We start from the raw sequence: 72,089 nt of genomic DNA on the forward strand, positions 1-72,089 counted from the left end.
GTTCTCCAGCTTAACTAATACTTTCCCATATGGCTTTATACCAAATGCTTTACTGAACTTTATAACACAAAAAGTTTGAAGAGTCAGTGCTACTATTATTAAGCTAATTCAGGACAAAGAAAAGACTGACATATGCATGAAGTCTTAGAGGCTCCAGTTTTAAATTAAATTCAACTCATATACTAATACATGGATTTATTTGTAAATTATCTGTAAATTCCTTTTATACATAAAGAATAAGTGCTATAAATTTGGAGAGTTTATTCTGTATTATTCATAGAAACAAAGTGGTTGAATAAATGCTTAAGTAAAAAATGGAGCTCAGCATAAACTATGGAGTCATGACTGATGCCTCCATAATAGCCTTCAACAGGGTGACAGGCATGAGTCAGTGGTCACCAACATGAATAATCTGCCCCCATATATTTGTGTGTGTATGTGTATTCAGTTGGTGGCAAGCAGAAAATATTAATTTCCTCTGTTTTAATTTGGTAATTAAAAAAAAAATGTTACGGACTTTATGTGAAAAAACAGCCAAGGCCTGTAACTTCCCTTTTCTACCTATTTGTCTCTCTCCACACTTGGTCTGCCTTCCCTTGTTGGGTTGCCCTCAAAGTTATATAAGTATGATAGAATTATAATTATGTAGTAGTAGAAATAAAGATAGACAAAAGAGTATATATGTATTGTAAAAAAGTATGAACATCAGTTCCATGCTGTTGAATTTCACTCTGTAACAAATGCAAGGCCAAAGTGCTAATTATTTCAGGCTGGTACAGGACAAAGAGTCTGTGCTGGAAAGTGATAAGAACTTTGAGGAAACAATGTTGTTCTTTAAAACAACACTCTGATGCTCTTCCCCCGCGGGGGCCCCTTGTCATGCCTAGGTAAATCTTGGTATCCAAAGAGGGAAAAACAGATAGTGGGATAAAACTTGTTAAATGAATCAAGAGTCATAGATTGTGTTGTTAAGTAAAAGAATGGATGATGAGTCCATGGAATTGAGAGCCTGAAGCAGGGAAATAATTGGTTAGTAAATGGTGCCAGCCTAATCCTAAGAATTTCAACTTTGGTATCGATGGGCCGAAGAATATGCAAAGTGGAGATAACCGGATGACCCCCGGAGGGCGAACCGGAATCCACCCAAAACGCATCAAGGAAGAACAAGAAGATAACACCTAGCCATCATGGAGCCATCATGGATGTACCACTTGCTGATTGAGCTGATTGATGGTCATTGTTAGGGGGCTTATTCCTTCACCCACTTACTTCCCTGGTCCTTCTCGCATGAACAGAGAGCAACAATACCCGAAGTCCAAAGGTACAAACAATTCTATGTTTATTGCGGTGAACTTCCAGCAAGCATGATTCCAGTTTCCTTCCTTAGTATCCTCCTTCCCAGCTCTGACACCACAGAGCCTTACACCTGTGTCCCTGTTCCCATTCCTGCCCTTAGTCAAACATGATTCCAATTTCCTTACTCCCATTCCCTGTTCCCATTTCCCCCTTTAGCAAAACATGATTCCAATTTCCTTACCCCCATTCCCTGTTCCCATTTCCCCCTTTAGCAAAACATGATTCCAATTTCCTTACCCCCATTCCCTGTTCCCATCTCCCCCCAACACACACCCACCCCCACACCCACCCCCTCACTTCCTGATTGACTGCAGACTATATAGTAAAACTTGAGTTCGGCTTAGCTATACCTTAACCAATCATTTTCCTGAAATTTAACTAACCAATCCTAACATATTGTAACATGATTATGTAACCAATTATATCCCACCACCTTAATTAGTTTACACCCAGCAAAATTAATTATACAGCAGACAGAAACAATCACAGAACCAGACAGAGATTATACAGACAAACAAGAGCAAAGTGGGAACTATAATGACAAAACAATACAGAAGTGAGGATTTCACATCCCAGCTATTGATAAGTGAGTTCTTGCCAGACAGGATGCTATCAAACTAAGTTTCCTTTTACATCGTCTAGGCACTTCCCTTTCTCTGGAGGTGATAGGCACTATCAGGACAGGATTGTATTCCTAACAGCCCAATAGCACCTTATTTCAATGTGACTAGTTTGGAATGTGAGGATGTGACCGGTCGCTTCCCAGTTTATGGCTGCCTCTGCTGCTTAGCCAAAGGCCTTAATCTAAGAACAGGACTTCAGACTGTCACAGTAAGAGAAGGACCTTACACTGGCAGACAGTGATTTTGATTCTTTCTTTTATACCTCTAACTAGCCAAGTGATAAGAATACACCTAAATTCTTTGAGTACAGGCCTTTACCGACAGGCCTGAATATCTATATCCTAACAGTCATCTCAATTGTAAATTCTGCATGATGAAGCAACTTCCATAGACTTGTATTGAACCAGAGACCTATAAAAATTGGGTCCAGGGACTGTGTTCTTTAAGTCTGGTTCTATGACCACCCTCCAGGAGCATCAGATATGCATCTGACAACGACTCGGCTCCACTCTCGTGTCCAGGCCACCTGGCCAGTGACTTGGCATGAGCAATGTCTAGGCTGGTAACTATAACAACCTTTTTGTAGAACCTGTGTGTGAATGTCTGTGTGTGTGAATGGATCTATATAGAAATTGCATATAGGAATATTTTGTTGTATTTACAATAAACGTGGCAATTTGCCTTGTCCCTCTTACAAGATCCTGTTGGTATCATTTTTATTAGTGTAACTCCCTTGCCCAGATGTCTCTTTCCCCGCACTCTCTCTTTCACCATATCCACATACAAGTAGGTTTGGGGAAAGAGATGTCTGGGGAGGCTAAGCAGAGACGGCGGGAGAGGAGAGAAAAGAAGATGGCAATATACAACTGTCTCTTCCCTCCACTCTCTTCTGTAATCCCAGATGGCATCTCAGCAGTAGTTTATGGCCCTCTCATTATTTAAATTCACTTTCTACTGTAAAAACTTCACTGAGAGTGCTTTAATATCTCCCATTTAGTTTTTTACGGGACAAAGTGCCAGATTAAAGGTACCATTAGACAATGAACTGCTACTGAGAAGGGCACAGGAAGCATGAGAGGCTGGGTGCAAGGATAAGAGATTCAGCAATTCCATGCAATTGGTATGGGGTGAGAAAAAGTTCAGAAAGGAAGTAATTTAACAATAACTATAGGCAAAATAGTAGAGAGCAATGCTTATTCCCCCATATTCTTCTACTAGGAACTATTTTTTTATGAAGTAATGGTACATAGCATGAACCCCACAAACACATCTTGAAATGTTGGATTTAAAGGTAACTTATGGAAATATGCTCTAGAATCATAGTAGTGGTAGTAATAATGACAAAAACAACAACAGCAATACACCAAGGGTGTGCATTAGTAGGCTATAACTGGGTAGTTGAAGGCATACAACCCTGCACCTGAACGGTGTGACAACAGCTTCACAATGCACACCCCAGTGTGACTTATTACGATGTCTGGAAACTTAGAAGAGAAAAGACTAACTTGGAACAATAGTTCAAGTCAATACTGAGGTCCTGAATGAAGTGGGAGAAGTGGCATTTACAGCCACTGTACAGCAGTCAATACCAAACATCACACTTAAACTGTCACTATTTGACCTGACAATCATTCTTCAGAAAGACCTGAAGTAGAGCTAGCCAAGTTACCTTGCATTTTTAAAGAAGGTTATGTGCAGGTCACTGGCAGATGGGAGTATATATTAAAAAATGCCTAGTATGAGTATAAACATGAACATTTCTAACCTGCTTAAACATAATATCCAGGTGCAAATTAAAAAATGGTGCTGATCAGTTCAAACAGGAACTCACTGAAAAAAATCTGTATGAGGAACAAAAGAGAGAGGTTTGTTTTGTTTTTGTGAGAAAATACAACACGGGAAAAAACTGAGACTTATACAGTCAGCAATATATGTTCTAAAAATGCAATTTCCGGATTAATAACAAAGACACTGTTCTAGTTCACTAGTTCCTTTAGGACGTGTGCTTTTGACCCATGCAACATATTGTGCCCCATGGCTCTTAGCTGAACTGCGACTTAGCTGTGCCAATTTTTTTTAAATGTGTGATGTCTATTAAAACTAGCTGATGCTTGTACCAGGCCCCCAGTGGAAATGAAATAGGTGTCTCAGTGGACTGTCCATTGGTTAAATATTAAAGGATCAAACTTTAATATTTAAGTGTGCATGCAGTGAATTACAAAAAAAATCCTATCTGAATATTCTAAATTTGTTCTTTACTCTCAGGAAAGCAATCAATTTTCCCCTTATCGCTAATTAACTCGATAAAATAGTATTTCAGGAATATACCTGATATGAAAGATTCAGGTTTTTTTAGTGATTATATATCTTTTCTCCAAGGCACTTATTAATTTGCTTAAAAATCCATGCATCATTTCACAGATTGTTTTAGCACATCATCTTATCTATCCATGTCTGAATAAAGTCTGCTGGAAAAAATGAGTGAAAGGTTAAGTATTCCAGCTTGCTCTACGTTACACATATGACTGTTTTCATTTTATAAATGAGTAACCATAAAAATTATATAACAGAGTAGAGTGAGGGTGATGGAAGACAGGAAAAGACAGTAGACCTGAGAGAAGCCCCTGGGGGGTCAGGTGCAGTAAACTGGTAGACAGAGCACGCAGCCTTTCCCCTTCACACCGTGAGTTTTCCACTACCGTTTTCTGTTTTGCAAGACACGGGAGTGTGAGAGTAGTCACAAGGAAAAATAACAGTCATGCTGTCTTAAAACTCTTTCCCAGGTCCTATAATCAACTGGAAAAAGAAAACTTGACAGACCAACAGTGACAGCAACACCAAAGTGCCTGATTCTGCACCATCAGATGCATAGACTCATAGATTTTAAGACCAGAAGGGACCATCATGATCAGCTAGTTTGACCTCCTGCATATCTCAGGACACAGAACCTCACCCACCCACTCCTGCAATAGACCCATAACCTCTGGTTGAGTTACTGAAGTCCTCAAATCTTGATTTAAAAACTTCAAGTTACAGAGAACCTATCATTTACTCTAGTTCAAACTAGCAAGTGACCCATGCCTCATGCTGCAGAGGAAGGTGACAAACCTCCAGGGTCTTTGTCAAGCTGACCTGGGGTAAAATTCTTTCCCGATCCCATATCTGGCAATCAGCATGCGGGCAAGACTCAGCAGCCAAACACCGGGTAAAATTCTCTGTAGTGACCCAGAGCTCCCCCCATCTAGTGTCCTATCTCTGGCCATTGGAGATATTTGCTAATAGCAGGCATGGATGGAACATATGCCATTGTAGACAGTCTCATCATACCATCTCCTTCATAAACTTATCAAGCTCAGTCTTAAAGAAAGTTAGGATTTCTGCCCATACTACTCCCCTTGGAGGGCTGTCCCAGAACTTCACTCTTTTGATGGTCAGAAGCTTTTGTCTAATTTCAATCCTAATCTTATTGATTCCCAATTTTTATCATTTGTTCTTGTGCCAACACTGGCCCTTAATTTATCTAACTCCTCTCCCTCCCTGGTGTCTGTTTATAATGAGCAGTCATATCTCCTCTCTGCCTTCATTTGATTAGGCTAAACAAGTCAAGCTCCTTAAGTCTCCTCTCATAAGGTAGCTTCTCCATTACTCTGATCATCCTAGTATTCCTTCTCTGCACCTGCTCCAGTTTGATTTAATCTTTCTTAACATGGGAGACCAGAGTTGCACATAGTATTCTAGATGAGGTCTCATCAGTGCCTCGTATAGTGGTAATAATACTTCCTTATTTCTACTGGAAATACCTCAACTGATGAGTCTCAGGATTGCATTAGCTTTTTACATGGACACATCACTTTGGCTGCTCATAGTCATCCTGTGATCGACCAATACACCTATGTCTTTCTCCTCCTCTGTCACTTCCAATTGATAGCAAAAAATCTTGTTGTTATTCCTTACATGCATGACCTGGCACTTAGCACTGTTAAATTTCATTCCCTTTCTATTATTCCAGTTTTAAAGGTCCTCCACAGATATTCTTGTATGATATTCCAGACCTCCTCTACTGGAAATACCTCCCAACTTTGTGTCATATGCAAATTTTTTTAGCGCACTTCCACTTTTTGTGCCAAGGTCATTAAAGAAAATGTTAGATTGGTCCCAAGACTAATCCTTGAGGAACTCCACTAGTAACCTCCCTCCAGCCTGACAGTTCACATTTCAATATGACCCATTGTAGTCTCCCCTTTAACCTTTTCGAACCCACCTTTCAGTTCTCATTTTAATCCCCGTCTTCTCCAATTTAACTAATAATTTCCTATGTGGAACTGTATCAAATGATTTACTTAAATCCAGGTAGTTTAGATCTACTGCATTTCCTTTTTCTAGGAAATTGGTTATCTTCTCAAAGAAAGAGATCGAGTTGGTCTGGCATGATCTACCTTTTGTAAAACCACATTGTGTTTTATCCCAGTTACCATTTATCTCTATGTCCTTAAACTACTCTCTTTTTCAAACTCTGTTCTAAGACTTTGCATAAAATTAAGGTCAAACTAATGAGCCCCCAGTCTCAATGGGAGTATCACCAAGCCCCTAGACTATTACTAAGTAAGAATGGTAAATTCAAGAATTCTAATTGGAAATGTTCTTTTGTAATTTCTTATTTATAGTGTGCATTGATAAAGGACCTTGAAGTAGGAACTCTATTCTGATACTCCTGCTGTAAAACTAGAGTTGGAAGTGGGCTGGTTTGGGTCTGTGCAATGTTCTGATATTTTTCTCTACTTTATCAGCTGCTCAGCCATATGGGCAAACTGAGCAATAAAGTAAAATAATAAGAAGCTACATAAATATCTTGCTAATTTCACTTTGCTGTTCAGCTTACTAATAGACCGAAGCAGTTAGGCATTGAGAACCTGCCAGTCTGAGAAAAGAGAGGGGGAAGAGAATTGAGTTCTGTATGTGGAGATAGAGGGGGCAAACTGGACAAAAGGAAGGAAAAGAGGAGGCCAAAAGTGACCTAGGAAGAAGAACATGTTAGTAAATATTAACTTTTTATGATTTCTGTATATTAAACTCTCATAAATGGTTTATATGTTAACCAACATTATTTTTATAGTGTGTATCTATAAATTTAGTCTCCTGTTCCTATGAAGCTGAAAAGTTCTATCCTTAAACTGAACTGAAGGTGTGAGAATGCTCAGGAATGTATATAATTAAGTATTGGGCTGTACCTAATTATCCCCTGTGCCTCTAAGGCATCCAGAGAAGGGACCCCTCAAAACTAATGAAGAGACCCTACAAAAGCATGTTATAATAAACTTTTGCTATTGCAAAAGTTTTCTGTGATTTGTGAAATAATGACCCATTGAAAGATGTTTTTAGCTCATTAGGAAGTGCTTATTACAATAGAGGTTCTTAATATTAATGGAATTACAAATGTATTTAATCAATCACATAAACCAAGATATCATACAAGAAATTCCATAAGTAATGAAGTAAATTGAGATATCAAAAATAGTACTCATTCTGGGAAAGTAATTTTTCCTTCCAAAAAGGAATTTCTTTGTCTCAAACCCTATAAAATTAAAGAGGTTTTGGGAATTAAATTGGGAATGAACACTGTCAGCATATTTCCTGTTAGAGAGGAATGTAAAAGTGTGCATCCTTTCACCATTCACAGAAGGTGGCAAAGCATGTTTTCTGTCTGCATGCTATATTAATCTTTTATTAATAATTGTTGATTAAATAATTCCATTTAAGCCTATTAATTTGACATCTCACAATGTTATTAAATCCAAACACAACAAGGAGAAGGAGAAAATAATGTAACAGGATGTTTGGTTTAGCAATGGGGAAAGACAGTGTTCTAAGGAGGTCAGCTGTATCTCCGTCAGTTTCTCTTTATACAGTGCTGTGTTTTTTCTAAGTTAAATAAAAATATCTGCATATTATCTAATATGATGCCAGTACTTAGAAATAATGCACAAAACTTAGGTATTCTATCTCATCCAGTGTCCTTTTTCTGGAAATTGCAAGTACCAGATGCTTCAGAAGATGGGGCAAGAAACTTTGTAATAGGTAATTATGAAATGTGCTGCTGGTGAAGTTTCATCCTAATCAGACAATAGTGGGATGAAGCTTCAGGTTTTATGTCCTATTTTTAAAAAAATCTGTCTAAAACAATTGGATGTTTCCACTATCCATATAAATGTCTAGTATAAATATATAGTACTTTTTTAAATCAAACTAAGCTGCTGGCCTCAATGCCAGCTTATTGCAATGAGTTTAACAGGCTATGGAGGTTTTGTGTAAAAAAGTATTTCATTTTATTTGTTTTAAAATTGTTTCCCTTCAGTTTCATTGAACATCCCATTGTTCCTGTATCACAAGAAACAGTAGTTTTTCAAACTCAAATATAGGCACATTTTACTAGTTCATGAGAATCAGGAATGGAAACTGAACAAAAACTGTAGTGAAACTCATTATTTAGTTGCCTAAATTTAGTGAAATAAGAATGTAAACAAACTTTAGTGGTGAAAAGAAAATTTAGATATTTAAATTTGTATCCCTTTTAATAATCTGGAGTATTATTAGTAACATATGTAAAGAATTTTCTTTAAGTATATGTTTTTGTTTTGATAATGTCATTTTGAAGATCAAGTGAAGCACTTGTAGAAATAGTAACAAAGAGAAACAAATCTGCAGATTAGCTACTACAATTGTAGTTGAAGTTGCATCATTTGTAGTGTCATGTCAGATCTGGAATCCACAGAATATATCCCAGATCCAGTCATATGTAAAATTCAGTTGCTGAGTATGCCACATGACAGTTGCATGAATGTATACATTGACATTCCAGGAACAGGGCCTCTTGTTCTAAAGCTACTCCTCGTCTCCAACAGCAGCACCTGAAGGATTTGCCCCAAGATCTCTCCATGGGCTAGGGACAACAGAGCCTCAGAAATCTGGAGCAGCTAGTTTTTTTGAAAACCACCCCAGTAACAACCTTAGTAGAATCATAGAATCATAGAATATCAGGGTTGGAAGGGACCTCAGGAGGTCATCTAGTCCAACCCCCTGCTCAAAGCAGGACCAATCCCCAATCAAATCATCCCAGCCAAGGCTTTGTCAAGCCTGACCTTAAAAACTTCCAAGGAAGGAGATTCTACCACCTCCCTAGGTAACGCATTCCAGTGTTTCACCACCCTCCTAGTGAAAAAGTTTTTCCTAATATCCAACCTAAACCTCCCCCACTGCAACTTGAGACCATTACTCCTTGTCCTGTCCTCTTCTACCACTGAGAATAGTCTAGAACCATCCTCTCTGGAACCACCTCTCAGGTAGTTGAAAGCAGCTATCAAATCCCCCCTCATTCTTCTCTTCTGCAGACTAAACAATCCCAGTTCCCTCAGCCTACACTGGATGAGTAGTATTGCTCTTCTCCCCAGCACCCTCCACACTAGCCAGGGGCAATAGGCTAAGGTTCATAAAAGGGCAACAACAATTATTAGGGGTATGGAACAGCTTCCATATAGGAGAGATTAAAAAGACTTGGACTTTTCAATTTGGAAAAGATACAACTAAAGCCATGTCTACACTTCCACTCATGTCGGCAAAATTTATGTTAACATAACACAAGAACGGCCATATTGGGTCAGACCAAAGGTCCATCTAGCCCAGTAACCTGTCTTCCAACAATGGCCAATGCCAGGTGCCCCAAAGGAAATGAACAGAACAGGTAATCATCAAGTGATCCATCCCGTCGTCGCCCATTCCCTGGTTCTGGCAAAGGGAGGCTAGGGACACCATCCCTGCCCATCCTGGCTAATAGCCATTGATGGACATATCCTCCATGAACTTATCTATTTTTTTTAACCCTGTTATAGTCTTGACCTTCACAGCATCCTCTGGCAAAGAGTTCCACAGGTTGACTGTGCATTGTGTGAAAAGACACTTCCTTTTGTTTGTTTTAAACCCGCTGACTATTAATTTTGTTTGGTGACCCCTACTTCTTGTGTTATGAGAAGGAATAAATAACACTCCTCCACACCAGTCATGATTTTATAGACCTCAATCATATCCCCCCTCAGTCATCTCTTTTCCAAGCTGAAAAGTCCCAGTCTTATTAATCTCTCCTCACATGGAACCTGTTCGATACCCCTAATAATTTTGTTGCCCTTTTCTGAACCTTTTCCAATTCCAATATATCTTTTCTGAGATGGGACGACCACATCTTCATGCAGTATTCAAGATGTGGGCATACCATGGATTTATATGGAGGCAATATGATATTTTCTGTCTTATTATCTATCCCTTTCCTAATGATTCCCAATATTCTGTTGTCTTTTTTGACTGCCACTGCACATTGAATGGATGTTTTCATAGAAATATCCACAATGACTCCAAGATCTCTTTCTTGAGTGGTAACAGTTAATTTAGACCCCATCATTTTATATGTATAGTTGGGATTATGTTTTCCAATGTGCATTACTTTGCATTTATCAACACTGAATTTCATCTCTCATTTTGCAAAAAGAAAAGGAGTACTTGCGGCATCCGATGAAGTGAGCTGTGGCTCACGAAAGCTTATGCTCAAATAAATTGGTTAGTCTCTAAGGTGCCACAAGTACTCCTTTTCTTTTTGCGAACACAGACTAACACGGCTGCTACTCTGAAATCTCTCATTTTGTTGCCCAGTCACCCAGTTTTGTGAGATCCTTTTGTAGCTCTTTGCAGTCTTCCTGGGACTTAACTATCTTCAGTTTATGTTGCTCAGGGATATGAAAAAACATAAATTTTGCTGGCATAAGCACTCATGTGCACAGCGCTATGTTAGTGGGACAGCATCTCCAGCCATCATAGCTAGCGCTCATTTATGTGGTTTTATTATGTTGACGGTACGGCTGTGCCGCTATAAGCTTGCTAGAGTAGACATGGCTTAAGTGAGGATATGACAGAGGTCTATAAAATCTTGACTGGTGTGGAGAAAGTGAATAAGGAAGTGTTATTTATTACTTCTCATAACACAAGAGCTAGGGGACACGCAATGAAATTAATAGGCAGCAGGTTTAAAATAAACAAAAGGAAGTGCTTCATACAATACACAGTCAACTTGTGGAACTCTTTGCCAGTGGATGTTGTGAAGGTCAAGTCTAAAATTGTGTTCAAAGAAGAACTAGATAACTTTCTGGAGGACAGGTCCATTGTTGGCTATTAGCCAGGATGGCCAGGGATGCAACACCATGCTCTGAGTTTCCCTTGCCTCTGTTTGCCAGAAGCTGGAAGTGGACAACAGGGCATGGCTCACTCGATGATTTCCTGTTCTGTTCATTCCCTCTGAAGCAACTGGCATTGGCCAGTGTCAGAAGACAGGATACTAGGCTAGATAGACCATTGGTCTGACCCAGTATGGCCATTCTTATGTTCTTATATTTATAATGAAAACTTGGTTCATCCTTAAACACGGTCTGAAAGGCAACATCCCTTAATTAATAATAAATAATAAGAAAATGTTCAACTTTAATTTCATTTGCTTAGACTTGAAAATATATGAAGAATTTGCTCTTTTGATGAATTTTCCTGAGCCTTTACAGCATTGGTAAAAATAACACAAGCGGATTAACAGTGGAATGCAGAGTAAAAGAGGAACAAGTATATTGAGTTCCCCATTTCCATCTATAATTTGGATGTGGATCTTTTCTAATCTTTGGCAGTTTAAAACTATTGTACAGCCAATAGCTATAATCAGTAAGACCCTCTGAAGAAATTCCAAACTGTGTGATACACATAATGAGCTTAAACAGATTTAGCTTAGAATAAATTGTTAATTGACAGCATATGACTGGCTGAAATCACACAGATGTTTTACAAACCATTCAGACAAGTGCTTCTAAATTAATACACATCTAATTAATTATTTATGTAACAAATTATCTTCTTTTGCAGTTAACAACAAGAAGAACCCCTTCCAAATGGGTCATCATTGTACTTAACCATATACTGGGGTGGAGGTGTCATTGGAGGGAGGGGGCAACTGCTCAGAGATTTGAGCTGGCCCCTGAAATTTGAGCTGGCCCCTGTCTCATATGCAGGAGGGAAGGAGAAAAAAATAAATCACTAGTTCCCCAACTGTTTAGCTATTTTTATTTTCTGCTGCCTCCATGCCCACAGCAACAGTAATGTCCCCAGAGCTCCTGAGCTTGTTTATTTCCCACCCGCTACTTGTCCAATTGAAGCAGCACTAATTATCCCAGAAGGTTTTGCTTCTGTCAGTTACAGCAGAAAAAAACACTCAAATTCTTGTTGGGATGCATCACAGTTACTGCAGGCAACAGGTTGGAGAACTCCAGGGATACAAATATAAAACTTGGACTCCCACGGGTGCAGACATGGGAGGGAATACCTAGGTGGAAGAGCAGGAACAATATTAAACAGGGAAGTGTAAGTGGTAGCATTTGGGAGACTCATTATTCCAGACTCACTCTTTTGACCTAGTTATCTCCTACGTTGATTCTCATGCATTTAGTTGCGTTTCTGAAGGAGGCTCCTGGTGTTATTGGAAGGAGGTGCTCATCCTCAGAAGCTGTATCCATCCCCCAGTATTGCTCTCCTGAGACCCACTTCCCATCTTTAGAGTTTACTTCCAAAATGCATAATTTTTCAACTTATTTTTTCAAGAGAAATTCTCCTTGTTTTGTGGTTTGGAGGCTTATACTACACACCAACTGGAACAGTTCAGAAACACATATAATTGCATAGTATATAGGTCGTGGCATCTGAATAATAAGTTTGAGATAATACATGCCACTGGACTTGTTAACTTTAAATGAGTTACCATAAAGGAATATAAAAAAACTTCCTTTCTGTAGTGGGGGGCCCAAAACTGGATGCAATAATGTGGCCTCACCAGTGCCGAATAAAGGGAAATAATCACTTCCCTCAATCTGCTGGCAATGCTCCTACTAATGCAGTCCAATATGCCATTAACCTTCTTGGCAACAAGGGCACACTGCTGACTCATATCCTAGCTTCTCATCCACTGTAATACCCAGGTCCTTTTCTGCAGAACTGTTGCTTAGCCAGTTGGACCCCAGCCTGTAGCAGTGCATGAGATTCTACCATCCTAAGTGCAGAACTCTGCACTTGTCCTTGTTGAATTTCATCAGATTTCTTTTGGCCCAATCCTCTCATTTGTCTAGGTCACTCTGGACCCTATCCCTACCCTTCAGCATATCTATCTCTCCCACCAGCTTAGCGACACCTGCGAACTTGCTGAGGGTGCAATTCATCCCATCACACAGATCATTAATAAAGATGTTGAACAAAACTGGCCCCAGGACTGACCCCTGGGGCAGTCCGCTTGATACCAGCTGCGAACTAGACATGGAGCATTGATCACTACCCGTTCAACCTGACAATCTAGCCAGCTTTCTGGCTTATAGTCCATTCATCAAATCCATACTTTTTTAACTTGCTGGCAAGAATACTGTGGGAGACTGTATCAAAAGTTTTGCTAAAGTCAAGATATATCACAGCCACACTTTCCCCGTATCCACAGCCAGTTATCTCATCATAGAAGGCAATCAGGTTGGTCAGGGATGACTTGCCCTTGGTGAATCCATGTTGACTGTTCCTCATCACTTTCCTCTCCTCCAAGTGCTTCAAAATGGTTTCCTTCAGGACCTGCTCCATGATTTTTCCAGGGAGTGAGGTGAGGTTGACAGGTCTGTAGTTCCCCAGGTTCTCCTTCTTCCACTTTTTAAAGATGGGAACTATATTTGCCTCTTTCCAATCATCTGGGACCTCCCGCCAATCACCACAAGTTTTCAAAGATAATGGCCAATGGCTCTGCAATCACATCAGCCAATTCCGTCAGGATCCTCTGATGCATTAGATCTGGCCCCATGGACTTGTGCATGTCCAGCTTTTCTAAATAGTCCTTAACCTGTTCTTTAACCATGGAGGGCTGCTCACCTCCTCTCCCTACTGTGTTGCCCAATCCAGCAGTGTGGGAGCTGTGAAGAACAAGGCAAAAAAAAGCATTGAGTACTTCAGCTTTTTCTACATCATCTGTCACTATGTTGCCTCACCCATTCAGTGAGGGTCCCACCATTTTCCTGACATTCTTCTTGTTGCTAACATACCTGTAGTAATCCTTCTTGTTACCATTCACATCGCTTGCTAGCTGCAACTCCAATTGTGCCTTGGCCTTCCTGATCACACCCCTGCATGCTCATATCTTTATACTCTTCTCTAGTCATCTGTCCAAATTTCCACTTCTTGTAAGCTTCCTTTTTGAGTTTAAGCTCACTGAAGATTTCACTGTTAAGCCAAGATGGTCATATTTGCTATTCTTTCTGCACATCGGGATGGTTTGTTCCTGCACCCTCAATAAAGCTTCTTTAAAATACAGCCAACTCTCCTGGACTCCTTGCCCCCTCATATTATCCTCCCAGGGGATCCTGCCCATTAGTTCCCTAAGGGAGTCAAAGTCTGCTTTTCTGAAGTTCAAGGTCCATATTCTGCTGCTCTCCTTTCTTCCGTTTGTCAGGATCCTGAACTCAACCATCTCATGGTCACTGCTGCCCAGAATGCCACCCACTTCTACTTCCCCTACCAATTCTTCCCTGTTTGTAAGCAGCAGGTCAAGAGGAGCATGCCCCCTAGTCAATTCCTCAAGCACTTGTTCCAGGAAGCTGTTCCCAACACTCTCCAAAAACTTTCTGGATTGTCTGTGCATTGCTGCATTGCTCTCCCAGCAAATGTCAGGGTGATTGAAGTCCCCCACGAGAACCAGACCCTGTGATCTGGAAACTTCTGTTAGTAGTCTGAAGAATGCCTCATCTACCTCATCCGTCTGATCCGGTGGTCTATAGCACACACCCACCACAACATCACCCTTGTTGGTCTCGCCTCTAAACTTAACCCAAAGACTCTCAGCAGGCTTTTCTCCAGTTTCAAACTGGAGCTCTGAGCAATCATGCTGCTCTCTTACATACAGTACAACTGCTCCACCTTTCCTCCCCTGCCTGTCCTTCCTGAACAGTTCATACCCATCCATGACAGTGCTCCAGTCATGTGAACTGCCCCACCAAGTTTCTGTTATTCCAATCACATCATAGTTCCTTGACTGTGCCAGGACTTCCAATTCTTCCTGCTTGTTTCCCAGGCTTCTTGCGTTCATGTACATGCACCTAAGATAACTAGCCAATTGCCCTACTTTCTCAGTATGAATCAGGAGGCTTCCCATCTTGTACCCTCCTTCTTGTGTTTCTTACCCCACTTACCTCTGGGCTTAGGTCACCATCCCCTGGTGAACCTAGTTTAAAGCCCTCCTCACTAGGTTAGCAAGCCTACCTGTGAAGATGCTCTTTCCTCTCTTCATTAGGTGGATCCCATCTCTTCCTAGCAATCTTTCTTCCTGGAACAGCATCCCACAGTCGAAGAATCCAAAGCCCTCTCTCCAACACCACCTGCGTTCACCTCCACAATTTGACTATCCCTACCTGGGCCTTTTTCTGCAACAGGGAGGATGGACAAGAACTCCTTTAGCCTTATTCCCAGAGCTACATAGTCTGTAGTGATCCGCTCAAGGTCATTCTTGGTAAGTATCATTGTTGCCCACGTGGAGAAGTAGGAAGGGGTAGTTGTCCGAGGTCTTGATTATTCTCAGCAAACACTGTGTCACATCCTGGATTCTAGCTCCAGGCAAGCAGCACACTTCTCAAGTCTCCTGGTCTGGTCGGCAGATGGGTGACTCCGTCCCCCTTACGATCTAGTCCCCGACCACCCCCATCCCTAGGATAATATATCCCATGTCTTCTGGCCGATGGGGTCTCCTTCTGATCCTTTCCCGCAGAGGGCTCTTCCAAATCCTTCTCCACAGTAGTGTCTGTGCAGAGAGCCTGAAAATGGTTTTAGGTGCCTATCTAACAGGCCCGAGGGATTCCCAGCTGTGAACTCTTTCCTGGAGTTAGGTGTCTAAGCCAGGTCAGTCCTTTTCTGTGAAAAAACAGAAAAAGACTGTGATAGCCAATAGCCCCATAGTTAGGGAACTCACTTGGGACTTGGGGAAGGCAGACTCAGATTGTTGCCCTTCCTGATTTGAAACAGGAACTTGACCCTGGGACTCTTATATTCTAAGGGAAATAGCCTGACCACCTGGCTATAGGGTATTCTAAGACAGGCTATTCTCAGAGAGCATTGAAGTTGTTCCACTTTCTTTAACTAATTAAATATTCACTGGGCCAGCACAAACAAGTAAGAAAGATATTGTCTGTACAGTCCAGTGGCTAGGGTACTCACCTGAGATGGGGGAAAGCCAGATTCCAGTCCCTGTTCCAAAAAAGTTAATTGGCTGTACAAAGCAGGAGAGATTGAGAGAAACCCACCCTAAGCTACCCAAGAGCCTGAGATGTGGGAGACCTGTATTCAAGTCTATGCTGTACCTCAGGAAGAATGAGGATACAAACATCCCAGACACCCCCCAAATCCCTGCTGAGTGCCCTAACCATGCGGCTATTGAATTATGCACACACCCTTCTGTATGAGACGTGAGGCTATAGGCATGCTCTGAGCATTGAGGAGATAAAGGAAGAAGGAGACACTCCTCAGAGCCCTAATTCAGCCCTGGGTGTTTGCTACTTTCCACCACCCAACATAAATGTAATGAGGTTGAGGAGTGCCCATATAAGACAAACAAGAACTACTAGTTATTCCTCAAAAAAGGTTTTTAATGATTTTTGACTATAAAGACAACACAGACAAAATAAGAAAAGAAAGAGCAAAGACCAGCATTGAATAAGAATTAGTATAAATGGTAGGTTATATTGAGGACAAGCACAAGTACAAGTAACGTTACCGTGCATTTAGGAGTTAATGAACTGCAACCCTACATACACTGGTCCTGGTAGGTTATATTGAAAGCACTGAAGACAAGCATATGTAAAGCTATCATTTACCAGTTACCTACCACTGGTTTTACACTATAATATTGATACTACTAAGATCAATTCAGCTTGAGCAACCAGACTTCTTTACTCCATGATCTTACCCTGCATTTGTCCGAAAATACGTTACCCTTCAGTCAGCCGTTTTCCGCACTGGCCAGGTACAGACAGTCGAGAAGTGCACGTCCCTTCGGTTTAGGGGGTGTGGGTCAGGTTTTCCTTGTGACCGAAACACACTCACTGGTTCTGGGCCTTCGTAATGTTTATCTGGTCTGTCGGCCGTGTTTTAAAACAGACCAACCAATCAGAGTGGACCACATTGTTAATGTGGTTAGTGTGGTTGCCTTAATCGTATAATTGATGCATACTTATCTCCTTGTAGCTAATTGTCAGTTTGTCGTATAATTTAGGCCTATTTATCTCTGTAGCCAATTGGGTCCTAAATGTGGGTAATGTGGGTTTGATAGGTAAATAGGAGTCAGAACAAAAAGTTATCTGGTTGCAGCGCATCCTGACCACAAGTTTAAGCTTAATTTTGCAAGGTTTGCTTTTTGAAGCATCCAGAAGTTTGAGGCCTAACATTGCTAATTTGTTCATTGCAAGCTTGACAATATTTTTGTGCAATTTAATCACAAGGATGTCTACAGAATCGGGCCCACTGGTCAAATGGGCAGGGGAACACCTATCTTGCAAATCCCATACCGGGGCTTTGACTTGCACTCAGGCTCTGAGCAGCTCATTAGCTGAGGGTGACATCAGGATTTAGGCAGTGTTGCACATGCCCACCAACAGAAATATAGGTTCCTACGGAGATAGGCTTTTGACAATGTCAATTGTCATTGTTCTGACAATGGCAGTAGCACCTAAATGGTGGACACTGGTGCTTAAAGAGGCAGTCACTTAACTACCTTTGTGAATCTAGCTTTTTGTGCCTCCATTCCTCATCTCTACAATGGGATTATAATGCCCTCTCACCTCACAAGAACTATAATGATGAGCACCTTACAAAAACCTATGAGGAAATTAATAATTCTTTCTTCCGAGCAGAGTTGGAATTGTGTGCTGTAAATAAGGCGCAGGGTCACACTTCAAACAATGTGGATAAAACAAAATATTACTCATTAAATGGGCAACATCCATCCTGTGCAGTGAATAAGGCAGGGGTCCTTTTAAAAAAAAACCAGTATATAATCATGTAATTAAAGACTGTAGCATAATGCATGAACAGAAGTGGTTGGGGACATGAATTAGGGTTGTCCAGGTAATGTTAATGCTGGCATTTCCTTACTTTGGAGTACTTGACTTTGCATCCTTAATAATGTTCTTTTATTGTAGGCTTGCGTGTGTGTGTATAATTATACAGATGAGAACACAGATTTTTTTGTTCCAAAATTGAGCTTTTCTTCCTAGATGGTGAAAGTACATAAAAAAATATCTTTGTAAGATCAGGATTAAAAACAGAAATTATTGTCTCTTTGATATCTGATGGTTATTAGTTACTGATTTTGAGAGCAGAAATGGATAACTAATGATGAATGATTGATATCCACATTAGCACTATCAATTTAATGGTCAGCTGTGAGAATAATAGTTTTCTAATTTAACAAGGCTGTGGGTATTACACGTTATGGGGAAATAAAGGCTGACCATTTAAATTATTTCCTACAGTAAAAAAATAAAACAATCTTGCTTCCTCAAGTCAGCCTTACACTGCAGTGAAATCAAACATACCATTAGTCTCTCTGGAAAACAGTCCAAATTGGCTTGAGACCTTTCATACCTATTTCCCCTTTGTTGGCCACAAGTATACAAGTCAGATGTTTCACAAGATACCATCACAGTTGGCACTGATTGACAGCTTCAACAGAGATGGCAAAGACTAGATGGGCAAGGAAAGGGACCTAATTTATTACCTCTTAGGTGGGCCTTCCAGGTCAAGGCTTACAGAGTTTGGCAGAGCATCATGGCAAAGCTTGGATTTCTATATCTACTTATCTACTGCCAATATTCTACCTATGCACTGAATGAAAAGAAGACTTTACTCTATGGTTATCAATCTAGCACCTATCCCCAAATAAAATAAAAAGTTAGCTAGCGAGTATCATGCCACCTAAGTGAGAAACAAAGAACTGAATATGAAGTAGACTGTGAGTCAAGTTTACAGTCTCTTAAATAACATCATGAGTTGCAGTCTGAGAGCGCTCCAGAATAGGAACAAGACTTTCTCATCAGCCCCTGATTGCTTATTGAAAGCATAACATTTGAACTAGTGGTTTTATGGGTCAGAAAAGAAGCTTTTCTAGCTGCACAGATTTCAATGCTTTGTGCACAGTTTATTGAGTTAGAAAAGTGGCAACAGATTTTTGTGACAGTACCAATTAGCTCTTCTGTCCAGTGGTTCTTTCTGAGAAAGTCCTTATCCAACAAGAACTGTACATTCAGGTTGCAGTGCAATACACATGTAGGGACAATTGCCCTTAGAGACCATTTTGTGAATATTAACCATTTTCTTTTACCAGCTCTTTAGTTTCAGGTTATTTGCTGAACTCATCCTTTAATATTGCTAAGCTGTGTGTATATTTGTACTGTATTTTCTCTTGAAGACAGTGACAGTAAAATGTTACTTGTGTATCTCAGGCTACAGCAGGCACTGGAAAAAAATCAGATTTTATTCTCTGCTGAACACTTTTCCCATACTTGGGGTTTGCTATCTTTTCTGAAAATTTTTTTTCCATTGGAATTTTAAAATATCACTTACTGAACTTTGAGTGAATCCAGCCAAGCCTGGCCCAATTGACCCAAATCTCTTCTCTTCCTTTTTCCTCTTCTGTCAGCTTCCAGAGGCATCTAATTTTAACCATCAGAGGAATGGTTAAAATACTGTCTAATTTCAAGCCTAAACTTGATGATGGCCAATTTATATTAATTTGTTCTTGTGCCAACACTGGTGCTTAATTTAAAGAATTCCTCTCCCTCCCTCCTGGTATTTATTCCTCTGAGGTATTTATAGTGAGCAATCATTCTCCCTTTAGCGGCAGGTTTTCTGTTCCTTTGATCACCCTAGTATCTCTTCTCTGCACCTGTTTCAGTTTGAATTTATCTCTCTTAAACATGGGAGACCAGAGTTGCACACAGTATTCCACATGATGTCTCACCAGTGTCTCACATAATGGTAATAACACTTCCCTATCTCTACTGGAAATACCTCACCTGATGAATCTTAGGGATTGCACTAGCCTTGTTCATGGCCCTCATCACACTGGTGGCTTATAGTCATCCTATGATCAACCAATACACCCAGGTCTTTCTGGTCCCATTAAGCTGTTTGAGTTTGACTTCCTCCTCAGATGTGGTAATTTCTAATTCCCTATTCTCATTTCTATTAACCACCCTGCTATAGACTCCTAAACTCCTCATTACCCTTATTAAAAACTGAGGCGAAGTATTTTTTTACATGTTGGGCCATGGCTAGCTTATCTTTAATCTCCACCCCATCCTCAGTGCTTAGTGGTCTGACTACTTCTTCCCTTGTTTTATTTCATTTATATTCACAAAGAACCTTTTACTATTTTTTTAAATTTCTTTTTCAAGGTCCAACTCTTCTTGGCTTTGGGCAATTCTCACTTTTTCACTATACTTTGACCTTCACAGTGGATCAGCAAGAAAGTTACATCCTTTCTTCCATCCCTTGTAGCCTTCATGCTTTCTCTTCCCTGTTTGAGATGCTTGTTCATCCAGTTTGGCCTGCAACACTTTCCTACATTTTTTTTCCTCTTGCTTGGGATGCAGGGTTCAGATGGTTTCTGCAACTTTGACTTAAAGTTAATTCCAAACCTCCACCACATTCAGATCCTTGAGTTTTTTAGTCCAGTCCACTTCCCTAACTACTTCCCTTTGTTTTTTTAAGTTTGCCATTTTGAACTCAAGGACCCTAGTTGCAGACCTACTTTTTTTATCCTTCCATTCAGTTTAGCTGAATTAGCTCATGATTATTTGAACCGAGGTTGTTCTCTACAATCAGTTCTTCTATTAGGTCCTGTAATGTTACAACGGCTGTGAAGGTGGACGAAGGCTGCAGGAAATAGAGGATCTCCAATCGTCATGGTGCCCATGCCATTGGTTTCAAGTCCTCTATCTGTCAAGGATAGTGTGGTGACTGTTGTGCACCAGTCTCCCCACTTTAAAAGAAGTCCCGCACAGGCATCTTCCAGTTTTTGGGAAAAACAACATTGCACAAGTCAAAAGTCTGGTGGCAATCAGCAAGTGGCTATGGGAACAGGACAGTGAAATCCGGAAGTTCCTAGTTACAGACTGACACACAGGCGGTGGGTGTGTGATATAGTCGTCTTGCTCAAGGATTGAGGGGGGTCGAGCATCTCGGCAGCTGCACCCATGACTGAGCAGTCCTTTTTTGGATCCATTCTGCTCACCCCACATGGGGAGGGGGTTAGAAAAGGTACCCTAAAATAGTCTTGCCTCTGTTTTTCCTGCCTGGATAGCTGCATGCAGCAGGATCACCATCTCAGCAGTCAGAAATGTAAGAAACTCTTCAACTTTGGAACTTGGAACGTACATACCCTGATGGATAACTCAAACAGCGACTGACCAGAGCAACATACAGCCATTATTGCTCGTGAACTGAATCGGTTTAACATCAATATTGCTGCTTTGTCTGAAACTAGAAAAGCTGATGAAGGACAGGTGAGGGAAGAGAAAGGAGGATACACCTACTTCTGGAAGGGAAAATCTATAGATGAACCCCAATTGCATTGAGTGGGCTTTGCTGTAAAGAACAAGCTCATAAGGTGCCTCTCTGAGATACCAGTTGGTATCAATGAGCGGTTTATGACACTCCGATTGAGGATCACCAAAAATCAACAGACAACTATTGTGAGCACCTAGGCACCAACACTGGATGCCGATGGGAATATAAAGGAAGTTTTTTATTCTCAGTTGGAAACCATTTTATTAAAGATCCCTATAGAAAACAAGATCATCCTTCTGGGGGATTTCAATGAACTTGTGGGACGAGACTCAGACCTGTGGAAAGGAACAATTGGGAAATAAGGAGTTGGCAAAAGCAATTCAAATGGAATTCTGCTCCTGACCAAGTGTGCTGAACATGAATTTATTATTACGAATGTACGCTTCCGACAAAAGGAAAGGTTCAAAACATCTTGGAGTCACCCACATCAAAGCACTGGCATCTCCTCAACTATGTTATAGTTTGTGCCCAAGATCTTAGTGACATACTTCTCACAAGAGCACTGACAAATGCTGATGACTGTTGGACTGATCATCACCTTATTCGATCCACAATGAAAATTAAGATCGCTCCCAAATGGAGGCTGCAAAAGAAGCAGGTCAGGTGCAAATTGAAGATTCAAGATTTGAAGGACCCTATTAAGTGTGACCACTTCCAAGCAGTCTTAGAAAAAAAGCTCCCATCAGAGTTTCCGGAAGAAATTAAGGAACACTGGAGCCAGTTGAAAGCAGTAATCATCAATGCCTGTGAGGAAACCATAGGCTACCAAACCAGAAAACATCAGGACTGGTTTGATGAGAATGATGCTGAAATTGAGCAACTCATTAATGAAAAGAGAATGGCATTTTGTGCTTGACAGAATGACATAAATTGTAATATAAAGAGAGAAGCCCATGACAAGGTGAAGGCGGAACTCCAACGTAAAACCAGAAAACTCAAAAACAAATGGTGGACTGAGAAAGCGCAAGAACTCCAACATCTCGCAGACATCCACAATACATGTGGCAGTGCCACCAAGGATGTTTATGGGCCAATTTGCCATGGTATGAATCCTCTTCACTCTAAGGATGGAACCACACTTCTGAAGGATGACAAAGTCATCAATTATTACTGGAAAGAACATTTTGAGGATCTCCTTAACCATAATTCTACGGTTGCAGATGAAGTCCTTGAGCAAATCCCTCAACGACCATTTAAGGATGAGCTCGGAGACCCTCCTAATTTGTATGAGGTACGCAATGCCACTGAGTAGATGAAGAACAACAAGGCAGCAGGTCTAGATGGGATCCCCACTGAAATCTTTAAAGACGGTGGACCAAAGCTAATTCGGCAGCTTTACCTGCTTATCCTTAAAATCTGGATAAAGGAGAAGATACCTGGTGAAATGGGGGATGCCCTGATTGTCACCCTCTTCAAGAAAGGGGATAAAGTGGATTGTGGAAATTATCATGGTATCTCCCTCCTACCCATTGCAGGCAAAGTTCTGGCGCAGATCTTTGCAACTCGCCTTCTGCCCCTGTCAGAAGAAATTTTACCGGCATCACAGAGTGGTTTCTGACCATGTCGTGGAACTGTGGATATGATCTTCACAGCACGGCAGCTGCAAGAAAAGTGTTGGGAGCAAAACCAACCACTGTACATGGCTTTTATTGATTTAACTAAAGCCTTTGATTCAGTGAATCGACATGCCCTCTGGACTGTATTCTGTAAGATTGGATGTCCTGATAAATACATCAATGTCCTAAAATTTCTTCATGATAACATGAAAGCGACTGTCCTGAGCAGCACTGGCTCTCAGAGCAAACCTTTCAAAGTGCAAACAGGAGTAAAACAGGGCTGTATCATCTCTCCAACCATGTTTGTGGTTTTTATCGCCGTCATTCTTTACCTAATTGCTGGGAAGTTTACAGCTGGCTTTGAAATCATTTACAGAATGGATGGAAAGCTGTTCAGGCTCAGCAGGCTGAAAGCCAAGAGCAAGATCTCCACAACATCTATTGTGGAACTTCAGTATGCTGATGACAATGCAATTTTTGCCCACTCTGAGAAAGATCTTCAAACTATCTTGAATGTGTTTGCCTATGCTTACACATGTCTTGGGCTCGCTCTTAATATCAAGAAGACTAAAGTGCACTATCAGCCCTCTCCAAATGAGGTATTACATGCCCCATCTATCAAAATCAATGGAGTGGCACTGGAGAACGTCGAACATTTCCTCTACCTTGGAAGTCATCTTTCATCCAAGGCAGATATTGATGCAGAAAGTCAACATCACCTGAGCTGTGCCAGTGTAGCTTTTTCTCATTTATGGCACAGGGTTTTTGAAAGATCACTGCATTCGAACAGACACCAAGCTTCTTGTTTATCAAGCCGTTATTCTCCAAACACTATTGTATGGGTCCAAAACTTGGACAACCTATAGACACCACTTGAAAGTCCTTCAGAGGCATCATCAATGCTGTCTTCGTAAGATTCTGAAGATCAAATGGGAAGACAGATGCACCAATATTAGTGTCCTGGAAGAGGCAAAGACCACCAGTATCGAGGCAATGATCATCCATCAGCAATTCCGCTGGACTGGTCACACTGTCCAGATGCCAGACCATTGCCTCCCAAAATAGGTCCTCTTCTCTCAGCTGAAAGAAGGGTACTGTAACATGGGTAGACAATGGAAATGTTATAAGGACTTACTGAAGGACAACCTAAAAAAGTGTAATATTGACATTGATACTTGGGAGACACTTGCCCAGATCGCTTAAAATGGAGTGAAGTCCTAACATGATGGTCCCCTGCATTTTGAACTTGCTTGCCGACAAGTTGAAGAGGACAAGAGGCACAGAAGGAAGGAGAGACTAGCTTCCAGTCATCGTCAACAGCCTCCTGCTGAGCCTGAAAACATCTGCACTCATTGCAATAGAACCTGTGGTTCAAGGATTGGCCTTATTAGCCACCTGAGGACCCATAACTCCCATGGAAGATGATCATACTTGGTAACGAGCGATCGTCCATCAATAAGGGAAGCCCCACTCCCAAATCTGGGCTTCACTGTAGTCAAAAGCTCTGCTTCTCTCATAGCACACTGCTCCCTACCAGCCTCTGCAAACTGAAAACAAACAGAAAACAAACCAGCAAGCAAGCTGTCAGGGTTCCTTCCCCACTCTGAACTCTAGGGTACAGATGTGGGGACCCACATGAAAGACCCCTTAAGCTTATTTTTACCAGATTAGGTTAAAACTTCTGCAAGGCACAAAGTCTTTGTCGTTGGATTAGGTAAAATGCTGCCACCACCAAGTGCTTTAACAAAGAACCAGGGAAAAGGACCACTTGGAGTTCCTATTTCCCTAAAATATCCCCCTTAGCCCTTACACCCCCTTTCCTGGGGAAGGCTTGATAATAATATCCTCACCAATTGGTACAGGTGAACACAGACCCAAAGCCTTGGATCTTAAGAACAATGAAAAATCAATCAGGTTCTTAAAAGAAGAATTTTATTTAAAGAAATGGTAAAAGAATCACCCCTGTAAATTCAGGATGGTAAATACTTTACAGGGTAATCAGATTCAAAACACAGAGAATCCCTCTAGGCAAAACCTTAAGTTACAAAGAGACACAAAAACAGGAATATACATTCCCTTCAGCACAGTGAATTTCACGAGCCAAAAAAAACAAAAGAAAATCTAATGCATTTTCCAGCTAGATTACTTAATAACTTTACAGGAGTTGGAGAGCTTGCATCCTTGATCTGTTCCTGGCAAAGGTATCACACAGACAGAAAAAACATTTTCCCCACTCCAGATTTGAAAGTATCTTGTTCCCTCATTGGGTCATTTTGGGTCAGGTGCCAGCAAGGTTACCTTAGCTTCTTAACACTTTACAGGTGAAAGGATTTTGCCTCTGGCCAGGAGGGATTTTATAGCACTATATACAGAAAGGTGGTTACCCTTCCCTTTATATTTATGACACAAGCAAACTCTCAAGAACTCATTCACTGCCCATAAGGAACAGGGCCCTCCCTTCTCCTCATCTGGGCATATCTCACCCAATCAATTCCCTGGAGCCTTGGGTATTGGTGACACCTTGTTCTCTCAGTGTGGCATAGTTTAGACTCCTGAGGACTGAAATGCTTTAGTCTAACTAAAATCCTTGGCCTTAATATAAGGGTATCTGAATGAAATTTAATGACCTGTGATTTACAGGTTAGACTATATGACCTTTTGGTCTTAAACTTTATGAAATTTACTACATATCAATAATTAAAAATACTCTTACAACTACTAACAAAAATGAAATAATTCTTAGTTACTCTATGTAATCACTGGTAAAAATTGATTAAATTAAATACTTTTTTCCATGCAATTAGTTTGTGCAGCTCATTGCCATAAGATATCATGGAGACCAAAATGTTCACTGGATTGAAAATGTATTAGACATTTACATGGGTAATAAAAATATCCAGCAAATAATTAAAAAATGAACAAGATTTTTGGAAGAGATGTACAGACCAGTTGCTAAGTCTCCCAAATTGGATGGGAGACTTATGGTTATGGGTAAACCCTGCCTGACTGCTTGAACAGCTGCTTCATTTTCCTAATTAAGAGAACTTCAGAGTTGTGGTGGTAACACTTCATCTATAACTACAGCACTCCATCTATAACTACAACTATAATCTCCTCCAGGCAGGGGCTAGATTCACAACCCCCGCCACCTCCCAGTCAGCTGCTGCTTAAACTCACTCGGCATCTAAATTTTGAAGCAAAATCTCCTTAGCCACCCATGTTTCTACCTCACTCTAGGCATCGAGACACCTAAGCCCCACTGCAATCCATGAACAAGAAGATAGGCATTCTTCCTTCTATCTTGGCTGCAGGACCAGATTCTGTATGCGTGCACAGAGGCAGCTTACCTCCACACAAAACAGCTGAGAGAGGGAAAGGGGTACTTCATTCAACTCAAAAATCAGTAGATGATCGAGGTGCTAAACGAGCAACCAAGGAAGACAAGGCCATTGCAGAGAAACTAAATGAATTCTTTGCATCCGTCTTTATGGCTGAGGATGTGAGAGACATTCTCAAACTTCATCCATTCTTTTTAGGTGACAGCTCTGAAGAACTGTCCCACATTGAGGTGTCAAGAGAGGAGGTTTTAGAAAGATAAATTAAACAATAAGAAGTCACCAGGACCAGATGGTATTTATCCAAGAGTTCCTTTAGAACTCAAACATGAAATTGCAGAACTAACTCTGGTATGTAACTGAATGCTAAAATAAGCCTCTGTACCAGATGTCTGGAGGAAAGTTAATGTGATGCCAATTTTTAAAAAAGGCTCCAGAGGCAATCCTGGGAATTACAGGCCAGTAAACCTAACTTCAGTACCAAGCAAACTGGTTGAAACGATGTTGAGGAACAGAATTATCAGACACCTAGATGAACACGATTTGTTGGGGAAGAGTCAACACAGCTTTTGTAAAGGGAAATCATGCCTCACTGATCATTTAGAATTCTTTGAGGGGGTCAGTAAACATCTTGACATGGGTGATCAGTGGATACAATGTACTTGGATTTTCAGAAAGCCTTTGATAAGGTCCCTCACCAAAGGCTCTTAAGCAAAGTAAGTAGTCATGGAACAAGAGGGAAAGTCCTCTCTTGGATCAGTAACTGGGTAAAAGGCAAAAAACAAAGGGTAGGAATAAATGGTCAGTTTTCAGAATGGAGAGAGGTAAATAAGTGGTGTCCCCCAAAAGTCTGTACTGGGACCAGTCCTATTCAAAATATTCATAAATGATCTGGAAAAAAGGGGTAAAAACTGAGGTGGCAAAATTTGCAGATGATACAAAACTCCTCAAGATAGTTAAGTCCCAAGCAGACTGCGAAGAGCTATAAAAGGATCTCACAAAATTGGGTGATTGGGCAACAAAACAGCAGATGAAATTCAATGTTGATAAATACAAAATAATACAGTTGGAAAATGTAATCTCAGTTCTACATATAAAAGGAAGGGGTCTAAATTAGCTGTTACCACTCAAGAAAGAGATCTTGGAATTATTGTGGGTAGTTCTCTGAAAACATCCACTCAATGTGCAGTGGCAGTCAAAAAAGTGAACAGAATGTTGGGAATCATTAAGAAAGGGATTAGACAGAAAATATCATATTGCCTCTATCTAAATCCATGGTATGCCCACATCTTGACTGCATGCAGATGTGATTGCCCCATCTCAAAAAAGATATATTGGAATTGGAAAAGGTTCAGAAAAGAGCAACAAAAGTGATTAGGGGTATGAAGTAGGAGGAGAGATTAAAGAGACTAGGACTTTTCAGCTTGGAAAAGTGACGACTAAGGGGGGAATATGATAGAGGTCTATAAAATCATGACTGGTGTGGAGAAAGTAAAAAAGGAAGTGTTATTTACTCCTTCTCATAACACAAAAACTAGGGGTCACCAAATGAAATTAATAGGCAGCAGGTTTAAATCAAACAAAAGGAAGTATTTTTTCACATGACGCACAATCAACCTGTAGAACTCTTTGCCAGATGATGTTGTGAAGGCCAAGACCGTAACAGGGTTAAAAACAAAAATAGATAAGTTCATGGAGGATAGGTCCATCGATGGCTATTAGCCAGGATGGGCAAGGATAGTGTCCCTAGCTTCTGTTTTTCAGAAGCTGGGAATGGGCCACAGGGGATGGATCACTTGATGATTACCTGTTCTGTTCATTCCCTCTGGGGCACCTGGCATTGGCCACTGTTGGAAGACAGGATATTGGGCTAGATGGACCTTTGATCTGATCCAATTTGGCCGTTCTTATGTACTTATATGGGGAGAGTGGTTTGTGAATCAGTGAGGTTACGATAGTGGAAGTTATGGGTTGGGAGTTATGAAGTTCTGATACTGTTGTTTGAGTTTGGAGGAAGAATTAGAATTAGACAGCACAATTACATCGCGGTGACAGATTCATAGAGCGGGTTGGTTGGGAATGAGTCATGGAAGAGAGTTAGAATTTGGGGATGTGGATTATTGGGAGTCTAGGAGGTTTGTATCTTTAAGATCACTCTTATTACCTGCCCTGGATATCCATATTGAAGGAGAAGATGCTGCCCTGGGCCCTTCAGTTAATACCTGATGGGATTTGATAGGGTTCAGCAATGCTGCCATTGCTTAGAGATATTGATGTCTGTGGTGATTTGTTGTGGGGGCGTGGATCCTTTGATTCCTGTTATGGTTAGGAAAAACTAGTTATCACGTCTAATCTAGGTTCACAGTATTTAATAAAAACACCACTCTTCTTATTCGGAGATTTTGTTTCATTTTCAGGACTTTAGGGGTTGGATAGATTGGGTCCCTATTCCTCTATTATTGCTACTTAATGCAAAGTCAGTGGCCGGTAAACTTAACTCCATGCATGACTAATTCATAGATGATTTACATGTTATCATGGTTACCAGGCAAGATGTATTTTGTTCATCTTGAAATATCTTGCAAAAGCATCAGGTACTGTGATATAATTTTGTCAGACATGTAAAGCAAATTTGGTGTAAATGTTCATTCTTCCATCTAATTAGCGCTCAACTAACTTAAATCCCTATAAAAATATTTGAAACCTATTTAGAAAGCGCCCTGGGTTTTATGCTTTCCACACCTTACACCAATGGTTTTCAAACTGCGACTACTGGGTCGCGGAATGTAAGGCACTGGGTCGCGGTGGCTCTGGTCAGCACCGCCGACCAGGCCATTAAAAGTCCCGTTGGCGGTGCTGCCCGGTTAAGGCAGGCTAGTCCCTACCTGTTCTGACACCGCGCTGAGCCCTCGAAGCAGCCAGCAGCAGATCCAGCTCCTAGGTGGGAAGGCCAAGGGGCTCCACACGCTGACCCCACCCCGAGCTGGCGGGGGCAGTGCCTGCAGTGAGAGCCACACGGAGCTGCTTGCACGCCTGCTCCTAGGAGTTGGACCTGCTGCTGGCTACTTCCTGGGCACAGAGTGGTCCGCAGTTCCAGGACAGGCAGAAAGCCTGCCTTAGCACCTGCACTGCGCCGCTGACCAGGATCCGCCCGAGGTAACCCCGTGCCCCAAACCCATGCCCCAATCCCCTGCCCCAGCTGTGAGACCCCCCCTCAAACCCAGAGCCCCTTCCTGTACCTCAAACCCTTCATCCCTGGCCCCAGCCCAGAGCCCTGACCCCCTCCCACACCCTGAATCCCTCATACCTGGCCCCACCCCACAGCCCTCACCCACGCACTCCAACCCTCTGCCCCAGCTCTGAGCCCTTCCCACACCCCAAACCCGTCATCCCCAGCTCCGTTTAGTTGTGGGCAACAACAATTTTCTTTATCTGGGTCGCCAGAAAAAAAAGTTTGAAAACCACTGCCTTAAACTCTTTACCCGGAGGCTCTTCTAAACTCATTTCATGCACAGAAGAAATTGGCCCAAGAAAAGAAACATTCCAAGCTAATGGGAAGCAACATGTGTATTTTCCTAACAACAAAAGATTCTTCTGAACATCTTCCAAAAAAATCTAAGTATATGCACAAACTATTCCAGCTAAGGAAAGTGCTAATACTTGCTGTCTTCTGAAGTATCGCTTGCCTTTTTAATTTATGTATGTAACTTCTGCTCTCAGAGTGTTCAGTTGTGCAAGCACTGAAGTTGTGCATGGCCCTTACATCAGCCACAGAAAGGTGGTGGGGTGAAGGCTACCTTTCCTCTTTCTTCCCACCTCACTGCACTGTCACATAAGGGCCCAGCAGAATCTCAACCACAAAGTGGGAGAATCAGATGAATAACAGAGAAAATGGCTCTGGTGATCAGAACTAATTCAGAGTAAAAATATGTGGCTTCAATTATCCAAATATTAACTGATCAAACGTTATATAGGGAAAGAGTTTAGAGAAGCAATTTCATTATGTCATATGTGATCACTTCTTAAAATAATCAGTTCCAGAGCTCACAAGACAAGGAGCTACTTAGTCCTAAATAACACACAGGAGTTGAGACCAGAAGTAAATGCAGCAGATCTACAAAGCAATACTCATGGAGCAGGTCCTCAAGGAATCAATTCTGAAGCACTTAGAGGAGAGGAAAGTGATCAGGAACAGTCATCATGGATTCACCAAGGGCAAGTCATGCCTGACTAATCTAATTGCCTTCTATGACAAGATAACTGGCTCTGTGGATGAGGGGAAAGCGGTGGACGTGTTATTCCTTGACTTTAGCAAAGCTTTTGATACACTCTCCCACAGTATTCTTGCCAGCAAGTTAAAGAAGTATGGGCTGGATGAATGGACTATAAGATGGATAGAAAGCTGGCCAGATTGTCAGGTTCAACGGGTAGTGATCAATGGCTCCATGTCTAGTTGGCAGCAGGTATCAAGCAGAGTTCCCCAAGGATCAGTCCTGGGGCCAGTTTTGTTTTTATATCTTCATTAATGATCTGGAGGATGGCGTGGATCAAGTTTGCAGGAGACACTAAGCTGGGGGGAGTGGTAGATATGCTGGAGGGTAGGTATAGGATGCAGAGGGCTCTAGACAAATGAGAGGATTGGGGCAAAAGAAATCTAATGAAGTTCAACAAGGACAAGTGCAGAGTTCTGCACTTAGGATGGAAGAATCCCATGCACCACTACAGACTAGGGACCGAATGGCTAGGCAGCAGTCCTGCAGAAAAGGACCTAGGGGTTACAGTTGACGAGAAGCTGGATATGAGTCAACAGTGTGCCCTTGTTGCCAAGAAAACTAATAGCATTTTGGGCTGTATAAGTAGAGGCATTGCCAGCACATTGCGGGACATGATCATTCCCCTCTATTCAACATTGGTGAGGCCTCATCTGGAGTACTGCGTCCAGTTTTGGGCCTCACACTACAAGAAGGATGTAGAAAAATTGGAAAGAGTCCAGTGGAGGGCAACAAAAATGATTAGGGGGCTCGAGCACATGAGTTATGAGGAGAGGCTGAGGGAACTGGGATTGTTTAATCTGCAGAAGAGAAGAATGAGGGGGGATTTGATAGCTGCTTTCAACTACCTGAAAGGGGGTTCCAAAGAGGATGGATCTAGACTCTTCTCAGTGGTAGCAGATGACAGAACAAGGAGTAATGGTCTCAAGTTGCAGTGGGGGAGGTTTAGGTTGGATATTAGGAAAACCTTTTTCAGTAGGAGGGTGGTGAAGCACTGGAATGGGTTACCTAGGGAGGGGATGGAATCTCCTTCCTTTGAGGTTTTTAAGGTCAGGCTTGACAAATCCCTGTCTGGGATGATTTAGTTGGGGATTGGTCCTGCTTGGAGGAGGGGGTTGGACTAGATGACCTCCTGAGATCCCTTCCAACCCTGATATTCTATGATTCTATGAAGGATAAAATTGTGGTACCACTGCTCACATTGACTAGTTCCTTCTCACATAACTGAATTCAATATCCTTGAGGAAGGTGTCTATAAAAAATAATACTGTGACAGTGGCACTAAACTTTCGGAAAGATATTTAAAAATAATAAATAGGAAGCTAGTTAGAAAGACCCTAAAGCAAAAGTTATAGAATTAAAAATCTTAGAAATAACAGAAGGCTTGTCAACCCTGACACAAAAAAGGAAGCCAAAAATTAGGACAAAAAACCGCAATGGCTAGGCTAAACATGTATTCAAGTTCTAGAGATAAATCTTCAGAAAGAGGAAACCCAATCTAAGTGATGTTCAGAGAAAGGAACATCAATTATATCACATTAGGAGAACAGGCAGTGTCTGAGTTAACCAAGGCACAACCCAAGTTACTATTTTGTATTTCTTTTTCATTATGAAGTAATGGAATTATTTTAATTTACTTTACTGGGTCGAACTAAGACCTGGTGTAAGCAAGTAAAGGTCAGTTGAGTTGTGTCTGATTACAATAGGTCTGAATTTGACCTACTGTATGCAAAACATACCATCTGTGTAGATATCACCTCGATGTAGATATCTCTTCTGGGGATGGCTGGTCTATTAAAAGGCTATAGTTTTTCTAACCCATATGGCCAGATAAGGTACAATTATTTCCTAGGGTTCCTCTCAGATGAAATAAAAAATTCTGTAACCAAGGTCAGCATGTGAACTCACCAATAGGTGGTAACACTGGAACTGAAACATAAAAAATTTTGGAGATAATGAAATGCTAGGAGTTACTTTGTACAAACTTGTAGACTATCTAAAAATTTAATAATTATTTAATGTTATCATAGTTAAAAGTTTAATAGTTGGAATGCTAGAAGGTTTTGCACCAGTTTATCTAAAAGAACTGAAAATAGATTCGCCAGTATAGTTGCAATGGGAGCAGCAGTTTAAGAGAGAACTGAGCTAGAGATAATCTAGTTAAACTGAATTTAATAGTGTTTATGTAATTGAGATTGATATAAAGTGTATATAAGATTAGAATAATAGAATAATAGGAGGTCATCTAGACCAACCCCAGCTAAATCATTCCAGCCAGGGCTTTATCAAGCTGGGCCTTTAAAACCTCTAAGGATGGAGATTCCACCACCTCCCTGGGTAATGCATCCCAGTGCTTCACCAGCCTCCTAGTGAAATAGTTTTTCCTAATATCCAACCTAGACTGCCCCCACTGCAACTTGAGACCATTGCTCCTTGTTCTGTCATATGCCACCTGATGACTAAAACTTATGTTTTAGTTGGTTTGAATGGTTAACACTTTTATTGTTCTGCCAGTGGATCTAATGAAGGATATAGGGTTAATTGGGCCGCGTGATGGGGCGCCTGACCCACACTGGGCTCTAAGGGGTTAATAGAGCCCTCAGGAGACTACGCAGCCAATCAGAGAAGGATCGAAAGGAGCAGCCAACGGGGCCAAGCAGGCCCATATAAAAAGGGATCTGTAGAGCAGAGGAAGGCAGTTCTCTGCTGGGAGCCCAAGGAGGAAGAACTGTGTCTCTGGAGGGCTGAGAGAACTGCCAGCACCCTGAACAGAGCATTGCTGCTAGAAGGGACTGGGGTAGCGAAAGACAGCTCCTGGCTGGCTGCTGGAGTTTTCAGGCTGAGACCCTGAGTCAAGGGCAAAGAGGATACTGGGGCCATGAGGAAGTGGCCAGACAATTTGCTGCAGTAGCCACTAGGGGAAGTGGCTGAACAGTGGACTGCAGGTCCCCCAGAAGGGGGGAGCAAAGTGTGTGGCACAGTCCGAGGGCTGTGTCACTGAAGAGGATGCCACGGTCCTTGGAGAGACATGGGTCCTAGAGCAGGAGTGACAGCGGTGAGGCACTACCTGAAGAGGGTGTACTAACATGCAAAGCTAATTCCCAAGCTAGCCAGCAAGAGGCACCAGGAGTGGTGAGTGAACCCCATTACATGCATTTACTGTTGCAGGAATTAATTTGGGTCAGAGACCAATACCCTTACTCACAAGTGAGTAGTAATATTTTCCTCATGTAGCCCTACTGAAATCAGTAAGACTTATCAAGAAACAAGATATTTACTCAGTATGAGTAAGTGCATCAGTATCTGACCCTAAGAAATTTCTGTTTTTAAAAAATCATTTGCAGTAATTTTTACTGTTATATTTTATTGAAGAGTAAATAATGCTAGTCCTACAGCACCACAGGGATTCCCAGACTGGAGAAGACTCACACAATGGTTAGGATGAGTTCCTTCAGTTGTAGTGCAAGAAAACCCCTACCCTTCAATAATTAGAGGATTGGCTTATGTGCAGCAGAATGACAGTTTATAACCATACCTGCTGAGGAAGTATGTTTGAAATGCTGAGGATTTATGCTAATCACGTTTTCCTAATTTGCATAACAATGGATATGGATTGTCTCATTTATATAAACAGACCTGTTGTCAAACCCTTCAGTTACTCATTCCCTTTCCCTGTCAAACCCAGCATCTCACGCCTCACATTTCCCCTCCATTCCCCTCTTTAATACATTCCAAGGCCAGAAGAGAAAATTATGATAATCTAATCTGGCCTCCTATAGGACACAGGCCATAGAACTTCCCTAAAACAATTCTTAGAGCATGACTTTTAGAAAAACATCAAATATTGATTTAAAAATTGTCAGTGATAGAGAATCCACCATGCCCCTTGGTAAATTGTTCCAATGGTTAATGACTCTTGTAGTAGGAAGAGAGCCTGAGATATAAGCCCCTGTAGCAGAGGCCTCGTATAAGGCAGAACCTGCTTACAAAATCTGGCAAGAACAGGGCTAAGAAGTGCTAAGCACAATGTACTCACGCAAACACATCCCGATATCAAGTGGTATCAAAACATCCTGGTATCAAAGATGTTACAGAAACATTCCCCAAGGATAACAGGAACACACTGACCCCCCTCCTAAAAGATATGGTCAGGATAACAGTGTAATACATAAAAATGTTTTGATCGAACCAACATATACAAGGTGATGGGTGATAACTAGCCACATCAGGGGGCAGTAACTAACTATGTCAGAGGCAGTACATAACTTGTTTGTATCAGGGTATAAAGATGTATTTCAGAGGAAGTATCTTTGGCCAGCCAAAGAGGGAATGAAAAGTCCAGCCATTCACTGAGCTGCATCCATTTGTCATGGACATACATGTCTTAATATCCTCATAGAGTCTGCCAGGTGTTATTACCGTGCTTTGTCAACAATAAACCTGGCTGGGTGCCTTCGCACCTTAACGGATCTTGTGGTCATTGGGTGGTTCACTTGAGGTCTGCTGTGCCAGCTGTCTGTGAAGACCTGGGACAGAACACAGGAAAAACATATACACGCAGCCAAACATCTCATCACAACTCTTACCATTAAAAATGTATGCCTTATTTCCAATCTGAATTTGTCTAGCTTCAACTTCCAGTCATTGGATTGTGTTGTACCTATTGCTACTAGATGAGAAGAGCCCATTATTAAATATTTGTTCCCCATGTAGGTATTTATAGACTGTAATCAAGTCACCCCTTAACTGTTTCTTGGTAAAGCTAAATAGACTGAGCCCCTTAAGTCTATCTGTATATGGCATGATTTCTAATCATTAAACATTATAATGGCTCTTCTCTCTGCCTTCTCCAAATTATCAACATCCTTCTTGAATTGTGGGCACTGGAACTGGACACAGTATTTCAGAAGCGATCACACCAGTGCCAAATACAGAGGTAAAATAACTTCTCTACTCCTACCAGGTTGGATATTAGGAAAAACTTTCTCACTAGGAGGGTGGTGAAACACTGGAATGCATTACCTAGGGAGGTGGTGGAATCTCCTTCCTTAGAAGTTTTTAAGGTCAGGCTTGACAAAGCCCTGGCTGGGATGTTTTAATTGGGGATCAGTCCTTCTTTGAACAGGGGGTTGGACTAGATGACCTCCTGAGGTCCCTTCCAACCCTGATATTCTATGATTCTATGTTTATGCATCCCAGGATCACATTAGTTCTTTTGGCCACAGTGTCAGACTGGGAGCTCCTGTTTAGCTGATTATTGAGCATAACCCCCAATTCTTTTTCAGAGTCACAGGTTCCTAGGGTAGAGTTCCCCATTCAGTAAGTATGGCCTATATTCTTTGTTCCTAGATGTACATTTATATTTAGCTATATTAAAACACATACTGTTTGCTTGCGTCCAGCTGAGCAAGTGATCCAGCTCGCTCTGAATCAGTGACCTGTCCTTTTCATTATTTACAGCTCCCTCCATTTTTGTGTCATCTGCAAATTTTATCAGCAATGATTTTATATTTTCTTCCAGATCATCAATGACCTACACCATGTCTGTTCAGCTGAAAGTTTGCTACAGAAACTCCAGCAGAGGACAGGGCCCACCCCTTCACATAGCACTCATTTCCGGTGTGCTCACAGCCAATGTCAAGTGGAAGGAGGGGGTTTAGCTACATCAATTACAGTAGGGATTAAGCAAAGAAGTAAAGGATGAGTTAGCTTGCATTGACAGCCCCTCCAGCTTCGATGCCTTTATTAATCTGTCCCTTTGCATTGACATTTGGGTGCGAGAGAGGAAGAAAGTGGAGGTGGGGTGGGGGGAAGATGCCACCCATTCATTCTTAAGCTGAGCCAAAGCCTCTCATACCAAGCCTGGAGCCAATGCAGATCAAGCTGAGTTGCAGTGACTTAACCCTGGAGGAGAAGGAACACCATCACCATCATAGTCTATGATTTTATTATGGGTGCCCAGACACGCCCACCTCTTGCCCATCCAGACGAGAACTGGGAAATGCACAAGCCCATGCCTGGTAGGGGGAGATGTGCTGGACACCATCAAGGCTCCCTGCTCCACAGTCATCTCCTCCCGTAAATGATCGGAACCCAGTGTGGAACCCAACTGGGTCCAATGGATTCACCACATCCAGAAGGAACTCAGGGGCCACTTAGAGGATGCAGAAAAGACCTATAAGCAGTACATGGACCAGAGACACTGGGAATGCCCAGCTTTTTCAGTAGGCCAAAAGTTCTAGCTTGCTGTGAGACACTTCCATACGAATAGACCTTTCTGCAAGTTGGTCCACCAGTTTCTCAGTATCGATTAGCAGATGAGCCCCACTGCCTTCAAACTGTATCTCCCCTGATCCCTCCAAGTACACCCCCTGTTTCATGTATCACTTTTGAAGCCTTATATGGAGGATCCGTTCCCCAACAGCTGCTGCCACCAGTCAATTTGGGTGCAATATTCAAGATGTAGGTATACCATGGATTTATATAGTGGCATTATGATATTTACTGTCTTATTATCTATTCCTTTCCTAATGGTTCCTAATCTTCAGTTAGGTTTTTTGACAGCTGCTGCACAATTAGCAGTGAGAACTACCCACAAGGACTCCAAAATCTGTTTCTCAGTGGTAACAGCTAACATAGACCCTGTCATTTTGTATGTATAGTTGGAATTATGTTTTCCAGTGTGCATTACTTTGCATTTTCAACACTGAATTTCATCTGCCATTTTGTTGCCCAGTCACCCAGTATTGTGAGATCCCTTTGTAACTCTTCAGTCTGCTTTGGATGTAACTATCTTGAGTAATTTTATATCATCTGCAAACTTTGCCACCTCACTGTTTACCCCTTTTTCCAGATCTTTGGGGGACCACACTATTTCCTATCTTTTAACCTGTTACTAATCCATGAGAAGACCTTCCCATTTTATTCCTTGACATCTTACTTTGCTTAAGAGCCTTTGGTGAGGACCTTTTCAAAGGCTTTCTGAAAATCTAAGTACACTATATCCACTGGATCCCCCTTGTCCACATGCTTGTTGACCCTCTCCAAGAATTCTAGTAGATTGGTGAGGCATGATTTCCCTTTACAAAAACGATATTGACTTTCCCCCAACAAATTATGTTAATCTTTGTGTCTGACAAATCTGTTTTTTACTATAGTTTCAACCAGTTTGCCTGGTACAGAAGTCAGGCTTACCTGCCTGTAATTGCCAGGGTCACCTCTGGAGCCCTTTTAAAAAAATTGGCATCACATTAGCTATCCTCCAGTCATTTGGTACAGAAGCTGATTTAAATGATAGTTTTCAACTACAGTTAGTAGTTCTGCAATTTCACATTTGAGTTCCTTCAGAACTCTTGGGTGAACACCATCTGGTCCTGGGGACTTATTACTGTTTAGTTTATCAATTTGCTCCAAAACCTCCTCTAATGACATCTAAATCTGGGACAGTTCCTCAGATTTCTCACCTAAAAAGAATGGCTCAGGTTTGGGAATCTCCCTCACATTTTCAGTCGTGATGACTAATGCAAATAATTAATTTAGTTTCTCCGCAATGGCCTTATCGTCCTTGAGTGCTCCTTTAATATCTTGATCGTCCAGTGGCCCCACTGGTTGTTTAGCAGGTTTCCTGCTTCTGATGTACTTAAACATTTTTTGCTGTTACTTTTTGAGTCTTTGGCTAGTTGTTCTTCCAATTCTTTTTTGACTTTCCTAATTATATTTTTACACTTCATTTGCCAGAGCTTATGCTCCTTTCCATTTTCCTCACTAGGATTTAACTTCCACTTTTTAAAGGATGACTTTTTGTCTCTTACTGCATCTTTTACTTTGTTGTTTAGCCATGGTGGCACTTTTTTGGTTCTCTATGTTTTTTAATTTGGGGTATGCATTTAAGTTGAGCCTCTATTATGGTGTCTTTAAAAAGTATCCATACAGACTGCAGGGATTTCACTTTTGGCACTGTACCTTTTAATTTCTGTTTAACTAATTTCCTCATTTTTGTGTAGTCCCCCTTTCTGAAATTAAATGCTATAGTGTTGGGATGCTGTGGTGTTTTCCCCACCACAGGGATGTTAAATTTAATTATATTATGGTCACTATTCACAAGTGGTCCAGCTTTGACCAGATCCTTGGACTTCTTGGACCAGATCCTGTGCTCCACTTAGGACTAAATCAAGAACTGCCTCTCCTCTTGTGGGTTCCAGGACTCCAATAAGCAGTCATTTAAAGTGTCAAAAAACTTCATCTCTGCATCCCATCCTGAGGTGACATGTATACATATAACTTTATCTCTGCATCCTGTCCTGAGGTAACTTAAGATCAAAACCACCTCCTAACAAAACTGACTCCTTCCCATCCTGAAAACAAGAGGTTCCTTTCATCACCTCAGTAGACTCGTAAAGGCCTGTCTCAAATACACAACCACCCTATGTCAACATAAGTCTACAAAGTGGTGAAAATTCTACTTCCTCTTCAAATCAGAATTGTCACGTTCAGACTGGTGCTGACTCCTGGGATCATTTAAAGGATTCATCCACCCCACTGATGGGGCTGGAAGTAGGGGCTGATGCAGCAAATGGAATGGTTACTTTCCACCTCAAAAGTGTCTTAGACTGAAGCTGAGTGTGTGTGTCTATGTGTTTAAAGGTCCTCTTCTCACCAACTACTGCTGGTAATCTTCCTTCTGGATACTGAAGCTTTGGCTTCATTGGAGCTGTGCCTCCCCAGCCTGAATGAGTATGGGATATATTATGTTCCTGATTTCTTTTAAAGATATATTTGAGTTCACCTTCTTTTCTTTTGTGACAGACAGAAACTGGGCAGAGAGTGTGTTTGTCATCTGAGAGGAAAATCTCAGGCTTTTGAATTGTGTATCACAGACAGAGAAGCCAGTGAAATATGTAAATGCAAACATGATGATATCTAGCTTTCTTCAGGAGAGGTGTGTGCGCTACCAGAATGATATTTTTGACTTATACTCAGATTCCTTTAGAACTTGAATGCCGAGTTCTATATCTAAATTACTGGTTTTGGACCAACATCTCATTTGTTCCCCACTTCCATACCCCAAAGAAATAAAATTCCCACAGAAATATGAGAGAGAGAGAGAGAGAGTGAGAGAGAGAGAAAGAGAAGATATTAAAGGAGAACATGTAGAAAATTTTTTTTCTTATAAGTGTACTTTTTCTCTTCCAATACATTCTACAGTCTACAAATAGCACTAGCAGGTCAGGCATACTATAGTGGATTAAAATGATAGAAAGACAGCTGTTCATATCTGTCATAAATTTGTTGGAATTCATACAGCAAACAGTGGTAATTTGTGAGTTTGAGAAAGAGTTTTATTGAATAATATAGTTTTTTTACATGAGAATAGTTGGTGAATGAGTTGGGTTTGTTAGTCGACCAATTAGATTTGACTAGATTTGATTTAGTTGGCGTTGGTCTTGCTTTGAGCAGGGGATTGGACTAGATGACCTCCTGAGGTCTCTTCCAACCCTAATATTCTATGAATCTAGAGATGGCCAGTCAGTAGCCATTTTTAATGGATCAGGTATATTTTCTTTATAGAAAGAACTAGACTAGTTCACAAAAAGAAAAGGAGTACATGTGGCACCTTAGAGACTAACAAATTTATTTGAGCATAAGCTTTCGTGAGCTACCGCTCACTTCATCGGATGCATTCAGTGGAAAATACAGTGGGGAGATTTATATACATAGAGAACATGAAACAATGGGTGTTACCATACACACTGCAAGGAGAGTGATCACTTAAGGTGAGCTATTACCAGCAGGAGAGCGGGGGCGGGGCGGGGGAGAAAACCTTTTGTAGTGATAATCAAGGTGGGCCATTTCCAGCAGTTGACAAGAACATCTGAGGAACAGTGGGGGGCAGGGGGAATAAACATGGGGAAATAGTTTTACTTTGTGTAATGACACATCCACTCCCAGTCTCTATTCAAGCCTAAGTTAATTGTATCCAGTTTGCAAATTAATTCCAATTCAGCAGTCTCTCATTGGAGTCTGTTTTTGAAGTCTTTTTGTTGTAATATTGTGACTTTTAGGTCTGCAATCGAGTGACCAGAGAGATTGACGTTTTCTCCGACTGGTTTATGAATGTTATAATTCTTGACATCTGATTTGTGTCCATTTATTCTTTTACGCAGAGACTGTCCAGTTTGACCAATGTACATGGCAGAGGGGCATTGCTGGCACATGATGGCATATATCACATTGGTAGATGTGCAGGTGAACGAGCCTCTGATAGTGTGGCTGAGGTGATTAGGCCCTATGATGGTGTCCCCTGAATAGATATGTGGACACAGTTGGCAATGGGCTTTGTTGCAAGGATAGGTTCCTGGATTATTACTATGTCACCTTTCTTGACTCATGTTCAACCCAGTGGCAGATTAGCCACTGGGCCAACAGGGCCCGTGCGTAGGCCCCCCGGAAAAATGTGTGCCCCCATGCCCTAAACCCTCTCTCTGGCAGGAGTGCCAGATGAAGTGGGGCGGGGGAAGCCCCTGCACCCCAGTCCCACTCCCTGGCAGGCGGGGAGGGATGGGGCGGCAAGTCCCCGTGCCCCGACCCCTCTCCCCGGCAGGAACCCCGGGCGGAGTGGGGCAGAACAAGCCCCCTGTGACCCGACTCCACTCCCCAGCACTCCAATAAGACTCAAAGGTAAGAGATTATGGGAAACATTCTTTAGACAGCAATATATTTCCCTTATTACACTTCCCAAAGCATCGAGAAACCAATTAACCTAGAGCTAAACTCCTTAAACTGGAAAATAAATAAAACACATATCTCCAAAAGAAGTGAATACTTGAGTTTCAGAGGGAAAAAAACCCCTGCAAGCTTGTACAAAATCCCTAAAACCAGAATATAAAACAAACATGTTGTTCTTCCTCCTCTTAAAATTAATGATAAAATCTAGACCCTTTCCCACCAAAAACAAAACAAAACAACTTTGTTTTGTGTCAAAATACTGATACTGCACTCGGGTGAAGTACTAAGACAAATACATTCATTGGCTATTTAAAATCACTAAATCCTACATTGTAAAGGCAGCAGAAGAGCAATATGTATGTTTGAGGCTTGTATGTTACTTGAGGAACTTGCAACCATTTTGGTTTTTTTTGAGTTCAATGGAGCCAGGATTTCACCCCTATCCTTTAATGGTGTCTGAAGCTGAGGGCTGTGATCCACCTCTCTTTCTTTTGGCCTGTGCTGGTGGGGGCTGGAGGACGGTGCTTGAACATTTTTCTGTTGTAACATGGACTCACAGTAGGGAAGAGGCTGAGAACCACTGCTTTAATTCATAGGCATCAGCTCTCATTTTGGATAGGAGCTGAGGGTTGCTTAATGTATTGTTTACTTCTCTGGCCTTGTGGGTGGGGGGTAGGCAGAATGGGCCAGGACTGTAGGCAAAATGGGGGCAGGGCTGTGAGGGAAAGGGTGGAATGGGGTGGGGCAGTGGGCGGGGCCACAGGGAGAAGGAGCGAAATGGGGTTGGGACTGCAGGTGGAAGGGGTGGGGATGAGCCCCCTACTTTCTCTGGCCCAGGGCCCCAGGATATCTTAACCCACCGCTGGTTCAATCCCATTCTCTGAGGTGTAAAGAACAGGGGTTAACACGTAATCTGGGGTGATTCATCTTCAACTATATGAGGTACTCAACACTGGCTTCAGGAATTTCCTCCAGTAATAATATACGTTTATGGACTTGATCCTTCAAGGTACCTAGCACCACCCCAACATCAACAGGTGAGTACTCGGAAGCTTGCATTAGTGTATAGCACTTTTCAATAGCATGTCTTATACCTTCAGTAATGACTGAGATCAGGAATTATAACATTCAAAAAACAGTAGTAGAACACTTCAGTCTCCCTGGACACTCAATAACAGACTTAAAAGTGGCAATTCTTCAACAAAAAAACTTTAAAAACAGACTCCAAAGAGAAACTGCAGAACTTGAATTAATTTGCAAACTGGACACCATCAAATTAGGCCTGGATAAAGACTGGGAGTGGATGAGTCACTAAAAAAACTAATTTAACCCTGCTGATACTCACACCTTCTTGTCAACTGTTTGAAATGGGCCACCTTGTTTACACTGGCGTCATTAGCACTACAAAAGTGATTTCCACCCCTTCTTGGCAACTGTTGAGAATAGACCACTTCCACCTTAATTGAATTGGCTCGTTAGCACTGACCCCCCCACTTGGTAAGGCAACTCCCATCTTTTCATATGTTATGTATTTATACGTCTCTACTGTATGTTCCACTCCATGCATCTGATGAAGTGGGTTTTATCCCATGAAATCTTATGCCCAAATAAATTTGTTAGTCTCTAAGGTGCCACAAGGCCTCCTTGTTGTTTTTGCTGATACAGACTAACACGGCTACCACTCTGAAACTTGAAATAATGCTTTCTGAAAAATTAACAGGATGGCTACAGAGCAGCAGGAATGGAAAATAAATGATGACTGGGTACTTAGGAACAAAAGGTTGGTTCTAGAAAGCGTAAGTGATCAATTTTCTCCAGGTTATACTACAGTTCACCCTGCAGAGCAATCTTGATTCCTTAGACAGTGTTGTGGGTGCAATAATGGTCTTCATTACTGGCCAAGTTAGGCACCAAACTTGTTAAATTAAACTAAATAATAATGTTATATACGACAGAATAACTTGGTAGAGGTACATCTTCTGTGGCCCTGAATATTTCCATAGTTTACATTAATAATCCTGTAAAGTAACACTATCATTCCAAGATCAGTCATTAAGAAAGTTTGAGAAAGTGTGCTTGTTTAACAAAGTGGTAGCCAAGCTAATACAGCTTGGAATAATTAACTTCTGATACACTGATTCATGTAAATGTACGGCCTCTTTCTGGGTGCCTCCTTGTGGTCTCTGAGAAGCCTTACAGGTGGCCTTTTGACTCAGTTTCCTCTTGGGTCTGCAGTAACTCCCTGCAAACTTGTCCACTAACATCAACACAGTATATAAACAAAACATAGTGCAAATAGTCCAAAACAAAAGTCCCAAAACATAGTCCCATAGCTCCAGTGTCTTCTGTCACATCTAGGCTCCTTATCCATTCTCTTCAATCCCTCTGCCAGGAGAGCTACCCCAGTTTTCCTTCTGTGGTGCAACTCTGCTCTTCACAGCAGGAACCCCACAGCCTCTATGCCAGAAGTATCCTTGCCAGCAGAGCACCCCTCACTCCCCCAGATCCTTTCATTGTTCCTTGTGGCCCAGCTCTCCAGCAAAGAGATGTCAGTGCGTAAGCCCCTCTGCTGCTCCCCATTCCTTAAGCCTCTTGGGCCAATGGCTCTGGCTCTTCATCTTAGAACCAGAAGGCATCTCCCTATGAGGCGCCTTCAGCCCTCTCCAGCCCTAGTTCTCTGGCTTAAGAACACCAACCAGCAATACCTTCTTTCTGGTCTCCTGCCTTTCAACCTTCTCGCAAGAGCCACCTTCTATCTGTGACAGCTCTCCTCTCTTGCCCTTCTGATCGACCTTTTATAGCCCCGAGGGGTTGCCCCACCCTCTTAATTGGCCCAACGGGGTTTAATTGGACTGGAACAGGAGAGCTGACCTCCTGTATAACACAGGCCATAGAACTTCCCCAAAATAATTCCTAGAGCACAGCTGTTAGAAAAACATCTAAACTTGATTTAAAAATGGTCAGGTGATGGAGAATCCACCAGGACCATTTGTAAATTGTTCCAATGGTTAATGTCTCTTACTCTTAAAAATGAACACCTTATTTCCAGTCTGAATTTGTCTAGGTTCAGCTTCCAGCCACTGAATCATATTATACATTTCTCTGCTAAAAAAGAAATTTTCAGTGTAAGAACAATGAGACTGGGTCTTCTTTCATTTTCACCAATGTAAATCAAGAATAACTTTATTAAAGTAAGTGCAGTTACAGTTTCACTATCTGTAATATGGGGATAATGATACTCCCTTTATAAAGTGGTTTGAGATCTACTGGTAGGTATTATTATTATTATTATTTATTTTATTACAGCTGGTAAGAACATGGGAAGTGCCTTCGACAACAACAACAACAAAATGAAAGCTTTTTTTGTTGTTGTTCAAAATCTTTTGTGGAATCTTCCTTTCTTGATTAAACATAGAACTGTTTTGGGTCTTGGTAAAATAAAAACTTTAAAAAATAATTTGGTTTCTAGAAACATAAAAAGTTTACCTTTTTTTTTTTCAATTTTCCATTTTTGTAAATAAACAGGAAAATTTCAAACTAAATGAAAAATTTCTGCCAAATTAGGAGGGAAAAGGTTGCGGGGGGTGGGGTGGGGGAGGGAAAGGCCATTTATAATTTAAAAAAGATTTGTCAGAAAAAAGTTAACCAATTCCACTGTACACTGGTATAAACTCATGTGTGGAGATTAACACGCAATGTTTTAACTTGATCCAAGGTATTCTGATATGCTGGGCTCCCAACATTTTACAATTTCTAATGGAAGGATTATCTGTGACTAATTGGGGGGGAGGGATAGCTCAGTGGTTTGAGCATTGGCCTGCTAAACCCAGGGTTGTGAGTTCAATCCTTGAAGGGGCCATTTAGGGATATGGGGCAAAAATTGGGGATTGGTCCTGCTTTGAGCAGGGGGTTGGACTAGATGACCTCCTGAGGTCCCTTCCAACCCTGATATTCTATGATTCTATGAATAGCAACTCTATATGTGCTGGCTGTGAAATAAGAGAACAATAATAGTCACGAATTTCCTATGTATTGAATCATGATGGAGGAATTAGTCTAATGTGTAAGGGCATTAGAACAGGTCACTTGTGATCTTAGTGTTCAATTGGCCTTACTAATTCAGCCCTCATTCTGATTTAAGTAAAATGGAAGACTTTAAAGAGAAACATTTCTGTAGGAAGAAGAAAAGGAGTACTTGTGGCACCTTAGAGACTAACCCATTTATTTGAGCATAAGCTGTAGCTCACGAAAGCTTATGCTCAAATAAATTGGTTAGTCTCTAAGGTGCCACAAGTACTCCTTTTCTTTTTGCGAATACAGACTAACACGGCTGTTACTCTGATTTCTGTAGGAGTCCATACTCTTGTTAAAATATATGCTCAACAGCTTCAATGGTGGTTTAACAACCTGTTAGACATCACAAAGAGGTGTTAGCTATCTTGTTGAACCCTTGTCTAAAATCTTCAGTTTTAACCAAAGACACACTAAGCAATTTTAAGACTTGCTGTTTGTGGAGGTCAGTAGGAGGGAGAAACAACATTTCTATAACTCACCTTCAGTCAATTAAACTGCGAGACAAACTCAGGGTGATGAGAGCTGTGCCAGCTGTGTATATGTGCTGACATGTTGCAGAATGTGTTTCATGATTCATCAGGCATACCGTGATTGATTGGCCCAGCATACTGGCAGATTCCAGAAATTTTTTACTTGTCTCTGAATAAGTTTTGTGATTCTTTAGGCAATCTCTGATTGATTGGCATGCTGGCAGAGTCTACATTTTTTTTCATGCCCGAGAATATTTGTTTGATGATTCACCATGCATAGTCTATTGACTGGCACATTGGCAGAGTTTTTACATTAGAGAATATGCTTTAAGATTTGTTAAATTGACTGTTTCCTGCTGACATCTGTGGCCAAATTCTGCTTTCTAACGTGTTTGTGCCTCTAAGAGAGAATTTGGCCCTTGGTTTGGGCTGGTTAGGGCAGACCTGGATCATGGGATCATACAGTTTGACTGAGAATGTGAGGCCTTTCAATTCCAAGGCATTGCTTATCATTGCACAGATTCATAGAGTTGAAGAAAAGCTTCTCTTGAGAAGGTTATGTAAGAAAACACATGGTAAAGAAGATTATCTTTACAAATTACTCTTTTTTAGTATTAGGCTGGCAACTCCACTGAATAGGAATATCCAAACACAGATAGGATCTGTTCTGTCTTTTATCCAAGTCTGTAAGAGGTGGATTCTCAGTGACAATTACTTAAAGCTATGCCACTTGCCTTGAGTTACAAAATTATGCTGTTATACTGCTATTGGCCTTTAATTACACATATCACTTGAAAGTAAAAATGGGGAGCCAGGAAAAGACTGTTGAGAACATTACAATGATTCACTGAGACTCCAAATTGGGACATGATTACTAAGAACTATTTACAAGACCAGTTTCGCTTTTAAACACTTTTAACAGAAGAAATATTCTTAGGTTTACACTCTCTCACTCTTGAATCTTATCCAGGAAGATGGGCAAAATGCTCAGAATGTGTAAGAAAAACTGTCACATTACTTGAATATTTTACCTCACAGCTTGAAAAAATGGCACTACATATAAAATTTGAATATGATTAAAGTTTCCTGGAGAATGGATCCTTTGTTTTGTTCAATAAGATGAATGTTCTTTAGGAAGTGAAGTCTTGCCCCACATACACTGGGCTGTTGAGGTTACTAAGCGACCATGCATAAAAGTTGTTTAGTTCATAACTGTACCCAACCCACACTCAAATTCTCTGTTCACATTGCTCCTAATTCCTCACCTATCCTAACATTACCTACATTACTTTATTGCTATGTATGAAGACTATATTTGATGTCCTGGCCATTTGGAGTCCCTGTACAGAGTGCCTTTCAAGAAGACACTGGAATGAGAAATGAAAAGAAATTATTACTGTTGTAATATTCTTTGGTGTTCCAAGTGATAGATGTGCCTTTTTGATGGTTTTGATCCTATAATTTATTATAACTAATTCAGGGACTCTGTATAATGTATGAATTCTGATTGATATTGTGAAATTAATATTGTGAATTATGAACAACTGCTATCCTATGAGTGCCTATATGTATGTGGATCCACCATTACTGACAGACTGCGTAGCAAATACACACCAGACAATGAGAAATACTTATGGCTAATGACAGTACTGAGACCTCACAAAGGTTAGATAAAAAAGCAGCTGAATCCTTAGAAAAACCAGGTTAACTGATTCCTCAGAAGGGCGGGAAGAACACAAAAGCAGTAGAAACTCATAAGGAGTAGAACAAAAGAGGCCAGGTGACCAAGACGGCTTTAAAATAAAGAAACAACACAGGAATAGGGAACCGCACAGGAAGAGAACGCATGGGGCAGGAAAAAGTGAGGTCACAGAAGCTGGGTGAGGGGCTCTAGGAGGGAAACGTCACCCAGGAGGTGGCAACTTCATGGGACAGGAGGGCCCTTCCCGCTTTCCTGAGCCCAGATGGACCCAAGGACTCCGGTCACCCCAAGGAACTCAGACTCCTTCCCAAAGAATTTCCTGGAGCAGTGAGGAAACTGAAACAAGGCATGTTTAGTCTTTTGTATGATCTGTACTCCCTCATACTTTACATAATTAAGTATAAAAGAGCATGAAGGTGTTAAACTGTGAGTAAAGTGTCTCTCTGTATGGTAACTGCTTCATGACTGCTGCGTGCCCCTGACAGAGTTAAATGTAAACCAGAAGCTTCACTACTATTGGGTGGAGTCTGGCAGAGGGGTGTGTTTGAGCACCTGGGAGTCTGAAGGGTCAGCACTGAGCCCAGAGGAGCTAAGTGGCTGGACAGTGGGTTCCAGGTCTCAGAAGAGGGTGGCAGACAGAAGGTGTGCCCTGAGAGTGTGTCTAGGGACCCCACTATTGGGGCAATGGCTGGATTCCCTTCAGGTTACAGAAGCTTCACACTCTGGTGACTCAGAGCACAGAGGCTTCGATTCCCTTCACAGAAGTACTAGAGAGTGGTCAGGAAGGAGAGCTTGCTAGCACCTGTGGCAGGATGTGGTAGCTAATGGGATCTATGTGATAGTGTGAAGCTTTTTAAAACAATTTTTGTTGCAGGGTTTACACTTTTTGTCTTAAACTAAAAGCCAGGGGCAAGTCTGTTAGTTTGTCTCAGATATCAGTAAGTTAGTAAGCATCAATTATGAGCAGTTCATGAAAGAGCAGCTTCTGAGCCTATGTGGCAGCAAGGTCTTGCTGCTGACCAGAAGAAATTGGAGCTGGTGGTCATGATATATTCATATGCCAGAGCAGGATGAGGCACCAGCTCCAGACCAAGGGCCAGGAAGGGTCATTTTTTCTCTTACAGGGCGTGCAGGTGACTGAGTGCCACGAATGGGGCCCCAGACAATCCAGCAGATTGTAGTAGTGATGGTAAGCACTCCAGAGCCGTGGAGGCTGGAGCAGGAAAAGCTGCTTGTGGAGGAGAGTCAGAAGGAGCTGGAGGCCAGGTGTCAGAGTGAGCAGGCAGAGTTTGTGTGACATAAGATTGCTGAGCCAGACAAGCATAGCTGGCTTGAACAGAATAAAACTGTCCCAGGAGGCAAGACATAAGGATGTGCCTGATCCAGGACTAGCAAGCAAACACATGTAACCCTTCTGCCAGGTGTTGTCAGCAGCAAAAGGGGCTGTGTTCAATTTTCTAAGGGTATCCTTAAAGATATAACTAACACTGCCTCAAGACCCCCACCCAGAAACCTGGGAATCTATATACATTGCCCTGGGCACCACTGATGGGCAATTCTTCCCCACTTGCAAGCACTGAGTCCAGGGTTACAACAAAGATAACTTTGTGTCCAGTTCTGGTGCCCACAATTCAAGAATGGTGTTGATAAACAGGAGAGGGTTCAGGGAAGAGCCCCAAGAATGAATAAAGGATTAGAGAACATGCCTTATAGCGTTAGACTCAAAGAGCTCAATCTATTTAGCTTAACAAAGAGAAGGTTAAGGGGTGACTTGATCACAGTCTATAGGTATCCACATGAGGAACAAATATTTAATAATGGGCTCTTCAACCTAACAAACAAAGGTAAAACATGATCCAATGGCTGGAAGTTGAAGCTAGTCAAATTCAGATGGGAAATAAGGCAGACATTTTTAACAGAGAGAGTAATTAATCATTGGAACAATTTACCAGGAGATTCTCCATCACTCCATCAATTTTAAAATCAAGATTGGATGTTTTTCTAAAAGCTATGCTCTAGGAACTAGTTTGGAGAAGTTCTATGGCCTTTACTATAGATGAGGTCACTCTAGATCAGTGGTCCCCAACCTTTCTGTGGGAATAGCATATTCCTATTCCCAGAAGACTGTGGCGGGTGCCAGATACCCTGCAGCTGAAATGCCGCCGAGAAACGGCAAAGCTTCTCTGCGGCATTTTGGCGGCCGGCTCTATGGGATTTCAGCGGCGCAGTGAGCTTTGGGCCCACACAACTGCCCCGGCAGGTGCCATTGCACCTGCGGGCACCACATTGGGGAACCCTGCTCTAGATGATCACAAAGGTCCTTCTGAACTCAGAATCTCTATGGCCAGGGGCGGGGTGGAGAAGAGAGGAAAACAGAATGAATTTGGACAGACCAGCAATTCAGAAAGTCTGTGAGGTAAGACTTCCAACCCTCAGGGTGTCTTAACAATAGTCCCAGACTCACTTCTCCTTTGGCCACTGTGAGTGGCTGATATGTTCTGGCCACTTCCCTCCTCAACTCCCCACTCAGAGTTAGCTGTCCTAGGCTGGAGAAGTTCAAGGATTCCAGTAGGTCAGAGAAGTCTTGGCTCCATTATCTAACCCAACTGGACTGATTTCAGCTTTAACTTCTGGGCAGGGAGGCCTACGCAGAGTCTCTAGGGTAGGTTGCTGCTCTTTCTGTGGCTTCAGCTCAAGCTGCCTAGCTGTGCCACTGCTCTTTGCTGTCCATGCCATTGAAGGTGTTGCTGCCATTCTGAGCCATCTTGGAGAAGCTGTTGCTTCCACCACTCAGTTCCATCCATCACCTCAGACAAACTGCTGTTGTTTCTCCCACCACCACTACTTCATCTCATGTGCTTCCTTAGGCTGCTCTGTACCCTCCACTGTCATCCGTCTGCACTGTCCACTGTTCAGCAGTCTCAGCTCAGCTTTTAGGGAGGGATCAGTGGTGTCTAAGATCCTTGGCAGAGTTCTCAGCAGCAGAGATATGCTCCCAGCAGCAAGCAGGAGACTGTACCTGCTCTCTTTCCCTCCTTTAGCTCTGTCCAGGTTCCCGTACCTCTCTGTGCCTGACAGCAGTCTCAGTCAGGGTGACCCCGGCCACATGCACTGTTGATGTTGTGTCTTCGTATTTCTCATCAAAGTCAATGGCATTTTATTACCTGCAAACACAAAATGTAACTGAATTTTAAGTAAAGTGTCTCCAACTATCATGTAAAACAAATGGAAAGGAGGCCTGGCCCATTCAGTGTACTTTTGCTGTACAACAGATCCTGGTAGAGCCTCTCTTACTAGTGGAGCACCCACCCATCTTCAGTTCTAAAGCAGCTCATAAGAAAATAAGAACGGCCATACTGGGTCAGACCAATGGTCCATCTAGCCCAGTATCCTGTCTTCTGACAGTGGCCAATGCCAGGTGCCCCGGAGGGAATGAAGAGAATAGGCAATTATCGAGTGATCCATCATCCACTCCCAGCTTCTGGTAATCAGAAGCTAGGGACACCCAGGGCATACGGTTGCATCCCTGAACATCATGGCTCATAGCCATTAATGGACCTATCCTCCATAAACTTATCTAATTCTTTTTTTAAGCCCATTATAGTTTTGGCCTTCACAACATTCCCTGGCAATGAATTCCACAGCTCCAGCATTTTTTGTTTCACCTGAAATGGACTTTTTCAATTTGCCAAATTTTTTCAGAGTTTTCAGATTCAGTTCCTTCTGAACCATTTATTTTACCCCTCGGAACTGCCAGCAAACTAAAAAATCATCTCCATTCTACCCCTACATGTGCAAGCAGAAAAAAAATCCATGGAACTACAAGCATGTTGCTATAGTTATTAAATTAAATGTTCCTGTAGTTTTATAAACCTTGTACTTACTGCAGCTGGCTGCGTGTTTCTGTGATCAATAAAGTTTACTTTTATTAATTTTCTCTGTGTCAAAAGCCCACAAAGCCTACTTTATTTTAACTGCAATATATCCCTAATCCACTCTTCCACAGAATCTCTCACCTTATCTCATATATTTTATATAACAGTTAGACACTACACAAGGATAAACTCATCACCAACACAGCAAACAATAATATTCAATAGTAACAAATGCTAACATTTAAGTCTGCCTATATGAAGTGTTTCATAAAGTATTATCCATCCCAAAATCCTCTGCATTTTGAAAATATGTCCAAAGACCATTTCTGATTTTGGTTGTACACCTTGGATGAGATTCTGTGCTGATTTACCCCCCAGCTGGAAGGGGAATCAAGGTGTTTTAAGCTACCTTTATACCCTCCCAGTCCTGAGCTGCTCTTTGTCCCTCAGTGTAATTTGGACAGCTCTGAGGGTCCTGTCTAAATTATGGCAGCCTCCCCAAACTGCCTGATGGGCAAAACACTGCCCAGTCTCTCTATTGTGCTATGGTCTCGCCTATGACATATCCTTTCTGGCCCCTGCCTTGCCCCCAGTATACCCCCAGTGCCAGGGCATTCAAGGAGGTCCTTAGAAGACAGCCTTATGGCTGTATTCTTCGGGTCCTGCATGAGAAGAAATGACCCCCAACCAGATTTGGAGCTTTTTAGTGCCCTTTACTCCTCATTGGCTCTTTTACCTTGTGTCAGACCGGAGCTATGAATAAGTATCTCACCCCTTGTCTGTCCTGTTCTAAATTAGCTTCATCACCCCACAATGTATTGAAAAAATCATGCTTACTTCCACAGATATTGTGCACAATACAGCTTGGCGATGTCTAACAGGGCAGTACTCCTCTCCTGCTCTCTGGTGTCACAGAAATCTGTTTAGACTTTGCTGGTTAAGTAGCAATATTGTGTAGTTTATTTACGTTCCCTTCACTGACACCTTTACAGTCCTGTGCAGTCCAAGGGCCTGAGAGGAATAGAAATTTCCCTTCCTTGAGACATCCATCAGTCTGGGCTCCGCTAGCCCTGTTTCTCTTCCTCCCCAGCACTTCCTTCCTGTATCTTTTATTAATGTCTAGCTAGCAAGCTAATTAATTATTTAGCTCCCCCAGCCACCCAACCTGACTCCATTCCCCACTCTAATAGGTACCAGTGATCAGAGTGCTGGCTCACCTGTTAGCCCCCAGCAGTCTTTCACACGATGTTATTGCCACATTGCTGATGTCACTGTCATTGTGTGTCAACAAACATCTTCACCTTTCTTTAAGCCTTGCTAGAGCATACTTCACCACAATCCTGCACCTGCTGAGTGTTGACATACTATCTCTCTGGCCTTATGTAATCAGGCTATGGCTTCAAGGGCCACAGCAACATTGGATATGCTGATTCACCACCCAAAGTCACTATAGAGATGGAGACACAATACAGTGGGTCAAGATGAGTGTCTCCCTCTGTATGCTCTTCTAAAATGCAGAGTTTTTAACAAATCTGACATAATGGTCTTTGCCTCCCACCTGTCCCCCAATATTAATGTTCAAGAGACAGCCATGGTGATCTACTAAGATTAGCATCACAATAGAAGGATAACCTTTTCTGTTCAAATACCCCAGACTTGATGAGGGTTCGGGTGGGAGAGTAGATGGAATGAGCACAAGTATTATTTGTAGCTCCAGTATGGTTTGGGATTGCCCACACTCTTTGGTGATCCCCAGCACATTTACCACTTCAATCACACGCCCCTGAAATGCTCCATGTAATGCCATATAAACCAACATAGTAACTGCACCTACCATGGACTTCCCAATCCCATACATTGTGTGCATATCATAAAGCCCCAGAGTTGGAGTGTCTCTACAAAACCCCTGCATAGCCATCAAATTACCCCACACATAAAAACATCAATCGTCCTCTCCACCAATCAGTTCTACTCCACCCTCCAATTACCTTAATCTTCCCTTCTCCTGAGTCCACTACTGACACCACCTTCTGGTACCTCAGTTACTGCTTCCTCCAGTACATTAGTTTCCCCTCTCCTTCACAGTCCTTTAGCTCCATCTCGTAACACGGTCCATTAGTATTCTCCTCCCAGCCACTCCGTTCTCCCTTTGTAATCCTTAGTTCTCCACCTCCCCATTCCTTTTTTGTCCCCTCTTTTCCTCCCATTTCTTCTCCCATTCACACAGAGGCTGAGCTGGACTCCTTGCTCAAGACATGCAGCAAGTTCTGCCTCTGGTTGCTTGGTTCTTCTCCTTTTCTCTTCCCCTACCCTGCCAGCTATTCAGGGCTCCCTGCTCTGGATTCCTCCTCCAGATCCCTCTGGGTCTCTCATTGAAGGACAAGGGAACAAATGAAAGCAGGGAGGGTGCTGATTGGATGGCAGGGGAAGGAACCTCAGCCATCAATCACACTCATTTTGCAGGTGTTCAAAACTGATCTAGTTACATGGGCACAATTTTCTCATGTAGACAAGATCACACTTATGTTAGATTGTAGTTTCCTTACTTTCTGGCTAATTTGAATATCTAGTAATACATTCCCTACCAATAACTCAGGCCACGTTTATACTACAAAATTATGTCAACCTAAGTTATGTTGGCATGTGGCTGCTTGTACGTGTGCACACTTGGCTCCTTGTGTTGGTAGTATGTATCCTCACCAGGAGCAGTGCACCCTGGGTAGGTATTCCACTATGCAACTTGCCAGTTTCCAGCACAGTCTTTTGGGAAGTTCTTGCAATGCCTGATGGGGCCAAAGCAAGTTGTGCAGAGGTGACTGGGAGCATGGTCAACTTCCCACCATACAGTGTTCTCCATCCCATAATTTCATCTGTAGCCCATTGTGACGTTCCCCTCTAGTGATCTGCTAGGCCTCTCCAATCCTTGACTCTGGGAGGCAGTCTTACCCTGTTCTGCTGTGAGAACCCCCACTCCTGGGATGTTCATGCACAGCCTTTGGCATGTAAGCTGCTCCCAGCTACTTACAAGTGAATAACACTAGCCAATATCTCCAGTCCCAGAAACAACCCTAGGAACCTCCGCCTTGCAGTGTCCATGTATGCCCACTGGATACTGCAAGCTTATATAAGTTTGTCAATTTAACAAAGGAATTGATATGTACCAGGCTTGTTATTCCAAGGGGAGCCTCTGACACACTTCAAACCAAACGCACTGCTTCAGGTAGAATAAAAAAACAGATTTATTAGCTGTAAATATAGATTTTAAGTGATTATAAGTCAAAGCATAACAAGTCAGAGTGGTTACCAAAAGAAAAGAAAATATAAGCAAGCAGTCTAAACTCTCAACCCTATTAGACTGGGCAGCAACTAGATTAAGCAGTTTTTCTCACCCCACTGGATATTGCAGTCTTTATTATACAGGTTTGTTCCTTAAGCCTGGGCCAATCTCCTGTGTTGGAGTCTTGTCTTCTTCTCCTCAGTGTCTTAGTTGCTTGCAGCATAGGTGGGGGCAGGAGAAGGGCCCAGTATGTGTCCACTCTGTCTGTTTTATACCCTTAGTCCATGTGCCTGTAGCACACAAGTCCAGGCATGTCTGTGGGGCATTGCTGAGTCTCTCCAAGCAAGGTTGAGCAAATCCCCTGGTGGGGCCTCAAGTAGGTGTGTCATTGCATTGTAGCTCCCTTACTGGACAATGGCTGTTGATGGGCTGACACCCAGCCCAGATGTTGGTTACTTTCCTTGCTGTTGCCTTTGGGGAGCTAATATCTGTCTGATTCACCAACTTACAGCATGCTTTAGTGACCACCATACAACACAATTCTCATAACTTCATATGATTTAATGATACACATATATGGATAGAGAAATGACTTTCAGCAGATCATAACCTTTTCCCTGATACCTTACAAGGCATGCTTTATATGTGAGATCACGATGATATGAAAATGAAGAATAAGGGGGTTACAATACGCTCCCCCAAGGTATAGAATGTCACACCCATAATATTGCACACCTTCTTTTCAAAGTCCTACAAACCCGCATGTCTCTCCTTACTTCCACCATCTCTGACAGAAGCATGGAGGCTGCACAGCTCTGCACTATTGTCATAAGCACTGAAAGCACAGGGCGCCTGATTCTGCAGTCTTTGCAGAACTGCATGAGGAGCCACAGGGAACATAACGATTCCTTGAAGGCTTGATTGCTGTGGGACAGAGAAAGAAACAATTCAAGGTTGTTGGCAGCGTTCATGGAGCAGCTGGAGATGGTGGAGCACTAATTCCGGGTCAAAGAAACAAGAACTGACTCGTGGATCACATTGTTATGCAGGTTTGGGATGATGAGCAGTGGCTGCAGAATTTTCAGATGCACAAGGGTGCATTCGTGGATCTGTGTGCTGAAGTTGCCCCAACGCAGAGACACTAAAATGAGAGCAGCCTTACAGTTGAGAAACAAGTGGTGATTGCACTGTGGAAACTTTCAATGCCAGATTGCTATCAGTCAGTCAGGAATCATTTTGCAGTTGGGAAATCCACCATGGGGTCCATTGTTATACAAGTGTGCAGGGCCATTAATCACCTCCTGCTATGAAGGACTATCACTCTGAGCAATGTGTAGGACATAGCAGATGGTTTTCAGCAATGGGGTTCCCAAACTACAGTGGGATGATACATGGCATGCATATCCTTATTTTAGCATCAGACCACTTTGCCACAGAGTACATCAAAAGAAAGGGTTACTTTTCTATGGGTATGCAAGCACTGGTGGATCACTGTGGACACTTTACTAACATCAGTGTGGGCTGGTCAGAGAAGGTGCATGACATGCACAGGCCTTTTCGAAAGCTGCAAGCATGGACTTTCTTTCCTGACTGGCAGATTACCATTGGGAATGTTGAAATGCAATAGTAATCCTGGGTGATCCAGCCTACCCCTTGTTCCCATGGCTAATAAAGCTATAAACTGGCCACCTTGGCAGCACCACGGAGCGCTTTAACTACAGGCTCAGCAGGTGCTGAATGACAGTTGAACATGCATTTGAAGGGTTGCTGGCAATGTTTACTTACAAGATTGGACTTCAGTGAGAAAAAAATATCCCAATCATTATAGCTGCCTGCTGTGTCCTGCATGATATCTGTAAAGCAAAGGGGGGAAAGTTTCCACTGAAGTGGAGGGCAGAGGCAGAGGGACTGTCTGCTGAATTTGAACAGTCAGATACAAGGGCTATAAAAAAAGCTCAATGGTGAGCTACACAGTTCAGGGAGGCTCTGGAAGACCATTTTAATAGTGAGACAAAGTAGTGTGCTCTACTTAGCCTTTCTGTTTTGTGGCCCAGAACGAAACCCGTAGTGATGGCTGTGTATGTAGGAATATAACATTTGCAATACTCTTATTAATATTGTTTGTGAACAGTGTTTTGGATTCTGTGACACAGAGCAGTAACAGGAAATTGATCACTGTCAGACCTGCCCGTCACCAGCCAGCATATGTTGTGAACTAATAAACATTAATTATATTCTGAAAGAAAGAAAAAAAAGAATTTTATTCTGAACATGAACCAGGTGTGAAGCACTGTGCCTCAAAGTAGCACCCTGTAACCCCCATATTCAGCATTTATATATGGTTATGATATTTCATACAAAGCATGCCTCATAAGTTACCATATGAAAGTTCATGAGCTGCTGTAATCATTTTCTGTCAAAAAATGTGTATCGTCACAATATGTGGAATTATGATATTCTTCTATATGGCTGTTATTGAAATATGTTGTGAGTTTGGGAGACACCCACTGCTAGCTGTCCAATGAAAACAAAAAGTGGTGACCCACACCCAAATGGGTATTAAGTGACCTTGACCAGCAGGGGAATTGTAAACAAGAAATTTACAATTCTGTAAGAGACAATTGTGCAAGCACCACACAATGAGGATTGCTCAACTCTCTGACTCTATTGCGCAAGCACCACACAATGGAGACTGGTTGACTGTGTGACTCAGCAAGGCCCAGTAGGACATGCCTGGGTCAACATCTTCCCTGGGACATGAATAAGGAACAGTGACATCATGAGACCACTACTCTCCTCCCCCACTACACTGAAGGCAACAAGAATGCCGGGAAGACAAAAACTTTAAACTGGGGAGATTTGTCCCAAGCTGAGAAAGAAATTCATTCGGTGTATTAAGAACTGTAATTTACCTGCAACATCCAGTGGGGTGAGAAAAACAGTTTGATTCAAATCTTGTTTAATCTGAAAGTTTACAATTTAGAATGTGTTTACTTTTTCTTTTCTTATGTAACTGTCTCTGACCTTTATGCCTACCACTTATAAGCACTTAAAATCTATCTTTCTGTAGTTAATAAATTTATTTTAATGTTTTATCTTTACCAGTGAGTTTGTTTAAAGTGCTTGGGGAATCTGCTCAGATTACAAAATATGGTGCATGTCTACTATCCTTTGACCAAGTGGCAAACTAATTAATGAGTTTGCATTGTTCAAGAGAAGATCTTGAGCAGGGTAAGATGGTACATTTCTGGGGCTCAAGGTTGGGAACTGGGATGATTTGCTGGTGTTCCCCTCTGTATAGTTCAGGAATGGCTTAGAAAGCATTCATGCAATTTAGTTGGGTGCGTCTCTGTATGCTGGTGTCTGAGTGATAACAGTGCCTGCAGGTGTTTGCTGCTTGTCACTAGCGAAGCATTGTGAGAGACAGCCCGTGCTGGAGAGTTAAGGGGGCAGAGCAGTCCCACCTTTCCAGGTTGGACCTAGGGGATCCCATCACACCAGGCAATTAAAAAATTAGAAATTAATAAAACTTAATAAATTAAGAAAAACAGAACTTATGAGGGGGAAAGAACAGTCACTTCCATTTCAGGTACACATACACAAACCGTGTCTTTCACAGGTCAGTGTATGTGAAGCTGTTATTTTCTTTAATGTCCACCTGGGTGGAATGGTAATGGTAGTGCAACAACCCTGATGCCAAGAAGAATGTTGAGGGGGTGTATAGGGAAGTTTCAATACAGCGTTCTCTATGGGCTGCAGAGGGAAGCGAGCACAGAAGTATCATTGTCAGTGTATTCATGATGGAAATTGAAACTTAAGATGCTGAATTCACTCTCCTTGCTCCCCCAAAGTTGTAAGCACTACATTCTCACTTCCACTTGGGATTTTTATGGTGCCAGTCACAGCATCAAGCATGGTGAGTGTGGCCCTCCCGAGATTTGGGACACGAGGAAGGGATAGCTTGCTTGCATGATTCTAATTGTATAGGGCAATGGCACTGAACATGGGCACCATTTTCCACTGGCAGAGGTGAATTTAGCTGATATCTCGCTCCTGAGGGTAAACAGAGGTAAAGAGAGCACAGCTGCTGCTGGTGTCATAAAACCATGCAGGCCTGTATGCTGCTAGCCGGTGTACTCAAATGGTGCCTGCTGAAGTAATCACTGAATGGCACGAGAAAGTGTCCTACCACAAAGGAAGAAATAAGGCAGACCTCCCCAGAAACCTTCAGCAGAGGACTGCAGATTACATCCATGAAAGTTTCATTGAGAAGTCTACATAGGATTCATGGGACATCCTGGTGCACTGCTCCATGTGGCCCCGGCTGCCTAACTCTAGAGGGGATTGAAAAGCAGATAGAAACTCTACCTCTCTTGGTTGTTCCATTATCTCTTCTAGTACAAGTAAAAATGAGCAAATCAAAAGATGTGTCCTTCTCCTTTGGGGGCGCTATCCCTGTAATTTCAAAACAAACAGCATATTTATCAGAGGTTCCATCCCCTGCATCAGGCTCACCCTCCTCAACTTCTTGGGACTGGCTGGACTGCAGGGGAGTCAAAAACAAGCCCTGGCTTGCTGTGCAGCTCGATCCCCGGGTCATTGGGCCCCCAATTCTCCTCCTGTTCCTCCTCTTCTTGGTCCACTTCCTCCTCCTCGCTGTTCACAGCAGAGGCCTATGACTTGGGCTCCTTGGATGTATCCACGTGGGGCTTGGAGGTGGCAGTGGGGTCTCCTCAGAGAATGCAGCTTTTTTGTAAAAGTGACAGGTCTGCAGCTCCACACCAGATTGATTGTTGGTCTCCAGGCCTTCTGGTACACCTGTCGCAGCTCCTTGGCATTCATGCGGCACTGCGGCTGTCCCTGTTGTAGCCCTTCTCCTGCATCCCCTGAGCAATCTGCTTGTAGATGTCCACATTTCTATGGCTGGATCAGAGATGTGCCAGCACGGCCTCTTCTCCCCACAGGCCAAGGAAAGCCAATACCTCCTGTCTACTCCAGGCAGGAGCGTGTAGCAGGCATGGTCAGCTGGACAGTTAAATTCAACAATGGCTGCTAGGTGTGCTTACCAAGCCGGGCAACCAGAAAAAGGAATTTCAGAAATTAGCAGAGCTTTAAAGGAGAGGGGTAGCTTCCTGTCTACTTGACCCCCGGGGAGCAGAGTTCACAATGGTGACATTGTGGGGCATTGTAAAGGCAATGTGGGGCACTGTAGGACAGCTCCTGGAGGCCAGAAACAGTCAACGTAAGTAACACAGTGTCTACACTGACACTGTGTTGACCTAATTACAAGGACCATCAATCTATGCCACTCAGGGAGATAGCGTTATTAAATCAGCGTAGAGAGGTGCTTACATCAGCAGGAGCCAAATTTAAGTGAAGACACTTCCACAGCTAGAACAACAAGGAGTCTGGTGGCACCTTAAAGACTAACAGATATATTTGGCCATAAGCTTTCTCACCAGACTCCTTGTTGTTTTTGTGGATACAGACTAACACGGCTATCCCCTGATACTTGACTTCCACAGCTAGGTTGATTAAAGCTACCTTGTGTCGACCTAATCGTAAGATGTAGACAAAACCTAATATAGTTAATGGGGAATAAGATTGTTTAATGGGAATAGGAGTAGACAGCTCAGCAGAGCAGTTTTAAAGGAATGGGACTCTACTTTTGTTCCAGCCACCATATTAGTCAACACATGAGCCATGAACCCATGGCTTCCAGAGCTAAAAGGGTGAGCTTGAGCTAAAGAGCCAGTCTTCACAGCCAAACACTTTAACATACTCCCATCCTCGGTAGACTGGGCACAGGGATGACGTGTAACACGCACTGCCCAGTGCATTCCACTTACACTTTGTGAAGTTATTTATACTCTTGCAAACAAAGTAAAAAGTGGGTATAAACACTGTTTTGATCTAGTAATATTTTACAGTCGCTTTGCATAGTTGTAAATGGCTACACAATGTACAAACCGTGCAAAATTAGGCTCATTGTCTTTGTAAGGGAAGGGGGAAACTATAGGTCAAAATCACTTTAAAACCCAAACTAGATAAAATAGTACCTATTTAAAAGTCACTGTTGTGCTAATACGATACTACCACTAACTCTACCATTAAAATCCTCCGAGGAGTGTAGGGACAGATGTCATCACCACAATAAAGTGTAATCCATAACAATAACTATTTAGTGTCGATTTTTTTGTTAGAATTAATCCACAGCTAATTCTTCCACCCATTTGCATTATACAATGTTTCTTTACAATTTTGTGTCTTGATGTCGCACAAAATTAAATTGCGGAAACATGCCCACAGCACAAATGTTTATATTTGTGAAAAAAAGTATTTTGTGCATGGATTGCTTAGTGCAGCATTTCCTCCCCTTAAAAACAGGAGTCAGAAAAAAATGGGGCCAGATTAAGCCAGGACTCTAGGCACACCACATCATAGCACTCTATCCCCTACCCTCCATTTTATGGGCCTAGCCTTCAGGGATGGCCCTTGTGCCCCCATGTGGACCGGCATGGGATCCTCTTATGTTCCCCAGGAATGGCAGCAGGGACTCTACTCCCCTTCCCTCAGGAGCAGCAGGGGTGGCTGCTGGGAGAAAGCTCACCCCTGAAGAGGCAACAGCAGCAGCAAGGGGCCTCCAGTACTTACTCCAGCAGTACCCATACGTGAATGTGCTGGGCCCTCTGTGTGTGTGTGTGTACACATCTGTGTGCATGCTCATCTATAGATAATCTCCAGGAAAAAAGTAGAGCATAAGATAATTATACACAGAAAGGGAGTAAGGGATAGCATATTTTGGTGATCTATAGATAATCTTGTTTTCTTTTCTAATAAATGTACTTTGCTCAAAATTTCCAGGTGATAAAATCACCAGTTAATGATGAGTATATTTATTCTTATATAAATGTACACTAGCTTGTATATTAAAAATATCCTGCTAAATATTAAGTCTGTCCCCTAGAATGTGAAAGGAAAACAAAACATATTCTTAAAAAAAAGTTTACAAAGAAAGCTATTTTTCAACCTTGAATCATATTATTTGACATCTTTATTACATCTAAGCTGGACAAAACAGTTTCTTGAGATGTCCTGATATTGAATATTGTCATTGTCCTTTGTGCTGTTGGTATAATATTATATTATTTATTAATATCTATCACTTCTTCAACTTTGAACACAGCATGGGCACAGAACATGATTACTTTTAATGTCTCTTCTTTAGTGCTACATATGTACACAGTTTTTTTGAGCTGAGAACTTCTATTTCCACCTTCCATTATCGTGTGACTAGAATTTTGGTTTGAATATTCTTTCAGAGAGAAAATTCTGTCTCCTATTGCACATCAGATTGTAACCAGTTTAAACGATGGCAATAATTAACAGCCCAGATCATTATGAAGAGTAATACACCACCAAGCGTATATGGGGAAAATATTTCTAAATGGTAAGTGAAAATAGTCGTTTTACAAAGGCAGTTAATAGCACCAGTTTAGGAAACATCTTCCATATTAATGCATAAACGTTATTTCCAGATACATGTAATTAGCGGCAAAATCCAACAGGTGGCACAAAAGTATTTGAATTTTATATTGATTCCCAGTCTGCCATGAAATTACAGCCCGATCAGCTGGCGGGGCTGCTCCGAGGCTCCAGTGAACTGTTGCGCACTGGAGAACAGGGCGAGCTGGGGCGCTGCTGAGAAATGCTAACTTCCTTGTGCAAGCCTTGGAAAGCCCCGTGCCCGCATCGGCTCCGGAGACAGCGTCTTCGTCCTTCTCCCCCCTGTGGTCCGGCCACAGGGCTGGCTTTGGTGCAGTCATTTAACGCTGGGGAGGGGAACAAGCCGCACGAGCAGAGAGCAGCATTTCACGGCCCGCGCGGACGAGCCCCGCTGGCTGAACGGGGACTCCGCAGCGAGGGGCCAGCGAAGGCGGCAAGAGGCCAGAGGCTGCCAGCGCTCCACCGGCTGCGGGAGGCGTGGAGCGGGGCGGGCGCCCTCCGCTGGCAGCTCTGCAGATTTCACACCAGGAGGCAGCGAGAGGGAGAACAGCGGCTCCTCGGCTCCCCCCGCCATTCTCCGAGCAGGATTGCTTTTGTATCAGTAGCTGCAGCTGCTTGCTGGGTTTGCACTTCGCTGGCGTCCGCAGGAGGCTCTGTGGAGCCCCCAGGGTCTCTCGCAGGCTCTGGGGACAATGTAAACGGGGGAGATGTAAGCAATGCCCCAGTGGGAAGGGTTTAAAATGTCCGAGTCCCACACAGCACCACGGAGGGCCACTGAAGTTTGCACTCTCTAAAGCACAGCCTATGAGGAACCCCAATAAGCAACTATAGGGGAGCCCCACGATCTCACCCCTTCTTTCCCACCTCAACCCGGCCCTGTCATTCTCGAACACAGCGGCAGGTCACAGTCCTACCGCCCACGTGGGAGCTCTGCCAACTGTGAGGCCATCATGGCTGTGGGAGTCGGGGCCATTTGCCTAACATCAGCTTTTATCTTGAGATGCAAGCTTCCAGGGACTTCCGGGTCTGAAATCTAGCATTTTCAGGGCTACCCTGCATGCCAAAAGCGGAGCTGCAGCAACTGTGAAAGTGTGAGATAAAGAGAGGTGGAATAGGAAGATGACGCCTCTCCAGGCAAACTGAAGAGTGATTTCAAATTCCTTAGCAAATTCACTTGTCCTCATCTTGAAGGCGGTGCAGAGCCTTGCTCCTGCTTGACTTTAATCACTGTTCCTATCCCCTTGTTACCCCTTATGCCTGGATCTACAGCTTAGACCCAATGTGTCCACACTTTCCACCTTCAAGTCCTAACTCCTGTCCTCCCCTCAGAGGAGTGTGAGGAAAGTAAGTGACAAGATACCTTTCACGTTTCCCCACAATATCAAAACAATAGTTGTGGAAGTAAGAAACTAACAAAAGGCTGAACTTCACCATTCAGTTCCTATGTTGTTGGTTTTTAGCATGCCTTCCTCTATGTTTTCTGTTTAGATAGCAAACTATTTGAAATAGGGATCTCATGTTCATGCATGTATATAAAGATTAGCTCAGGTCTTTCAGTTTTCCATGGTGGGCATAGCTTTGGGTTTTGCAGAATTCTAAGGACAGTATTAGGAAGAGATTGGATCCAGCTAACAAAGAGAGGGAAGAGTATTTTTGCCGGCAGGCTGGCTAACCTAGTGAGGAGGACTTTAAACTAGGGTCACCGGGGGATGGTGACGTAAGCCCAGAGGTAAGTGGGATACTGGGAGGAAACACAAGGAGGAGGGTGCAACGGGTGGGCCTCCTGATTCATACTGAGAAAGCAGGGCAATCAGCTAATTATCTTAGGTGCATGTACACCAATGCAAGAAGCCTGGGAAACAAGCAGGAAGAATTGGAAGTTGTCAAGGTTCCTTCCCCTCTCTGAACTCTAGGGTACAGATGTGGGGACCTGCATGAAAACCTCCTAAGCTTACTTTTAACTTCCCCAAGGTACAAACTATTTTACCCTTTGCCCTTGGACTTCCACTGTCACCACCAAACGTTTATCTGAGTTTATTAGAAAAGCGTTGTTTGGAAACGTCCTTCCCCCCCCCCCCCCGCCCAAATCCTCCCAACCCTTGCACCCCACTTCCTGGGGAAGGTTTGGTAAAAATCCTCACCAGTTTTCATAGGTGACCACAGACCCAAACCCTTGGATCTTAAGAACAATGAAAAAGCATTCAGTTTCTGAAAAGAAGGATTTTAATAGAAGTAAAAAGTAAAAAAGAATCACCTCTGTAAAGTCAGGATGGTAAATACCTTACAGGGTAATTAGATTCAAAACATAGAGAATCCCTCTAGGCAAAACCTTAAGTTACAAAAAGACACACAGACAGGAATATCCATTCTATTCAGCACAGCTTAATTTCTCAGCCATTTAAAGAAATCATAATCTAATGCATATCAAGCTAGATTATTTACTAAATTCTAAGACTCCATTCCTGTTCTGTTCCCAGCAAAAGCATCACACAGACAGACCCTTTGTTTTTCCCTCCCCCCAGCTTTTGAAAGTATCTTGTCTCTTCATTGGTCATTTTGGTCAGGTGCCAGCGAGGTTATCCTAGCTTCTTAACCCTTTAGGTGAGAGGATTTTTCCTCTGGCGAGGAAGGATATTAAAGGGGTTGACCCTTCCCTTTATATTTATGACAGAAGTCCTGGCACAGTCAGAGACCTATGATGTGATTGGAATAACAGAGACTTGGTGGGGTAACTCACATGACTGGAGCACTGTCATGGATGGGTATAAACTATTCAGGGAGGACAGGCAGGGGAGAAAAGGTGGAGGAGTTGCACTGTATGTAAGAGAGCAGTATGATTGCTCAGCGCTCCAGTATGAAACTGGAGAAAAGCCTCGAGAATCTTTGGGTTAAGTTTAGAGGCAAGAGCAACAAGGGTGATGTCATGGTGGGCGTGTGCTATAGACCACTGGATCACGAGGATGAGGTAGATGAGGCTTTCTCCGGATAATTAACTGAAGTTTCCAAAACACAGGCCCTGGTTCTAATGGGGGACTTCAATCACCCTGACATCTGCTTGGAGAGCAATACAGCAATGCACAGACAATCCAGGAAGTTTTTGGTGAGTGTTGGGGACAACTTCCTGGTGCAACTACTGGGGGAACCAACCGGGGCTGTTCTCCTCTTGATCTGCTGCTTAGAAACTGGGGAGAATTGGTAGGGGAAGTAGGAGTGGGTGGCAACCTGGGCCACAGTGACCATGAGATGATTGCGTTCAGGATCTTCACAAAAAGGAAGAAAGGAGAGTAGCAAAATACGGACCCTGGACTTCAGAAAAGCAGACTTTGACTCTCTCAGGGAACTGATGGGCAGGATCCCCTGGGAAGCTAATATGAGGGGGAAAGGAGTCCAGGAAAGAGGGCTGTATTTTAAATAAGCCTTACTGAGGGCACAAGAACAAACCATGCCAATGTGCAGAAAGAACAGCAAATATGGCAGGCAACCAGATAGGCCTAATGAAATCTTCGGTGAGCTTGAACACAAAAAAGAAGTTTACAAGAAGTGGAAACTTGGTCAGATGATTAGGGAGGAGTATAAAAATATTGCTCGAGCATGCAGGGGTGTAATCAGGAAGGCCAAAACACAACTGGAGTTGCAGCTAGCTTGGGATGTGAATGGTAACAAGAAGAGTTTCTACAGGTATGTTAGCAACAAGAAAATGATCAGGGAAAGTGTGGGACCCTTAACGAATGGGGGAGGTAACCTAGTGACCGATGATGTGGTTAAAGCTGAAGTACTCAATGCTTTTTTTGCCTCAGTCTTCACAGACAAGGTCTGCTCCCACAGCGCTGTCCTGGGTAACACAGTATGGGGAGGAGGTGAGCAGCCCTCAGTGGTGAAAGAATAGGTTAAGGACTATTTAGAAAATCTGGAAATGCACAAGTCCATGGGTCCAGATCTAATGCATCCAAGGGTGCTGAGGGAGTTGGCTGATGTGATTGCAGAGCCATTGGCCATTTTCTTTGAAAACTCGTGGCGATCAGGGGAGGTCCCAGACGACTGGAAAGAAGGCAACTATAGTGCCCATATTTTAAAAAAGGGAAGAAGGAGAACCGGGGAACAACAGACCGGTCAGCCTTACCTCAGTCCCTGGAAAAATCATGGAGCAAGTCCTCAAGAAAACCATTTTGAAGCACTTGGAGGAGAGGAAGGTGATAAGGAACAGTCAACATGGATTCACCAAGGGCAAGTAATGCCTGACCAACCTGATTGCTTTCTATGATGAGATAACTGGCTCTGTGGATATGGGGAAAGCGGTGGATGTGATATATCTTGACTTGAGCAAAGCTTTTGACATGGTCTCCCACAGCATTCTTGCCAGCAAGTTAAAAAAGTATGGATTGGATGAATGGTCTATAAGATGGAAAGGTGGCTAGATTGTCAGGCTCAACGGGTAGTGATCAATGGCTCCATGTCTAGTTGGCAGCTGGTATCAAGCAGAGTGCCCCAGGGGTTGGTCCTGGTGCCGGTTTTGTTCAACATCTTTATTAATGATCTGGACAATGGGATAAATTGCGCCCTCAGCAAGTTCGCAGATGACTCCAAGCTGAGGGGGAGAGGTAGATGCGATGGAGGGTAGGGATAGGGTCCAGAGTGACCTAGACAAATTGGAGGATTGGGCCAAAAGTAAACTGATGAGGTTCAACAAGGAGAAGTGCAGAGTCCTGTACTTAGGAAGGAAGAATCCCATGCACCGCTACAGGCTGGGGACCGACTGGCGAAGCAGCAGTTCTGCAGAAAAGGACCTGGGAATTACAGTGGATGAGAAGCTGGATATGAGTCAGCAGTGTGCCCTTGTTGCCAAGAAGGCTAATGGCATATTGGGCTGTATTAATAGGAGCTTTGCCAGCAGATCGAGGGAAGTGATTATTCCCCCCTATTCGGCACTGGTTTGCCCACACCTGGAGTATGGTGTCCAGTTTTGGTCCCCCCACTACAGAAGGGATGTGGACAAATTGGAGAGAGTCCAGATTGGAAGGCAATGAAAATGATTAGGGAGGTGAGGCACAAGATTTATGAGGAGAGGCTGAGGGAACTGGGGTTATTTAGTCTGCAGAAAGGAAGATTGAGGGGGGATTTGATAGCAGCCTTCAACTACTTGAAGGGGGGTTCCAAAGAGGATGGAGCTAGGCTGTTCTCATTGGTGGCAGATGAGAGAACAAGAAGCAATGGTCTCAAGTTGCAGTGAGGGAGGTCTAGGTTGGATATTAGGAAACACTATTTCACTAGGAGGGTGGTGAAGTACTGGAATGAGTTACCTTCTTTAGAGGTTTTTAAGGCCCGGCTTGACAAAGCCCTGGCTGCGAAGATTTAGTTGGTGTTGGTCCTGCTTTGAGCAGGGGGTTGGACTAGATGACCTCTTGAGGTCTCTTCCAACCCTAATCTTCTATGATTCTATGAAATCAAGATTGGATGTTTTTCAAAAAGATATGCTCTAGCTCAGGGGTGGGCAAACTTTTAGGCCTGAGGGCCACATCGGAGTTGCAAAATGGTATGGAGTAGGGAAGGCTGTGCCTCTGCAAACAACCTGGCCCCGCCCCGTCCCACTTCCCACCCTCTGAATGCCACCCTCAGAACCCCCGACCCATCCAACACCCCTTGCTCCTTGTCCCCTGACCACCCCCACCCATAACCGTCCCCCCGGGACCTCACCCTCTATCCAACCCCTCTTGCTCCCTGTCCCCTGACTGCCCTGACTCTTATCCACATCCCTGGCCATGACAGACCCCCCGACCCATCCAACCCCCCCCACACTCCTTGTCCCCTGACCACCGCCTCCCAGGACCCCTGTCCCTAACTGCCCCCCCCGACCCCACCCCGATCTAACCCCTCCTGCTCCCTGTCTCCCCCGTCCCGGGACCGGCCCAACCCCCCAGGACCCCACCCCCTATCCAACCCCCCTTGCTCCCTGTCTCCTGAGCACCCCTCCCCCTGAACCTCCGCCCCATCCAACTGCCCCCTGACTACCTCCTGGGACCTCCTGCTCCTTATCCAACCCCCTCTCCCCCCAACCCCTTACCATGCCACTCAGAGCAGCAGGACAGGCTTATTGGAAAGCCTGGGAGGTGGGCGGGCACAAGCCGCGTGGCTGCAAGGGAGGAGGGACACTGGTTGGGGGGCCAGGGGCTAGCCTCCCGGGCCGGGAGCTCAGGGGCCAGGCAGAACAGTCCCGTGGGCTGGACATGGCCTGCAAGCCATAGTTTGCCCACCTCTGCTCTAGCTCAACCAGAAGTTATGGGCTGAGTGCAGCAATTAGGAGATCAGACTAGATGATGATAATGAGTCATAGAATCATAGAATATCAGGGTTGGAAGGGACCTCAGGAGGTCATCTAGTCCAACCCCCTGCTCAAAGCAGGACCAAGCCCATCTAAATCATCCCAGCCAGGGCTTTGTCAAGCCTGACCTTAAAAACTTCTAAGGAAGGAGATTCCACCACCTCCCTAGGTAACCCATTCCAGTGTTTCACCACCCTCCTAGTGAAAAAGTTTTTCCTAATATCCAACTTAAACCCCCCCCACTGCAACTTGAGACCATTAGTCCTTGTTCTGTCATCTGCTACCACTGAGAGGAGTCTAGATGCATCCTCTTTGGAACCCCCTTTCAGGTAGTTGAAAGCAGCTATCAAATCCCCCCTCGTTCTTCTCTTCTGCAGACTAAATAATCCCAGTTCCCTCAGCCTCTCCTCATAAGTCATGTGTTCCAGTCCCCTAATCATTTTGGTTGCCCTCCACTGGACGTTTTCCAATTTTTCCACATCCTTCTTTTGGTGTGGGGCCCAAAAGTGGACACAGTACTCCAGATGAGGCCTCACCAATGTTGAATAGAGGGGAATGATCACATCCCTCGATCTGCTGGCAATGTCCCTACTTATACAGCCCAAAATGATATTAGTCTTCTTGGCAACAGAGGTAACTGTTGACTCATATCCAGCTTCTCGTCCACTGTAACTCCTAGGTCCTTTTCTGCAGAAATGCTGCCTCGCCATTCAGACCCTAGTCTGTAGTGGTGCATGGGATTCTTCGGTCCTAAGTGCAGGACTTTGCACTTGTCCTTGTTGAACCTCATCAGATTTCTTTTGGTCCAATCCTCTCATTTGTATAGGTTCCTCTGTATCCTATCCCTACCCTCCAGCATATCTACCACTCCCCCCAGCTTAGTGTCTCCTGCAAACTTGCTGAGAGTGCAATCCACACCATCCTCCAGATCATTTATGAAGATATTGAACAAAAACGGCCCGAGGACCGACCCTTGGGGCACTCCACTTGACACCAGCTGCCAACTAGACATGGAGCCATTGATCACTACTCGTTGAGCCCGACAATCTAGCCAACTTTCTATCCACCTTATAGTTCATTCATCCAGCCCATACTTCTTTAAATTGCTGGCAAGAATCCTGTGGGAGACCATATCAAAAGCTTTGCTAAAGTCAAGGAACAACACGTCCACTGCTTTCCACTCATCCACAGAGCCAGTTATCTCGTCGTAGAAAGCAATTAGATCAGTCAGGCATGACTTGCCCTGTGTGAATCCATGCTGACTATTCCTGATCACTTTCCTCTACTTTAAGTGCTTCAGAATTGATTCCTTGAGGACCTGCTCCATGATTTTTCCAGGGACTGAGGTGAGGCTGACTGGCCTGTAGTTCCCAGGATCCTCCTTCTTCCCTTTTTTAAAGATGGGCACTACATTAGCCTTTTTCCAGTCATCCGGGACTTCCCCCAATCTCCATGAGTTTTCAAAGATAATGGCCAATGGCTCTACAATCATATCTGCCAACTCCTTTAGCACTCTCGGATGCAACTCGTCCGGCCCCATGGACTTGTGCTCGTCCAGCTTTTCTAAATAGTCCCGAACCACTTCTTTCTCCACAGAGGGCTGGTCATCTCCTCCCCATGCTGTGCTGCCCAGTGCAGCAGTCTGGGAGCTGACCTTGTTCGTGAAGACAGAGGCAAGAAAAGCATTGAGTACATTAGCTTTTTCCACGTCCTCTGTCACTAGGTTGCCTCCCTCATTCAGTAAGGGGCCCACACTTTCCTTGACTTTCTTCTTGTTGCTAACATAGCTGAAGAAACCCTTCTTGTTACTCTTAACATCTCTTGCTAGCTGCAACTCCAGATGTGATTTGGCCTTCCTGATTTCAATCCTGCATGCCCGAGCAATATTTTTATACTCTTCCCTGGTCATTTGTCCAATCTTCCACTTCTTGTAAGCTTCTTTTCTGTGTTAAAGATCAGCAAGGATTTCACTGTTAAGCCAAGCTGGCCGCCTGCCATATTTACTATTCTTTCTACACATCGGGATGGTTTGTTCCTGTAACCTCAATAAGGATTCTTTAAAATACAGCCAGCTCTCCTGGACTCCTTTCCCCCTCATGTTATTCTCCCAGGGGATCCTGCCCATCAGTTCCCTGAGAGAGTCAAAGTCTGCTTTTCTGAAGTCCAGGGTCCGTATTCTGCTGCTCTCCTTTCTTCCCTGTGTCAGGATCCTGAACTCGACCATCTTATGATCACTGCCTCCCAGGTTCCCATCCACTTTTGCTTCTCCTACTAATTCCTCCCAGTTTGTGAGCCGCAGGTCAAGAAGAGCTCTGCCCCTAGTTGTTTCCTCCAGCACTTGCACCAGGAAATTGTCCCCTACACTTTCCAAAAACTTCCTGGATTGTCTGTGCACCACTGTATTGCTCTCCCAGCAGATATCAGGGTGATTGAAGTCTCCCATGAGAACCAGGGCCTGCGATCTAGTAACTTCCGTGAGTTGCTGGAAGAAAGCCTCGTCCACCTCATCCCCCTGGTCCGGTGGTCTATGGCAGACTTCCACCACGACATCATCCTTGTTGCTCACACTTCTAAACTTAATCCAGAGACTCTCAGGTTTTTCTGCAGTTTCATACTGGTGCTCTGAGCAGTCATACTGCTCCCTTACATACAATGCAACTCCCCACCTTTTCTGCCCTGCCTGTCCTTCCTGAACAGTTTATATCCATCCATGACAGTACTCCAGTCATATGAGTTATCCCACCAAGTCTCTGTTATTCCAATCACATCATAATTCCTTGACTGTGCCTGGACTTCCAGTTCTCCCTGCTTGTTTCCTAGGCTTCTTGCATTTGTGTATAGATACTCGACATAACTCGCTGATCGTCCCTCTTTCTCAGTGTGAGGGAGGAGCCCTCCCCTCTCGTACGGTCCTGCTCGTGCTTCCTCCCGGTATCCCACTTCCCCACTTACCTCAGGGCTTTGGTCTCCTTCCCCCGGTGAACCTAGTTTAAAGCCCTCCTCACTAGGTTAGCCAGCCTGCTTGCGAAGATGCTCTTTCCTCTGTTCGTTAGGTAGAGCCCGTCTCTGCCTAGCACTCCTCTTTCTTGGAACACCATCCCATGGTCAAAGAATCTAAAGCCTTCTCTCCGACACTACCTGTGTAGCCATTCATTGACTTCCATGATTCGACGGTCTCTACCCAGCCCTTTTCCTTCCACGGGGAGGATGGACGAGAAGAGCACTTGCACCTCAAACTCCTTTATCCTTCTTCCCAGAGCCACGTAGTCTGCAGTGATCCGCTCAAGGTCATT

Source organism: Chelonia mydas, chromosome 2, assembly GCF_015237465.2.
Source record: "Chelonia mydas isolate rCheMyd1 chromosome 2, rCheMyd1.pri.v2, whole genome shotgun sequence".
Lineage (NCBI taxonomy): Eukaryota > Metazoa > Chordata > Testudines > Cheloniidae > Chelonia > Chelonia mydas.